At 36.0% G+C, this 72,089-nt stretch overlaps 2 protein-coding genes and 2 non-coding genes across 4 annotated transcripts; 2 read left to right on the forward strand and 2 right to left on the reverse strand.

Annotated features, from left to right (window-relative positions):
* Window positions 1-33,302: 33,302 nt before the first annotated feature.
* LOC101556807 (NKG2-A/NKG2-B type II integral membrane protein-like) lies at window positions 33,303-42,177 on the forward strand. The gene is made up of 6 exons (XM_055117972.1): window positions 33,303-33,489; window positions 33,821-33,919; window positions 34,867-34,926; window positions 35,403-35,572; window positions 38,047-38,147; window positions 38,435-42,177. Exons 1-6 carry the CDS (start codon window positions 33,303-33,305, stop codon window positions 38,547-38,549), a joined length of 732 nt encoding a protein of 243 aa, XP_054973947.1. The 3' UTR covers window positions 38,550-42,177.
* Window positions 42,178-49,898: 7,721 nt separating this feature from the next.
* On the forward strand, window positions 49,899-56,981 carry LOC105943106 (NKG2-C type II integral membrane protein-like). Its single transcript, XM_012933395.2, has 5 exons — window positions 49,899-49,987; window positions 50,463-50,561; window positions 53,161-53,330; window positions 56,476-56,576; window positions 56,864-56,981. The coding sequence occupies exons 1-5, from the start codon at window positions 49,924-49,926 to the stop codon at window positions 56,979-56,981; spliced, it is 552 nt and encodes a 183-aa protein (XP_012788849.2). The 5' UTR covers window positions 49,899-49,923.
* LOC129399229 (U11 spliceosomal RNA) lies at window positions 51,381-51,514 on the reverse strand. Its single transcript, XR_008627004.1, has one exon. It is a non-coding gene; the product is annotated as a U11 spliceosomal RNA (small nuclear RNA).
* Window positions 56,982-68,647: 11,666 nt separating the features above from the next.
* Window positions 68,648-68,781, reverse strand: LOC129399226 (U11 spliceosomal RNA). Its single transcript, XR_008627001.1, has one exon. It is a non-coding gene; the product is annotated as a U11 spliceosomal RNA (small nuclear RNA).
* Between the last annotated feature and the right edge of the window lie 3,308 nt (window positions 68,782-72,089).

The raw sequence follows: 72,089 nt of genomic DNA on the forward strand, positions 1-72,089 counted from the left end.
TAATTCCTCAAGGCACACACACAAAAAAATTCTGCATCAGGCCCTGGGCTTACAAGGAAACTAAGAGATATTGGGGCAATACCTGGACAGATGGTGAACTATGTCACCTGAAAGGTCTTAAATGAACAGACAATGCTGGAACTTGCCTTGCAAGCAGCAGGCCTGGATTGAATCCCCAGCACCACACGGAGTCCCCAGGGCCCTGCCAGGAGTGGTCCCTGAACACAGAGCTGGGATCCCTGAGCAGTGCTGGGTATGTCCCCCAAACAAACAGAAAAACCGAGTTAATTAAAAATAAATAGACAGCCCCTCTGTCCCAGCCTAACTGGAAATGCAAGATAATATTTTTATTTTAGCAACACATGTGGGTTCTCAATAACAAGATATTTTTAGGAAAGAAATGAAAATCTTAAATTTTGCTTGATAAGAAACCCAAAGATCTCCTTTTTCTAAAAACAAAACAAAACCCCCCAAACCACAAAAATGAGCTATACTTAAGCTAGTTCTATACAAAATTTCTTTTCAACCAGGAGTTTCTTTCTCTTATACTTTTTAATGGCTTTTCTATTTCTAACTCTGAGTCTGAACATTTTATTATTCAATATTTTTATTCTTGAAAATATTGAAGTAAGGAGGAGACATGGACCAGCACAGAGACCTGCTGTCACCACTCCTGAGTCAGGGTATGTGAGACAAATGACATCTTAGAAAACCTCATTTCTTTTTCTTTTGTTTTATTAGTAAATCACTGGCTCTGGAGCAATAGCACAGCTGTAGGGTGTTTGCCTTGCACGCGGCTGAACCAGGTTCGATTCCTCTGCCCCGCTCTGGAGAGTCCGGCAGGCTACTGAGAGTATCTCACCCACACAGCAGAGCCTGGCAAGCTAGCTGTGGCATATTCAATATGCAAAAAATAGTAACAAGAAGTCTCAAAAAAAAAACCATGGAGATGTTACTGGTGCCTGCTTGAGCAAATCAATGAGCAATGGCATGACAATGAATCACTGTGAGATACAGTTACAAAATTACAAACTTTTGTGCTTGCATTTCAGTCATACAATAATCCTGAGTACCCATTGAGTACCCATCCCTCCACCAGTACCCATTTTTCACCACCAATGGTCCCAGCATCTCTCCCACTGCCCCCCCCCCCATCTCCTCCACCCTGCCCTACCTCTGTAGCAGGGCATTCCCTTTTATTCTCCCTCTCCTTTTAGGTGTTGTGAGAAAACCTCCATTTCTTTAACAAGAAAGTCCATTTAAATGGAGTGGAGTGGCATTACATTATTTCAACAGAAGAGGACACTCTTAACCTAGGAATCCAACAAAGCCACTGAGTTCATAAGATTGCTTTCACCTACATGCACTTACAATAGTAAGAACAAACAACATGAAAATCAAGGCACTTCATTTATTTAAACCCTCATTCGATGACAAGCATAAAATGTAAGCAAAGTTACCCAACATTCCATTAGATATGGATATCTTAAACAAAAACATACTTCATACTGATTATTATATTAACAAAAATTCATGTTAGTAACTAACTCAAAGTAGAAAGAAGTACAATTCTTCATGTATCCATTTTCCACAAACACAGTAGTGATTCTTGTCACCCAAATAGAATTTATAGCTACATCTTTTAGTTCCCCAAAAATCCAATGTTCTTAAACAATTTTTTTTTCCCACACTCCACTGTCCTCAGGCCTTTCTCTGGGCTCTGCACTCAGGCATCACTCCTGTGGGCTCAGGGGACCATAGGAGGAATCAGGGGACCCAAACTTAGTCATCTGTTTCCAAGAGAAGGGCCCTACCTGCTGTACTATGACTCTGACCCCAATACCACTATTCTTATAAAAATCTACTGAAGTTGCTTTTCATTATGATAGTTTTCTTTTTCCTGAAAACATCATCTTAAATCACTGCCTGACTGAAAAAATTGGCAGTTCTTTAGATTTTAATTACATGCAATCACATTAAATATTACATATCTGAGTCCTCTTCCCATCAACTACCAATAAAATGTGCCACTCGTGAACATACATGCACCAGATGAAATGTCACAATAAACTCAATAAAACTAACTAATGGAAGTGAAAAGAGACATCAGCAGCAATGCAACAATAGAAGATTTTAATATTCTACTCTTGTCATTGGGGCTAGAGTGATAGCACAGCAGGTAGGGCATTTGCCTTGCACATGGCCAACACGGGTTTGATTTCTCCGCCCCCTTGAGAGACCCTGGCAAGCTACCGCATGGCAGAGCCTGACAAGCTACAGTGCAGTGTTACTCATGTCATTGGAAACATAGCATTGGGTAGAAAATCAATAAGCTGATGATAGTCTTATATTGGGAATAGGCTTAATACATAATTATATAATTAATATACAATTATGTTTTATTATATTTTATAATATATCAATTATATAACATGATTATCACTGTATCACTGTCATCCCTTTGACCATCAACTTGCTTGAGTGGACCAAGCAATGTCTCCATTCATTCTAGCCCTGAAATTTTAGCAGTCTCTCTTTACTCATCCTTCCCAACGATGCTGCATTAGAAGCTCCTCAGGGTCAGGGGAATGAGACCGATCATTGTTACTGTACTCGGCATATGAATATGCTACGCGGAGCTTGCAAGGCTCTTCCCTGTGCTGGCAGTAAACTCTCAGTAGCTTGCCAGGCTCTACAAGAGGGAGAACTAGGCTATCAGGTGTCACAATGCGGCTGCACACTTCTAGGAGCTTGGTTTTATAGTCTCTGGATATTGGCTGTTGATGGGATTACATGGCTCTGGGGACAGTTTCTTGGTGTGTCTGCCTAGATACTGGAAAATAGGGAATCTGGGTGGAAGAGTCCCAGTCCCGATCTGAACAGCCTTGGAGATCTTGGTCTCAGGTCCCACACACTGGGTTCCTCTGCCGGTTCCTTCACGCGTGAGGCTTGTCTGAACTTGTGGAGAGTGGCCTTGAGCATGGCCGTGGCTGGGTTCCGGAGGTCTTCAACTGCTGGGGCTCTGCTCAGGGTGGAGAGGGAAACTCAACCTGCCCCCTCCGAGGGACCCCAGTGAAAACAGCCAGGCAAGGGGGCAAGAGACTCTGCGATGTTCTCGATGTTCTCTTCCGGAAGCTTGGTCCTACAGTCTCTGGATGTTGGTCATTGATGGGATTACACGGGTGCCAGGGGCAGTCTCTGGGTGTGACTGCCCAGCTACTGGAAAACAGGGAATCTGGGTGGAAGAGGCCCAGTCCCAATCCGAGGACTGTTATCGCCACACTGTTATCCCGATCCGTGTTATACATGATATATAAATATATCATATAAATTACATATACATCAAATTTGCATATTTTTATATTTATGTACATGTATGTAAATATAAAAACCTGGAGTATATTCCAACCCTAAGAATGGAGGCTAATGGGCAACAAATTATACTGGTCAACTTGTAGCCTCTTTGGCCTTTAAAGAGATTTGATTCCTTTTTATCATTCTGGTGACTATTAGATTGATTATATGGATTATATTATATGTTATTATAAATATAATTATTACACATAATTATGCATTATATTATAATTTATATATAATTATATATTAAGCCTATTCAAAGAGTTTAGCACAGGAGCTAGAAAGATAACACAGCAGGTTGGGTATTTGCCTTGCATGTGACTGACTGAGAGTTGACTTCTGGTACCTTATATGGTCCCCTATGTACCACCAGGAATGATCCTTTGTAGGATGACATTACTTTGTCCTTTCCCCCCTTGCCACAGGGAGCTTAGGTTTATCCTGGTCACACCCATCAAGGTGCTCAAAACAACAGCAACAAAATGTAAAACGGTTGAATACAGATTCTTCTCCAGTGAACATTTCATATTCTCCAGGATGAACCACATGCTGAGACACAAAACAAATGTTAATAGCATTACAAAAATTGAAATCATATCAAGCATAATTTTAGATCCTAATGTTATGTAAGCAGAAATTCAACATAAAAAAGAAAACTGGAAAACCACCAACACTGGCTCTGCACGTGTATCTCTGAGCTTGAGCACAAGTACTGCAAAAGGAAAAATGAAACCAAAAAACTAGAAACATTGTTGACAATACAAGAAATCAAGATTTTAATGCTCTGTATTCAGAACAACTTATAATTGTTAATTATGTCAATAATTATATATTCGCATGTAAGGCCAATTGTATCACAATGTAAACATTCAACCATTGCTTGTATCATTTATGACCAAGGTACAATAGTAATAAGGACTAAACCATCTAACCAGTCATAGAATTACTACCATAAATTTTCCAATTTACAAAAGTTTAACAAAAGATTCAGGTAGAGAGAATTAGATACATGCTACAAAGATAACACTCTATTTTTCTAAAGAAGAATTGCAAAGAAATACATGGGAATATGTGAATATATTTTATGAATGAACATTGTTTCAGACTTAATTCTTTGCCTAAAGAAAAAGGAGAAGAATAAATCTAGGATTTTTCCAAATTTTGCACTTAAAGAAAATGTTGGGAGAATATTGACCCTTCAGTGGTAAATGTTGTGCAGTGACATGCAACTAAAACATAAACATTATTGACAACTATTTTACCATAAGAATAAAATTTAGAAAAAAGCCACATTTTTTACATCTACATGGATAGGACTGCTAAGGACAAAAAGAAATAAAAAGTTTTAATGGGTATTGCTATCTTGCAATAAGAAAATGAGCTGTGTATATTATTTTGAGTTGAAATGACCAATAACAACCAAGTATAGAAAAAATAAAGCACTTTAACTACATGATTGCAGCATAGAACATGGACTTGAGAGATAGTAGAGTGGATAGGGCACCTGCCTTGTATGAAACTCACTCCAGTTCAATCCCTGCCTCCGCATCTGGTCCCTTGAGATTACCAGAGACAAAACTAGGAGTTAAACCCTTAGCACACAGTTGGATGTATCACACACACACACACAAAAATCAAAAGAACATAACTCAGGGGGAAGAAAATTGTCCCTTTGAACTATTTTTATTTTTTCTAGTGATGTATATTTCTATTCATTCTTTGTGTAATAATGAAGTGACATCTAAAAACTCCTATCACTTAGCTTTATTGGTTGCATAGCTTCAAACATCAACTAAAGCTTTTAATGCTAGTTCTCAGGTAGCAACAAATTTTGGGGTAAAGACAAAACTCTGACAATTGAGGGTATTAGAATCACTGGCACATTACTGAACAGTACTTAAATTTAAGAGCATTGCTCTGGAAAATTTTCTTGGAGAGGGCAGACCTAGGCAGTGCTCGGAGATATTGTCTGTCTGGTGCTCTGGAGGATTCATCTCAGAAGGGCTTAGGGTGCCATGCAGTGCTAGGGATCAAACCCAGGTCTTCCATATGCAAAGCATTCTCTTTGGTCCCATGGTGTGGAAGTATTAAACACTGAGACTTTGAGCCTCCTGTTGAAATTAAAATACATTAGCATCATACAAGTTGTTTGTTGTTAGTTTTTTCTTTCTTTTTTTAATGATGTGATTCTACTCATTTTCTTAAAATAGCTTGTACATGATCTATTTTCTGTAAGCATTGACTAAACTGAACAGTGCTATGTGTCATGTTCTCTCCATTTCTCACTTGGAAACCCTGATGATGGCAATCTATAATTTTGTCTCTTATATACTTTCTTACCTTCACATTCATGGACTGACTGGAAAGCAAATTTAAATATTATTGGCCTCTCACAGTATTTTTGAATCAACATTTAATCAGTCATCACTCTTTGTCCTTATAACAACTCTCAATTTCCTTTGTTGATTCCCATATAGTACTCTAACTGCTTAGACATCCTGTCACAGTCAGTGAATTTCTGAAGGACAGTGAGCTTGACATTTTTCATGGTCAGATCATCAAGGTCTAGTAAGATACTTAGTCATTAATTCATATATTTTGATATGAAAGTTCACTTTATGTTAATTAGACAGATAACTAAAACACAATAATAAAAATAGTCCTAACTCATCACCGTTAAATCACATGTTATAATTGAACTGTGCCTTTGATTCAGATCCACAAATTATGCTTTCCTTGAGCTAGTGATATAAATTGATGTCAATATTTCTGCCTTGCAATGAGAAAATAATCTGTTTATATTATTCTGAGTTAATATGACCACTAACAACCAAGTATAGAAACAATGAAACACTCTAACTGCATGACTGCAGCATAGAACAGAATTCAGGGGCTTGAAAGATGGAACAAAGACATCAAACAGTACAATAGAATCCTTTATTGAACAACTTAACTCATGACAGTTGCAATGTAAAAGCCTGGCTGACTAAGAGGAAGTGAAACTCTCTTACACAAGTGGACCAATAACAATTGAAAATTGTTACCAAGGAGTTTCTTCTGTTTTCCTCAAAATTGTCTTTTCCTGTGGACTAAACTGTGGCCTACAACTAGTAAATTTTTTTGTTGATGGCCTGGAAGTCCCCTAATTGGTACTCAGGTGGTTTGGGAATTATTTTGTGTGATTCTTGGCTGCTCAGAGAGCAGTTCAGTGTCTGTGTCAGTTCAGACTACACAAACCTTCAACCCCACGTCTACCACCAGAGTGTCTCCTTTCCTCTGCCAATGTTCCTAAGGTGACTTTTACCCACCCCCCATGACAATTTTGCCCCAAGTAAATTTTCATGGCTTGGGGTTTAACAATCATATTTTTCATCTATTCTGATTAAATTTCAAGTACATTATGAAATCATAACCCAGTTTTAGTTTCTGTTTTTTTGCATTGTGAGTGGATATCCGATTTTTCCCAGAACCATTTATTAAAAATATTGTACTTCTCTCATTGTATGCTGTTGACTCTAATGCTGAGATGAACTGTTACATACATGAGGATTTTATTCTGGGGACTCAGTTATATTTCATTGACATCGGTACACACTTTTATTCTAATGCCACATTGTTTGGTTCATGATAGCTTTCTAGTATAGTATAAATCAATCATACAAATCACTGACCAACATTAATTAGAAGATCATCTAATCAATAAGCTGGACTTTTGACTAAACCCTAGAAATGTGTGTTCACAAAACAAAATGTGGGGGTTGTTGCTGCTGAAAAGATGCGTGTGTGACTGTACAGTGACCCAGAGCTGCTTCCCCCCTCTCCAGCCCTCCCCAACAGAGACAGAGAGATCTGGAGACAGGGACCACAACCTGGTGGTGAAAATGGCCCCTTTAATGCTTATAGAACATACTTATAAAACATCTGAGGGGGCTTGAGATAAGGACATAGGTGTGACTGATCATTTACATAAACATTTCACTGTCACTGTCATCCCCTTGCTCATTGATTTGTTTGAGCGGGCACCAGTAACGTCTCTCATTGAGAGACTTATTGTTACTGTTTTTGGCATATCCAATATGGACGGGTAGCTTGCCAGGCTCTACCATGCGGGCTCCATACTCTTAGTAGCTTGCTGGGCTCTCCAAGAGGGGCGGAGGAATCGAACTCTAGTTGGCCGCGTGAAAGGCACTGTGCTATCGCTCCATCCAGATAAACATTTAGCAGAGAAAATTCTCTTGGGGAGAGAACTCAAGGAGATACTCTGTCTCACAGGGACATCTACATTGCTTTTTATTTTTTCTCTAGTTGTGTAAGTCATCAATACTTGCAGTTGTTTGGATATACACAGTTAAGAGACAAAGATCCCAACACTTAGTTCTCTGGGCTGAGAGAGCAAGCAAGTCTTTTACCGTAAATCCCAGACTAAGTCCTCAGGACAGTTCAGCTTGTCCTTCCTCATGGAGGTCCTGTCTCTTAAGTTGTAACAGCTTGCATAAAGACCACGCATTTACGCTTTCTAAAATGTCTCATTTAGATGCTTTGCCACTTGCCCGGGTTCCATCCCAATCCCGTGGAAGGACCTCCCTTTTGGGATGTCAGGAACTATAGCAACTGAAGCCTGAGTCAAGTAATTATGATCAAGAGCCATGTGGGGACGCTCCTTTCCGGCCCTGCGCGAGATCGACCCCGGAGGCAACTGAACCACTTTGGACACGAGCGGCGCCCCCCAAAATGCCTCCAAACTGTGTGCCCGGAGCTTCTGGCCCAGACGCTGCCAGCGAGTGATGCAATTACCAAAAGAATTTTCCCCGGACTTCATATAGAAATCTAACCTAATATCTTTTGATTGTCAGCAACGTGTAAATGTTCCTTTTTGGCAGGGCTTACCGTGGGGGGAAACTCCAAACAATAGTACTGAGTTTTTTGTTGAAGGGTAAAAGATTGTAACGATAGAATTTTAGGCAGAATTTTCCCTGGACTTTATATAGAAACCCAAAACCGCGCGGCCTCGGCAGCCTAATGTCATCTAATCATCAGCAATATGAAATGGTTCCTTTGTAATGGGTTGGACTTTGGGGGGACCATAATAGGGTTAAAGTTTGTAGCGACGTGTAATTTCTGGCTGTACTTTCCCTGGACTTTATACAGAAATTCAAAGCCGCGAGGCCGCTGCCATGGCCGCGCAACCTATTGTCATTTAATCATCACCAATATGAAATGGTTCCTTCTTAACGGGTCGGACTTTGGTGGGAAATCCTTACAAGAATAGTAAGTCTTTTGCTGAAATATTGAAGGCTACCAAAGTGGTAGCCATCTCTATAGACTGAACTAAGCCATATCCCCACGCCGGCTGAGAAGAAATATCCTTCTTTCTCGGGAAGAAACGCGGCGTGGCGTTAACCATAGTATGATGTCCATTAAGCTGACACGGACCTGGTGGCGTGGGAATCGGATACAAGGGAATAAATTATTAAGTACTTGGAACAGCGGGACACTGGTGGAATCTCGAGCCGGGGCGATACCAGCATATTACCTTTGATTCCAGAAACTGCTTGCAGACATTCTACCAGGCTATCAACTAAGCCAGAGCCCCACACCGGCTGATGACGGGAAATAACCATCTTTTTTGGTTTGTTTTCCCTTTGTCAGGCAGCGTGGTGATTACTAAACAGACGTGATCTCGGTGGCGCGGGACGAGGGGGGAAAAAATAGAAAAGTTATGTAACAAACAGCGGGACTTAATATCTCTACATTCTCAGCAATGGAGAGCCATCAAATGCTTCCTTGACAGTGGGACTGTCTTTTCTTTTTTGGGGGAAACCCTAGCAACAATAGTGAGTTATGTGCTGAAGCATGGACTGTAACCAAGATAAAGCGTAAACGAAGTGAAACTTATCATTTACAAGGGCGGGAACTGGGGGGGCAGGAGGTTTAATGGGGTGGTTGGTGATGGAATATGGGCACGGGTGAAGGGAAGGGTGTTTGAGTATTGTATAACTGACATAATCCTGAGAACTATGTAACCCTCCACATGGTGATTCAATAAAATTTAAATTTAAAAAAATAAATAAATAAAAATGTGAAAAAAAAAGAAAAAAAAGTAATTATGATCAAGTAATTATGCCCAGGAGTAGATACATTTCAGATTCAATCAATCCCAAATATTAGGAGCATAGCATTAATGGTCTCTGTGTTTAACCAAAGAACATTGCTCTATAATAAAATATGAAAAGGCTATAGGGGAAATAGAAAAGCAGGTACAAATACACAGCACTTCAAATACATAGCAGTACAAATACAAAGCTCAGAATTACCAGAAAGTTTTGGCTTATAAGTAATCAAGACTGACTTGGGGAACTGAGACAATGAGAGGTAAAACACAAAGGAAAGGTTAAAGATAAACTTTAATTAAATTAGAGAAGCTTGCAAAAGCACAATAAGCTTCTCTGGGAGGAGGAAAATTAGCAATTCATGAAGCCTAAAACACTTTGGGTTAATATCCAACAAGAAAGAATATTGTATTTGACTTCTTATAGATAAAACAGATATTCCAATGAGCAATTAGAATGCAACATATTAAACATACATTTTTTTTTTCAGAGGTTAAAGTCCACTTGGTTTCCAATAACATCACTGTGCAATGTTGACAGCCAATTCTATCTGTAGGCAAGGTCTTTATTATTAATTTCAATTCAAACTTAGGAAATGATAACTTTACCTGAGCAATTTAACATATATAATTTAAAGATTAGGATAAGATTAGAATGATATATAAATAATGGAAATATGCTTCATAGAGATAGAAATTTAGGATACCTAAATCTGCAATAGGATTAGAGTATAGTAATCTTGATTATAAAAAAAAAAGTTCTTCCCGATGCTCCACTGCCACTATCATGTAAGATTATCTATCAATCTTGTTGTCAGACTGCCAGGTTAAGAATTCTCTTTTTTCTGGAACATGTGGTCACATTCTCAGCCACACTGCATCTACAATACAGTCCAGAGAGATAGTACAGAAGGTACTTACACACAGATGACCTGTTGCACTGTAGCACTGTTATCCTGTTGTTAATGGATTTACTCAAGTGGGCACCAGTAATGTCTCCATTGTGAGACTTGTTGTTACTGTTTTTGGCATAACGAATATGCCATGGGTGGCTTGCCAGGCTCTGCCACGTGGGCAGGATACTCTTGGTAGCTAGCTGGACTCTCTGAGAGGGACGGAAGAATCGAACCCGGTCAGCTGTGTGCAAGGCAAACGCCCTACCCATTGTGCTACTGTTCCAGTCCATTCTCTGCATATAGTAGCTATTTCCACATTTCACTGCTGCTTAATATTACATTATGTGAACTAAGCATAAAGGATGTCTCTGTTCTCTTTTCTATGGATGTTGGGTATTTTTCAGTGTTTGCTAATATAAACATGCACAGAATTTTCTGTGGGTAAGTGGTTTTCTATCTTTTTAACACCTGCAGTTGAAAAACCACTGTTCTAGGAAATTGCCTTAAAGAAAATTGTCTTTTCCAATTTACTGCATACCACCATCTCGATTTCATACTGACCATGGCATTTCACTTCCCCATCTGCTACATTTATGGATCCCTGTTACTCTACAAACTCAACAACAATTGATAGTATCAAATTCTTAATTTGGGCCAGAACATTGCATATACAATGAAATTTCAGTTAGCCTTAATCTGCATTTTCATCTTTTATTAGGAGCAATCATTTTTATATGTTCACTAATATCTCAATTTTGCTCTTCAATTTAATCATTTCTGCCTCTTGCTCTCTTTTCTATTGGAGTGTCTGACTTTTTCTTATTGGTTTATCTGTTCTGAAAACTAATCCCACAGAGCTTGGATGGCTAACAAGTGCCATTCCATACTTATGACTGGCATTCTGATTCTCTTTTGTTGTTGTTGTTTTGGGGCCACACTCAGTGGTGCTCAGGGCTTAGTCCTGGCTCTGTGCTCAGGGATCACTCCTGGCAGGGCTCAGGGGACTGTATGTGGTCCTAGAGAGTGAACCTGGATTAGCCAGAAAGAAGGCCAGTGCCCTGCCCTCTGTCCTATCTCTCCAGCCCCCTATTTTTAATATTTTTATGAAACTTCTTAATTAGCATACATTTCTTTTATAGTGCAATTGTAACTATTAGCATTTCTTAAAGAATAAAAGCAATTATTTGGAGCTCTTTGACCTTAGGCCATTTCATTTCTTTCTGGGTCATGAAGTGCAATGTAAAAGAGCATCAAAAAAGTGGATGGAAAATAACCTTTAACAGGAAAATGATCAAACCTGCACAGGGAATACCTTTGGAGTGGCTGCTCAAAAACTACAGTACACTGTAAAATACACTGTAACATTGTCATCCCGTTGTTCATCGATTTGCTCGAATGGGCACCAGTAATGTCTCCATTGTGAGACTTGTTACTGTTTTTGGCATATAAAATATGCCACGGGTAGCTTGTCAGGCTCTGCCATGATGGCGAGATACTCTTGGTAGCTGGCTGAGCTCTCTGAGAGGGATGGAGGAATCGAACCCAGGTCGGCCATGTGACCTACCTGGGTTCAATCTCTGGCATCTCATATGGTTCCTTGAGTGCAGTCAGGAGTAATTCCTGAGTGCAGAGACAGGAGTAATTCCTGAATGTTGCCAAGTGTCGCCCCCCAAAACAACAGCATGTCCTCCCCAAACCCCAGAACTCTACATACATCCCAGTAGTAGCATACCAGTTTGGATCAGAATGTAAGATAGAAGCCAACAAATCCTAGCTCACAAAATTTATATAGAGAAGCTTACTTTCCAACAACAGTTCAAGGACTTGAAGTCCCCATGGTGAGATACAATAATTTACACAAACTTTCTTCTACAGAAATACTGTTTTTAATCACTCTGTTAACCATTTCTTGGTAACAAGCAAAATAAAGTAAAATACTCTGGGCCTGCTCAGGGGCAGGCTTGAGTGATGATTAGGAAAATGGGGACAATGGTGGAAGGAAGGTGACAGTGGTGGTGAGATTGTTGTTGAAATATTGATTGTCAATATCAAATCTTCGTGAACAACTTTGTAAACCAAGGTTTTTAAATAAAGTGGAAGAAAAAAATCTTCCTGAAAGGGAATCACTATAGAAAATAAAAGATGTGCAAGCTGTCTCAGAAAAGGGACAATTTATGCTATTATTAGATCACAATATGTTTAATGTGCATTAATTTTTACTAGAGGGCGTGTGTTAAAAGAATAAAATTTGAGGGGCCACGTGGCTCTCTCTCTCTGGCCACCTGTGTTCAATGGTCTCTGCCGCTTCCCCCACCCCAGGGAGGCGGATGGTGATGGGTGAATGAAGGAGGAAACGAGGGACAGGCTGGTTGGTGTCAGTTGCAGTTTATTCCATTCCCACCTTCATTCTCTTTGGATCCCTCTTCCCGATCCCCCTCATCTTCCTCTTGGGTCCTGCTCCTTCATACTTCTCTGGATCCCCCAGCCCACTCTTACAGCTGAGTTAAATCCCAAAGCATGAGGGGTTGGGGTAACAATTGCACTTAGGTGTCTTCCTACCATCAGCAGATGTCAGGTCCTTCCCTCAGGGGAAGCTTCTGGGACAGATTCTCTTCCACCAAGATGACTGGCCTAAGGGCAAAATATGGGTGTGGTTCCCCTCTCCTTAGTCCAACAAACTGAAGCACTGTAGCACTGTCGTCCAGTTGTTTGTTCATCGATTTGCTCAAGTGGGCACCAGTAGCGTCTCCATTGTGAGAATTGTTGTTACTGTTTTGGGCATATCAAATATGCCACGGGTAGCTTGCCAGGCTCTGCCATGCGGGCAAGGTGCTCTCGGTAGCTTTCTGGGCTCTTTGAGAGGGATGCAGGAGTACCTGGGTCGGCCGTGTGCAAGGCAAATGCCCTACCCGCTGTGCTATCACTCCAGCCCTGTCCAACAAACATACATTCATAATATTAGTTATTTTGTATGGACACAGTAAACAGAGATACGTTAAGTTTATAGGATTGCTTTCATGGTGCCATCTCGTTATAGAGCTCAGACTACAGTGCTCAGGCCAGATTAACCTTTCCTAACCTAGCAGGGTTCTAATCTCGTCATTGCTTTCTGGATCATGACAGCATTTTTCCATGACCATGTTCTTAATTTAAAGTTAAGTATTGTGGGGTTTTGGTCTGGCCCATTTTGATGCCAGGGTAACTCACAGCTGCCCTGGGTACATCTAATCCCTCATCGGGACCCTGCTTTTGGGGTGTTAGGAACTAAGGGCAATTGAGACTTAAGTCAAGGAAGCAGATGCCGCAGAGCGAATATTATTCGGAGTCAATTAACTCCCAAGTTACAAAAGCATAATATTGACTATCTTCCCATGTCTATACAAAAAGGACATTGCTTTAAAGTAAACTATGCAAAAGAACATAAGAGAAGGAGAAAAACAATATTTCATTCACAAATACAAAATCATAGATTTCTGAGGAATCTTACCTTACAAGTTAACAGAGTCTGATTAGGTGAAAAAGTGATAGACTGGTTTTACAGGTAAACACAGAGGAACGGAAGTGCCTCAGGAGCACTGTGTTAAACCTAAGGTCCCTGTGACTTAGGATTAAATCCTAAAATGTTTAGAGAGTATGATCATATTAAATTTTTTATCTAAGGGGAATAAAATTGGAAGCAAGGACTGAGGCAATGATGCAGAGACACTATTTCAGAAATGATGAACTTAATGTCGTGCAAATTTAGCAATTCCTCAGATTAATGACAAGTAACTTTCTAAATATCTATTGATAATGGCATTGTCACTTTTAGATTTTTTTTATAAAAAAGTAAATGATATAAATGTGAAGCATGCAATGTTAAGATTTAGCATCCTAGTTCTAAAGAGTTGGCTTTAAAATACAGCAAGTATTGGGGCCAGAGTGATAGTGGATAAGGTGCTTGTCTTATGTGAATCTAGCCAGGATTCCATCCCTGGCACTCCATATGGTGCCCCTAGCACTGCCAGGTGTGATTCCTGAGTACAGAGCCAGGAGTAACACCTGAGCATTACTGGAAGTGGCCCCCAAACAAAAAACAAATAGACAAAATACACTATGTTCTTAATATTTATGATTGAGATAGATCAATTTAACAGTATGGATTATCAGGATTTTGTGAATTCCTGTAGAATATAAAGTCTATTTCTCACAGGACTTTGAAATGGATAAGCTAGAAGCTCATTTGTCCTTTCAACAGTTTGACCTTCCCAAACTCTCTAATACTCTGCAATTACTTGATGGGATAAATTTGCTTTGAACTAGCCTCTGAGAATTTGTTGTTCAAACATGAAATGACAGCTCATTGAGCAATCTACTTTTTCCACTACTTCACTCTGAGTTTTTGAAGGGCAATCTGTGAAGACCACAGACACTGTTTATTCTTACTCCTGGTTTTAAGGTTCAAATTTTTCCATTTACTACCTAGCAATAGAAGACCTATTTTAGGATCATAGCCTGGCTTCCTAACTAAAGAACAACAAGCGCCTGGCTGGTTGAAGATACATAGCTCTTTTTCTCCTGTTTTTTCTATTTTAGTCTTATTCACTAGGAAAATAAAAAGTGGTATCTGTTTAGCAATGGCTGTCCAATATATCAATAACAAATCAAAGTAGAGAATTGGTGCTTTTTATTTGGATTATTTCTGGTGAAATGTATCCATAAAAATATGAAATATCTTGGAAGATTTCTTGAAGTTTTGAAATGATCAGATATCAGAAGTTAGTCAAGAATGCACATTCATGTATATTTGAGTTTGTAAATCAGTAAAATTTAAATAATAATATTTAAAATTTACAAACATCATGACAATAAACACTACTTTGGGTTTTATATTCAATACAATGTGACTTTTTTCCTATGATGGTATTTTATATTTTAAACAAAATTTATTGATAGATTTGTAAAATAAATATATTTGTGTGACAAAAGCCTAAGAGAATTCCTATTCACATAGATTAACTAAAAGCTTCTGATAAAAATAATGGTATAACATGCATCTAAAAATATTGAACTTTATTACCATCAAAATCTTTTTTAAAAGTTGAAGAGACATTAAAAAATAGATGTACTATAATGATAAGAGAGACACCTGCATAATGAATTATCTTAGAAGATCTAACCAACATGAATCAGAACCATAACATAGCAATAGTAGCTAAAATAAAAATCAAAACAACTGTATATTGAGCTTTCACAGGACCTAGTTAGGGTGCTAAATGCTAGCACTTTGTATCTTTTATATTCTTGTTTCCATTTCCATTAGTAAACTAGGTCACTAGATGCTCAGTGACTCTTTAAAGGTCAGTCACACATTGTAAGTTTCACAGTCAGAATGAATTTGGTATGCTCTGGTCTGTTGAAGGAAACTAAATTACCTTATGTGATTATTTAAATCACTTAGACAGCTGAAGTGAACTTCATTGATCATAGGATATATCTGGAAATTGACACCCACAATGTTTTTTGTAAACCAACACTTTCATTTGTTGAACTCATAAATCTAAAGTAAGTACATTTGTGATTTCTTTTATATTCAGTTTTATATTTTGAATACATTTACTATGTTATATAACATTTTACAACATGGTATTCTATACATTTTTTCTTAAAATCCTCAATATTATAAATAAAAAGAGCACTTAACAATCTCTTTTGTGTATAGCTTATTTATTTTAAACAATTATTATTTGCTATAGTTGATAACCATCCATAAGATGAACAATGATAAATAATGATAAATAGCAACTTTAGATTTAGAATTATTGAGACAGTATTACCTGATGGTGTATATTTTGTGAACTTAAGATATTTTTCCAGTTCTCTGTCCTCTCACATGTAGAAGTTGTTGCCTACTATCATTACTAAATTGCTAATAAATTACTTTTATGATGCTAAATATGTAAATAATTACAATGTAAAGTGCATAATGCAATAAATTTAAATGTATGACATTTTCCTATTTCAGCCTCAAGCTATTAACAATTATTTTCCTATTAGAATTTGAAGATTATAAACTGTCTTTAGTGATTATTATATTTCAAAATACTGATACTCATCAGTGACTTTTTAATGACAGTTTTAATTTTAACACAGGTATTCATTTTCACGTTATTAAATCATTACAATCTGACTTTAAATAAATAGGCATATTATTGTCAGAATCTTGATTCTTCACATATTTTCAATCTGTATCATACCAGTAATAAAATATTGTCAATTATAGAATATTTTAATAAATAAAGTTTTTAAATTTTTTTTTGCCATGAGACCCTTATTTAAGGACCCAAGAATTTATATAATAGCTGTAGATTCTTCAACTGTGGAATGAACTCTAGTACACACCCTCCACACCACCCAGTTCCTGTTCTACCACCTTGTTGTTACGTACTATTTTTCTCAAATCTACTTACCTTAGAGCGCAGTGCCTGGCATTAACTTAGCTGCAGAGATGAGTAATGAAAAAACAACATATGCAGAGCTAAATTTGACTAGAAAGTCAAAAAAACAACAAATAAAACCTAGAGGTACTAAAGGCTTCACTTCAGGAACAGAACAAGAAATATGCTATGCAGAATTAAATCTTCAAAACGCTACTCAGTCTCCTCAGGCAAATGACAAGAACTACCACTGCAAAGGTAAACTTTTATATACGTGTAAGATGTAATAGTTTGAGAACGGGCAGTTGGGTTGCAGAGTGTTGGGAGAGAGAAGAGAGGAAACTCAGTATTTTTCATTTTGGACAATCAGAGAGTTAATTTGAATATGATATTCTAATATGAATTCTGAAGACTAGTTTTGTTTAGGCATTGTTGAACAAATCATAGAGCTATGCACTTACTAAAAATGCAATGCAGTGTTCTGGGAGAAAGATTGCAATGGACCTAGAGTCCAAAATGGTAACAGAATCGCACTCTAAATAGTTCTCTCCATCTTTCCATTCTCAGTGTTTTCATTTCACTCCCATAGGATTACTGTCACCTCCAGAGAAGCTCATTGCTGGGGTCCTGGGAATCATTTGCTTTGTCTTGGTGTGCATTATAACAATCACAGTGATTATTACTCATTGTAAGTAAATTTTTGAAATTTTAAAAAAGGAAACTTTTACAGATGATCTCACCTCCACTAAAGATTTTATAATATTAAGGAACAGATCTCTTATTTTAATGCAAGTATATATAGACTAATGTGGATTATTTTGAATTTATAATAAAAACATAATTTAGAATACTAGAATACCGTATTGAGAAACGTAAATTTTTTTGAATTTGGTTAAACCAAATACAGAGGGAGATGTAACTTCATTTCTTTAAACTTTTAAAATATTTTTCCACTCAAACTTAATTCTTATATTGTTAGTGAAATTAATTTTCTTAGATGGAGTCACCTGCGTAATTCCTCTTAGTCAAAGATTTTATAATATTAAGGAACAGATCTCTCATTAATGCAAGTATATGTAGACTAGTGTGGATTGATTATTTTGAATTTATAATAAAAACATATTTAGGATACTAAAATACCTTATTGGGAAATGTAAATTTTTTTTTAACTTTGTTAAACCAGAAGTAGAGGGAGATGTAACTTCATTTCTCTAAGCTTTTAAAGTATTTTTCCGCCCAAACTTATTCTTATATTGTTTTCCTTAGTAAAATTAATTTTCTTAGATGGAGTCACCTGCGTAATTTCTCTTCCTCTTATTTAAAAGTATTCTGTTCTGGGATTGCTGAGAATGTGAAGTTCAGTCTGAATTGTCTTTATACTTTTTGGGTTTGCTTTATTTCTCTTCTCTCTACTTCTCTCTTTCCTTTTTTCTGCTATTATCTCTCTGTCCATATTCTTCTTAGAATTAGTACCCTCTCTCAATAATACTACTTTACTTTACACACAATTTTATTGAATATGATTCTAATCTTTAACAATGCAAAAATTGTCCACTAAGACACTAATGTTATTGTGATATAGTTGAATCAATTTATATTTATAGGTTTTCCTTCATTTTCTTCAAGCTACCCAGACTCTAAGGCAGAATAATTCATCCACAATTAATACAACGAGCACTCAGAAAGGTAAATACTGATTTTCAAAGTTTTTATAGTACATTTTAGAGTTTGTATATCTTGGACTAAGTAGAAATGCTAGCCAATTTAAGAGAAAACATAGTTAAAAAATAAGGAAATAAAAGTTCATAAAAAGTAATTGGTATGCAACAACATATAAAGAATAACTTACTTATTATAATTTTCTTTACAATTTTGGTTCAAATATCTTACAGCTAAAAATGATGGTGAATAAGTTATTCAACGATAAAAATTGTTTGTTTATGACTAATGTAGATATATAGAGTGGGAATTTTTAGTGCGGTATTTGTCTTATATCAACATTTGAATTAAGGGATGAGAACTGACCCTTACTGTGGGTGTTTGCATGAGACTTGTGCTTTGATGTATCACATCCTGACAGTGCACAATATGCAACATACATGCATGTTTTTACCTATGTGCGTGTAGCAGGTCCATCTGATGTTGGAATTCAACTTTTCTATTAATAGCTCAAGATAACTCTCTGGTGCCTCACTGTACTCACTGTCCTCCTGAGGGATTTACATACTCCAACAATTGCTACTATACAAATCATGGGAAAATGTCATGGAACGAGAGTGTGGTGGCCTGTGCTTCTCGCCGGTCTAGCCTGCTTTATATAGAGAGTGAAGAAGAACTGGTAAGAGTTTAAGGTGAAAATCACATTCCAAAAGACATTTCAGTTAATACTTATTAACTTTTGCATATTTTTACTGTATTTTTTGTACACTCTACATATTGACTTTTAATATTTCAGTCCTGCAATTTTCTTTATGTCATAATGCACATTTGATTTATCATTCTTATTTTTTTCTAGAAAGACATGTTTTCACAACTGTTTTTAATTTTTTCTTCCACTTAAGCTAATTAAAGATATAATATTTGCTCATATTACAGCTATTGATAGCCATTTAAGTGGATTTAGTTAGCTTCAAGTGAATCAAGTGTTATTGTGTGCTCTTAAATGCAATATGAAATTGGTACATTTTTCAGTTTGCCAGTGACATAAAAACACTCCATGCTTCAAAGGCCGTTCTGTCAGTCACTCTGTTATCATCGAAAAGTCAAATGAGAATCTTGGATAGTGAAAGCAAAGTATGAACAGTACATTCAAAATTATCAAACAATTTCTAAACATTCTAGCAAGATAAATTTTATAAAATGAATAGCACTGTAGCACTGTCGTCCCATTGCTTGAGTGGGCTTCAGTAACATCTCCATTGTGACACTGGTTACTGTTTTTGGCATATTGAGTACACCACAGGTAGCTTGCCAGGCTCTGCCATGCTAGTGGGATACTCTCGGTAGCTTGCTGCGCTCTCTGAGAGGAATGGAGGAATCGAACCCGGGTCAGCCTTGTGCAAGGCAAACGCCCTACCCGCTGTGCTATGGCTCCAGTCACATGAAATGAATAATAATTAAAAGAAAAAAACACCAGGTCAGTAGGATGCAAATTTTTTTTCCACCCTGTTTCAGATTTTCTTCCCTCTCCCACTTTCTTCTCAGGTAACCATAGTTCTGTCATCATAACCTACTTCTTCATTTCCTTGTGCTTTTTCTGTGCATCAAATTTTTCCTAATTAGGACATAGGCAAAATCTTGTATTTGTCTTTTTCCTTCAGACAATTCATGTAGCATAATTGTAGGGAGCTCAGTTCATTTTGTTTGCAAATATCAAAGTTTCATTTTTATAAATACTTACACTGCATAGGATTGGATAAGTCTATCACAGCTACATTATCTGGTCATTTTGAGGACACCAGTTGCTCATTTTCAGTTGTAGAACTGTAGCACTGTCATCCTATTGTTCATCGATTTGCATGAGTGGGCACCAGTAATGTCTCCGTTGTGAGAATTGTTGTTACTGTTTTTGGCATATGGAATACGCCATGGGTAGCTTGCCAGGCTCTGCCATGCAGATGGATTACTCTCAGTAGTTTGCCAGGCTCTTCAAAAAGGGAAAAGGACGGAAGAATTGAACCCAGGTCGGCCCCATGCAAGGCAAATGTCCTACCTGCTGTGCTATCGCTCCAGTCCATTTTTAGTTCTTTTAGATAATGTGTATCAATAAACTTGGGAAAATGTAACCTTTGAGTTAATGTTTTCATGTTCTTTACACTGATATGCAAATTTACATATTTGTAATAATTAATGAAATTGCATTAAATCTACATGTTGCTTTCAGTAAAATGGTAGTGTTAATATAGACATTTTCACTGTCTGCATACAAAAATATCTTTTCATAGGGGGCCGGAGCGATAGCACAGCGGGTAGGGCATTTGCCTTGCATGCAGCCGACCTGGGTTCGATCCCTGGCATCCCATATGGTCCCCAAGAACTGCCAGGAGCAATTCCTGAGTGCAAAGCCAGGAGTAACCCCTGAGCATCGCTGGGTGTGACCCAAAAAGGAAAAAAAAATCTTTTCATAGTTTTTGTCTGTGCAGGAAGGCTTGAGCATTTCAAGTGTGCCAACTCTGTGCTCAAGATCCTGGCACATCCTGGGGACCCATATGTCCTGCTGAGATTGAAGTGGGGCCTGGTACATGCAATTCAAGCCTCTTAACCACTGTACAATCTCCAGCTCAAAGTCCTTAACATCTCTTAATGTCTTTTCCTTGTCATTAAACAGAGTCCTGTATTAATATTTTACCAGATTTTATGCATTTTCTCTCCGGGTTATTCTATTCAATTATAAATAAGATTTCTTTTTGAATTTTCATTTTTGCAATTGTCTATGCTCATGAATGCTTCTATAGATTTTAATTAAGTCTTTAAGACTTTTGATAGATACTATCACAAAATATGCACAAAGTAATGGATTGTAGGCTTATTAGAAGGGGAGATTCTGGTGACACCCAGTGGTGTTCAGGGGTTATTCCTTGCTCTGTGCTCAGGGATCACCCCTAGCTGTGCTTGGGGACCTTTGTGATGCCGGATATCTAAGAGCATCCGCTGCTTTACAAGCAAATGCCTTAAACCCTCTCACCTGACTTGAATTCTTATTACTTTTTACTTGTTTTATTATGTGCTTTCTACTTGATCTGACTAGTACTTCTAATATTCAACTGAACAAAAATGGTACTAATAGATGTTTTACCTTGTTCCCAATTTTACTGTAAAAGCTTATATTCAATAAAAAATGGGGGCCAGAGAGATAGTACTTGGATTGCAGTTAAGTCATGCACGTGTACTGCCCAGGTTCAACCCCGTGGTTAACCCAGTATTGAAGGGTTCAGCCTCTAGGGCTCTGGGAACTGGGTAATTTTTGATCCCACAGAACCTGAGCAATATCACAGCCGCAGGCTCTCGCTGACCTGCCTAATCTACTTGGCTGAGCACAGTTGAAAGGGGCCTTCGGGATTCCTGTCCAAATCTTGGGGTTCCCCACCAAAAATAAGTAACAAAATAAAACATTTTTATTGTGACAATGTTGATTTATACAGCATATTAGACTTATAAGTAACATTATATCTGACATTATATACAAAATTGTAATAGACTGTTTTCCAAATGTTTAGACACATTTGGAATGTATTACTGTCACACCACACCCTTCACCCCCAGGTCAATGTAGGTCCAGCACAATCCATTAGACATTTTCACCCAATCCCTCCCATGTGGCCATCTAAATTTTCATTGTTCTTCTTTAGGAAGCCTTTCTGTTTATATATGATTTTATTATAAATATACATAGATCTGTTATTTTTCACTTTTAGGAATGGTTTCTTCAGTGTTGGTATTTTAATTAAACTTACATATTGTATATAAATTAGGAAAATTATAATTTTCTTAAAAAATAAACATACAACCATATAAAATTCATTGTTACAACTCTAACATAGATTATTCAAAGTATTTATAGATATGCAAAGTTGCACAGGCTTATTCATTTAATCGTGTTTGTGTTTAGTGTGTTTTTCCAGAAAAATCTTTTCACTTTTAAACACTGATTATGACATTAACTATGTATGTGTTTTGATTACTTCTAGATATATCACTTCTATCAATATTTTCTTTTGGTTTTTGTATAAATATATATGTTTCATGACCTTGGGGTTGAATCCAGAACTTTATATTTACAGAACATGAGGATCCTACATCTTGAACTATATTCCTGATGTCACCATTTTCTAAAAATTAACACATTGGTGATGATCTTTTCAAATGCCTTCACAACGTTATTGAGAGTAATGTATAACCTTTGTTTATTAGTCAGAGAGAGAGCCAGAGAGCCAGAGCCAGAGAGCCAGAGAGAGAGAGAGCCAGAGAGAGAGAGAGGGGGGGGGGAATGGCTGCCCTGAGCCACCTCTTCTGTAGTTTGGTGTTGGGAAGCAGCAAGTCTAGCTCCTCTGTTGGGTGATCTATAGTAGTGTTTTCCATACCTGTTTTTTCATAACTCTGGAGAACACTCTTTGTCTTTCTCTTTCAGAGTCCTTTAACTTTTACATTAGAATTTTAGTAAAAAATGTTATTAGCAGGAACGAACAAAGAGAAATGAGTATAGCAGCTTGAACAGATTGCTGTTACAGTGAAGAGGCATTGTTCTTTGCTTATCTTGGCTTAGAGAGCAGTTGGCTTAGAGATAGAACAGGGGTAAGGTATGGCCTTATGACCTTGAGGAAACTAACCCTAGTTTGACCCCTGGTGCCATATATGTCTCCTGGTAACTCCAGGAGTGATCCCTTAGCACAACTAGATGTAGCCCCCCCCCCAACAAATAATTTTGGATATCCAGTTATCATTTTCTGACTGCCAACCCGTTATGAAATCTTTTGTTAGTTTCCTTATAAAAGCAAACTCAAAGTAAAAATGTAACGTAACAATTTACATTTACATCTCTTTCTTGGAGAGCCAGGCAAGCTACCGAAACTATCTTGCCCACAAGGCAGAGCCTGGCAAGCTACCCATGGCGTGTTTGATATGCCAAAAACAGTAACAATAAGTCTCACAATGGAGATGTTACTGGTGCCCGCTTGAGCAAGTCGATGAGCAGAGATGACAGTGACAATTGATTTGTTTCCAGGTCTGGGGAAATGATAAACATAAATAAATTATGTACACTTCATTTTCCTTGTTAAATCAGAAACCAACCAAAGCCACTAATTTTTTATATCCAGGAATTTAAATCAGAAGCAAAATGGTAATACAATTTTAGGCAATATGAAAATCGTTAATCTCTATTTTTGCCAAATTGAAATGTAGCAATAACTTTTAACTTTTAAATTAAGAATCTTTGAAAAAATAGCTACTTGCATCTTTAAAATAATAAAATTTCTCATAATGAACACTATATATTTTTAAATAGGAATTTCTGGGCTCCATATTACCTCCGACTTGGGTTGGAATATTTCGTAACAGCACACATCATCCATGGATGTCAATAAATGGTTCAACTTCCAAACTAATGTAAGTTTTTTGTTTGCTTTACACATTTGAAATGTATAGAGAAAATATAAGATTTTATAATAATCTTAACTTGTTTAATTATAGCATGAAGAAAATATTGTTTGCTAGCAATTTTTCATATTAATTTTAAAATATGGAATGGTTAGATTTTGAACCCAAAGTTGTTGGAAATTATCTTTTCTTCACTTTCAATACATTTGTTTCTTCCTTTACACAAGAAATGTTATTGATTAGTGGGTTGCCTGCTAAAAAGTGCTAACATATTTATGCATGTTTTTCCATTACAGAATTAAAGAAAATTCAGCTGGAGAAGATAACTGTGTCGTATTATTATTTAGCCTCCATTCAGAGATTTGCACTTATACAAATTTATATTATTGCAAGCATAAACTTCAGAATTAGTAAAGCTATATATAAATTCTATTGAATCAATTGATAATCTTAAAGAAAATAGCTCATTTTGCATCTGATAATGACCTTACCAAATAAAATTGAAATGTACAAAAGTAAAGTTTGAGTAATTAGTGTAAAGTTTCTATATGTACCTTTCCTATTTCAGGGAAATTATTTCTGTATTTCATCCCAAATATGAGACTTATTGAATTTTTGTCATAGTTAAAGTAATTCCCATTTTTCTCCAATAGAAAAGTATTCTCATTTTTTTACTACATTCTATAATTCTACAAGTGGTGGTAATTTTTATTGTTTTTGTTTAGATTGGAATAACAAATTTTTTCCATTTTATGTTTGTAAATTAATGGTAAAAGAATCTTAATTCTAAAATAAACTAAAGTGAGTAGATGTACTTTTTTAAAAAAAATTGGTGTGTATCTATATTTATTTGAGATGTTTTCTTAACCAATTCACAGACTAGAGTAAGATTTTATTTTTAACTATATACTTAGATTTTATCAAGGTGACATAAGAAAGCTACATAAGGTGGAGCGATAGCACAGCAGGTAGAGCGTTTGCCATGCACATGGCTGACCTGGGTTCAATTCCTTCGTCCCGCTTGGAGAGCCCAGCAAGCTACCAAGAGTATCCCACCCACACGGCAGAACCTGCCAGCTACTCGTGGCGTATTATATGCCAAAAACAGTAACAACAAGTTTCACAATGGAGTCGTTAGTGGTGCCCGGTCAAGCAAATTGATAAAAACGAGATGACAGTGCTATACAGTGCTATGCATAAGAAGCATTTTCTTATTGTATCACCAGAAGATAATTGCATGATAGGACTCACACACACGTCTATATCATTGACATATTGACATATAGGTATCTATATATGTCTATACCTATACCTATACCTATATCTTATATATGTCTATATCATTGAAGGCAGGAATTGAAGTACTCCAGCAGTGCTCAGGGGTCATACATAACAATGAACTGGGAAACATATAAAGTGCTGTAGATCAAGTAGGATCCAACTGAAAGGAAGATAGCACCCACCATGTATATTTTATGTGTTTTTTTTAGTGTCAAATTGGACAGTGCTAAGGACTTCTGTGCCTATTAGTTGTACTGCATATTTGTAATTTTCATTTTCTAGGATTTTTCAGTTTCTATAGAGATTAAAATGTATTTATAATTTTGCATTATTATCTGTTTATGTGTGTTAAAAGCATGACAATTGAAACTGAAGTATTTCCAATGTTCTCAACAGTCATTGTTACCATTATTCAATATTATCATGAAAGCATCTTGGCTCTGGTGCTCCCTAACTGTCATTCTGATGTTTCTAATAATTATCAGTTTATTCCTTCTACTCCCTTTGCTACTTCTTTTGCCCCCAAACCTGGACTGTTAAGCCACGTCCAGGGGTTCAAAAGCTATTTCTGGCGCAGTGTTTGTGGATCACTCTTGGCAATGCCTCAGGGGGTCACATGTGGTTCTAAGGATAGAACCTGGGTCTGCCTGTCCCTCATCCGTGCAAGCACCTTACGCTCTGTGCTTGCTCTCTGGCCCTTTACTTTCCTTGCATTGCCTCTAATTCAGCATTTCGGCCTTTCGGGTTTTGTTTTGTATAGTCTCTCTCTCTCTCTCTCTCTCTCTCTCTCTCTCACTCTCATTTCTTGAGCTCTTTTTCCTTTTTTGCTTTCTATTCTCTCCTTCCTCCCTTCCTATTTATATCTGTGCATAATACACTTAATGTCATAATTTTCTTTCCATTTATATGTAATGTGAAAGTTCACTCTACCCATTTACTAAATTGCTGTGCTAATTAGGGATGTATTAGTGAATTTTAAGCCATGAAAGAATATTCATGTATTTGGTATTCCCTGCACTTTTAGGTAAACTCCTGTTAAAAAAACTTTCTGTAAATCTAAAAATGTTCTACATTTTTCTTGAATATGACTTCTGTGATTGAGTAAACTGTTTATTTTATTTATTTTTGGTTTTGGGTAAAACCTGATGGTGTTCAGGAATTTCTCTTCACTCTGTGCTCAGAGACCACTCCTGGTCACGCTCAGGGGGTCAGACTAGATTAGCCAAGTCTAAGGCAATCCCCCCACCCTCAGGGTTACTGCTCTGGCCCCTTTTAATTCCCCCCCTTTTTATTGATTCACTGTGAGGTACAGTAACAGAGATTTCATGTTTGAATTTAGACAAAATCTAAATTCATATAATCATCAAACACCCATCCCTTCACCAGTGCACGTTTTTTACCACCAAAGTCCCCAGTATCCCCGCCCCCACCACGCCCATTCCACACCTACCCCTGCCTACATGGCAGACAATTTGCACAATACTCTTTCTCTAAGTTGGTCACCTTTGATATTTGAGCCCAGTTCCACCACCCCTCATACCTGCCAAAAATGCAATGCTAGTCAATGTGTTTTGTATTTGCTTGTTATGGATACAATACAATGTCACGTGGCTGCAAGAGTGGCTTGGAGCTCTAGGAATTCTAAACTTTTCATAATTAGGGTCTGGAGAGATCGCTGCAGCAAGTTTCTGGGGTCCAAGATTCATTTGTGTGTCTCTGGATCATGGCAGTGTGGGAGCTTAAGCAGATGGTCGCTGTGTGTGGGCAGCGTCTCAGAGTCCCATGGGAGGAGGGAAGGAGAAGGACCGACTCTTCCGCTGTCTCGTGAGGTCTGGCATTTCCAACCACCACGACCCATACCTGGAGCTTTTTGCCGAGTTCTAGAAGATGACAGCCACTGGGATTCCTAGGGGGCAGGCCAGGTATGGCACCTGCACCCAGCTGGAGTGGCCCCAACTGGAGTGGCCCCGAGAAAATGGCCTATTGCAAAAGTGGTGGCCCCCTTTAATTTTAAATTTTATTTAATTAACTTAAAATGAACTTTAATGTCTACATTACAGGTGATCTTGTCTAGCGTCTGCTGGAGGAACATCACAGTTCAATAATGTCATAATATTATAAGAATTATGAATTTGTACTGCAGCTATGATGTATGTGAACATAAAAGTTTATCTTATTTGTGTATTTATCATGCATAGAATCATTTCTTATATGTTATGATTTGGTCCATTGTTTATGTGTTTACAGTACAGATTTGTGTGTGAATAAAAATCTATCCTGGTAGATCACCTTGTTTTATAAGCAGGGAAAATTGTTGAATTCTCTATTTCTGATTTTCATTTCTCACTTTTGCAAATCTGTTATTTTATTATTTTCACAAGGCTCTCATAAACCATTGAAAATCAATTGCACCTGTGTCCATTATTATGGAACCATCATTTTTGCAACATTGATTCAATTAATTCATTTTTAAATATATTCTTTCATGTTTTAAACTTTATCACTCTATATATTATTATATATGTCTCTGTAATAAAAATTCATTTATATAAATATTTTCATTGAATGTAAATTACTTTCCAATTATATTTATTTTGCAAATAAATATTTTATGTCATAAGAACTATGTATTTTTATTTAGGTTTGAAAAATGTTGATAGATTAATTTTTCATATGTTACTTTTTTATATTGAATGCTACTACTTCTTTAACTTAGTTTTAGTTTCTCCACAACATCTATTTTTAGTGCCACAGGCATTATGTGCTAATTTAATGTTAGATTTCCAAAATATTCATTTTTCTGGTCACTAGGTATTGCCATCATCATAAAAAAGTAATATGTGTATTTACTGATATCATAATAAGTAATCATTAATTATTTGTTCCTTTTTTATTTCCAAATCTGACTCAATTGATTTCTTTTTTAACATATTCTTTTATGTTTTAAACTTTATTATTCTAAATGTTTATTAAATCTATTTCTGAAATAAAAATATTTTTGTATAAACATTTTCATTGAATGTAAATAATATTCCAATTATACTTATTGTGCAAATAAATATTTTTATGTTGTAAGAACTATGCATACTTTTAGATTTCAAAAATATTGATAGAATTAATTTTGAATATAAATTAGTTACTCTTTTATACTGAACACTACTATTTCTTTGAACTTGTTTTAGTTTCTCCACAGTGTATATTTTAGTGCCACATATGTTATATGCTAATTTAATGTTTGATTTCCAATAGTCATTTTTCAGATCACTAAGTATTGCCATCATCCTAAATAGTAATATGTGTATTTATTCATATCATCATAAGTGAGTAATCATCAATTATTTTTGAATAGTTATTATTTTATTTTATTTTGTAAATAACTCCAGAATCAACTATGTATTCTCATGTACCAAATTGTATTATTTTGTATTATTTAAAAATTTTTTTTTCCCACCAGGACTCCCAAATTATATTATTTTTTATGTGATATTATTTAATTTAAAAAGAAAACAAAGTGATAAAATGGGTATAAAACTTCAAATACTTCAAATTAAGAAGGGCAGAATTAGTGAGCATGGCCCTATCTGGTGAATTAATGAATGATTTTAGTCTTACAATTTCATAATATGATTAATTGAAAGTGAAAGAAAACATTTAACTTTTTAATGCTGCAACATTTGTCACTTTACCCAGTGTACATTTCCCACCACGAATGTCCCCAGTTTCCCTTCTACCACGACACGCCCAGTTTATTTTGATGGCAGGAGCTTTTTTTTTTTTAATAATTTATTTATTTTTAATTAGAGAATCACCGTGAGGGTACAGTTACAGATTTATACACTTTTGTGCTTATACTTCCCTCATACAAAGTTCGGGAACCCATTCCTTCACAGTGCCCATTCTCCACCACCCGTAAACCCAGCGTCCCTCCCACCCTCCCCAATCCCATCTCCCCCCCAACCCACCCTGCCACTGTGGCAGGGCATTCCCTTCTGTTCTCTCTCTCTAATTAGCTGTTGTGGTTTGCAATAAAGGTGATGGCAGGAGCTTTTTTTATTTCTCTCCTTTTCACTTAATAAAAATGGAATCATTAAAAAAATGCATATATTTAGCCATTTTCCATTTATAGAATCTTTAAATTAATACAGATTATTAAAATACAACAATGAATTTTGTGAAATTTTCCTAGATTTCATAAAAATAAAGCTAGATTTTTTCTAAATTCATTCTCCACTGAGCAGTAGCACAGCAGATAGGGCATTTGCCTTATGCACAGCTGACCAGGGTTCAATTCCTCTGCCCCTCTCGGAGAGCCTGACAAGCTACCGAGAGTATCCCGCCCATAAGGCAGAGCCTGGTGAGCTAATCGTAGCGTCTTCAATATGCCAAAAACAGTAACAAGTCTCACAATGGAGACGTTACTGATGCCCGCTCAAGCAAATAGATGAACAATGGGGATGACAGTGACAGTGAGCAGTTTAGAAGTGAACTTCCATAGTAATGATAGATTTCTCCTTTGTGGATACAAAAATGGGAAATCATTAAAAGAATTCCTTTAGGTATAAACTAGACCCCAGGATTTAATGATGCACTTCTTTTGATGTCATTGTGTCTTTTGACTTGTGATTTAGAAGTCTACTTTTGGGGGCCAAGTGATAATTAAGTGGGTCGGGCCCTTGCACATGGCTGAATCAGATTCAGTCTCTGTCACTACTTGTCGGGCCCCAATCCCAGCCAGGAGTGACCATGAGCATAGAGCCTGGAGTAAGCCGTAAGCATAGCCAGGGGTCACCACAAAACAAGCTCTCCCCCGCTGCCCCACTCCCAATCTGCTTTTGCCATAGAGCTGAGAGATAGGACAGCAGTAGTCAGGGCACTGGCCATGTGCCTGGCCCCTCCAACTTCCCTCCCTGGCATCTCAGATAGTCCCCTGAGCAACTGCAGAAAAATGATCCCGAAGCATGAGAATAAGTACTGAGCATTGCAGTGTGGCCCTAAACACTAACAAACACAATTAAAACTACTTTTCTGTTTGTCCCCTTTTTTATTAAGTGGTAGTTTAAAAATAGTGTCTTGAATGAGCTCAAATAATAGTAAGGTGGGTAGGGAGGTTGCCCTGCACTGTTGACCCTGGTTTGATCTCTTGGCACCACATATGGCCACTTGAGCACTGCAAATAGTCATCAATGAGCGCTGACTCAGAAATGAACCTGAGTACTGCCAAGTGTGCCCTCCCTGCTTTAAAAAAAAATGATCTTGGAGCCAAACTGCCTTGTATGAGTCAGGCCCAGATTTGATCGCCTGTACCTCATTTGGTCCATGTGCCAACCAGTAACGATCCCGGAGCACAGAACCAGAGTACTGCTGGGTGAGACCCTAAATCCAAACAAACAAGTAGATAGATAACAGCGTCTATATTTCTGCCTAAACAAGTTAGATCTTGACTTGTAACATTTTTTAAAAAATTTTATTGAATCACCATGTGGAGGGTTACATAGTTCTCAGGATTATGTCAATTGTACAATACTCAAACACCCTTCCCTTCACCAGTGTCCCTATTCCATCACCAACCACCCCAGTATACCTCCCGCCCCCTCCCTTGTAATTGATAAGTTTCATTTTGTTTACACTTTATCTTGGTTACATTCTATGTTTCAACACATAACTCGCTATTGTTGCTGGGGTTTCCCGCCAATAGGAAAAAGACAGTCCTATTGTCAAGGAATCATTTGATAGTTCTCCATTGCTGAGAATGTAAAGATATTAAGTCCCGTTGTTTGTTACATAACTTTTCTATTTTTTCCCCCCTCGTCCCGCGCCACTGATTTCACGCCTGTTTAGTATTCACCACGGAGCCTGACAAAGGAAAAAAAACCGGAAAAGATGGTTATATCCTGTCATCAGCAGGCGTGGGGCTCTGGCTTAGTTGATAGTCTGGTAGAAAGTCTGCAGTTTCTGGAACCAAAAGTAGTGCGCTGGTATCGGCCCCGACTCGATATTCCACCAGCGTCCCGCTGTTCCATGTACATAATACTTTATTCCCTTGTATCCCATTCCCATGCCACCAGGTCCGTGTCAACTTAATGGACATCATACTATGGTTAACGCCACGCCGCGTTTCTTCCCGAGAAAGAAGGATATTTCTTCTCAGCTGGCGTGGGGATATGGCTTAGTTCAATCTAGAGAGATGGCTACCATTTTGGTTGCCTTCAATATTTCAACAAAAAACTTACTATTCTTGTTAGGGTTTCCCACCAAAGTCCGACCCGTTAAAAAGGAACCATTTCATATTGCTGATGATTAGATGACATTAGGTCGCGCGGTTTTGGGTTTCTGTATAAAGTCCAGGGAAAATTCTGCCTGAAATTCTATCGCTACAATCTTTTATCCTTTTATGGTGCTAATAAGATGAGAAAACCTAGAGAAATACCGGGCCCCCGCACGGGCGGAAGTGGGAAAGTGTCCGAGGTGGACGGAGACCGGTACTTCCCTGCCCTCGATCTCCCGCCAGCCACGCCGCGCAGTTGGGTGCGTGTCTCCATTTTGTGCTCAGAGAAGTGGGGTGGAAGCTGTGCTGTGCCCAGGAGAGGTTGGGAGAGAGGGAGAGAGATTAAAAAAAAGAGAAACGCCGGGCCCCCGTGCGGGTGGCTTGGCGGAAACGCTCAAATCACATACTGCAGGTTGTTCAGTGGACTGCTGGTGTCCAAAGCAGCTCTCTTGTCCTCCTCAGTCATACTGGAGCGGCGGGCGCAGCAAAGTGGGACTTGACTTGTAACATTTTTAATAAACATTCATGTAAAGGGAGAAAGCTAGGTATAATTGGATAATAAGTCACTGAATATCACATTGAGTAATTATTTCATATTTAACCAAATTTGTGGTGATTTAGTTGAGTATAGTTTAATGCTTTATATTTCCCACAAACATATTTTAATGTGAAATTTCAAGCTTTTATAAGAATAAAATTTAATTTAGAAATTTCAAAAACTTGACAGTAGTTAGAACTGACAATTTTTTTTGTTGTCACAATAAATTTGAAAAGGTAATTAACAAAAGACTTAGAAATTACCTTATGTGAATTATTTAAATCACTTAGACAGCTGAAGTGAACTTCACTGATCATAGGATATTTCTGGAAATTGGCACCCACATGTTTTTTTGTAAACCAACACATTCATTTGTTGAACTCATTTATCTAAAGTAAGTACATTTGTGATTTCTTTTATATTTTAGATTTCAGTTTTATATTTTGAATAAATTTACTATGTTATGTAACATTTTACAACATGGTATTCTTTACATTTTTCCATAAAATCCTCAATATTATAAGTAAAAAGAGCACTTAGCAATCTCTTTTGTGTATAGCTTATTTATTTTAAACAATTATTATTTGCTATAGTTGATAACCACCCATAAGATGAACAATGATAAATAATGATAAATAGCAACTTTAGATTTAGAATTCTTGAGACATTATACCTGATGTTGTATATTTTGTGAACTTAAGATTTTTTTCCAGTTCTCTGTCCTCTCACATGCAGAAGTTGTTGCCTACTATTGTTACTAAATTGTTAATAAATTACTTTTATGATGCTAAATATGTAAATAATTACAATGTAATGTGCATAATGCAATAACTTGAAATGTATGCCATTTTCCTATTTCAGCCTCAAGCTATTCAACAATTACTTTCCTATTAGAATTTGAAGATTATAAACTGTCTTTAGTGATTATTATATTTCAAAATACTGATAATCATCAGTGACTTTTTGATGACAGTTTTAATTTTAACACAGGTATTCATTTTCATGTTATTAAATCATTACAATCTGACTTTAAATAAATAGGCATATTACTGTCAGAATCTTGATTCCTCACAGATTTTCAATCTGTATCATTCCAGTAATAAAATATTGTCAATTATAGAATATTTTATAAATAAAGTTTTTCTTATTTTTTTTTGCCATGAGACCCTTATTTAAGGACCCAAGAATTTATATAATAGCTGTAGATTCTTCAACTGTGGAATGAACTCTAGTACACACCCTCCACCCCACCCAGTTCCTGTTCTACCACGTTGCTGTTATGTACTATTTTTCTCAAATCTACTTACCTTAGAGCGCAGTGCCTGGCATTAACTTAGCTGCAGAGATGAGTAATGAAAAAACAACATATGCAGAGCTAAATTTGACTAAAACGTCAAAAAAACAACAAATAAAACCTAGAGGTGCTAAAGGCTTCACTTCAGGAACAGAACAAGAAATATACTATGCAGAATTAAATCTTCAAAATGCTACTCAGTCTCCTCAGGCAAATGACAAGAACTACCACTGCAAAGGTAAACTTTTATATACATGTAAGATGTAACAGTTCGAGAACGGGCAGTTGGGTTGCAGAGTGTTGGGAGAGAGAAGAGAGGAAACTCAGTATTTTTCATTTTGGACAATCAGAGAGTTAATTTGAATATGATATTCTAATATGAATTCTGAAGACTAGTTTTGTTTAGGCATTGTTGAACAAATCATAGAGCTATGCACTTGCTAAAAATGCAATGCAGTGTTCTGGGAGAAAGATTGCAATGGACCTAGAGTCCAAAATGGTAACAGAATCGCACTCTAAATAGTTCTCTCCGTCTTTCCATTCTCAGTGTTTTCATTTCAATCCCATAGGATTACTGTCACCTCCAGAGAAGCTCATTGCTGGGGTCCTGGGAATAATTTGCGTTGTCTTGGTGTGCATTATAATAATCACAGTGATTATTACTCATTGTAAGTAAATTTTTTAAATTTTTTAAAAAAGGAAACTTTTACAGATGATCTCATCTCCACTAAAGATTTTATAATATTAAGGAACAGATCTCTCATTTTAATGCAAGTATATATAGACTAGTGTAGATTGATTATTTTGAATTTATAATAAAAACATAATTTAGAATACCAGAATACCTTATTGAGAAATGTAAATTGTTTTTAATTTGGTTAAACCAAATACAGAGGGAGATGTAACTTCATTTTTTAAACTTTTAAAATATTTTTCCACTCAAACTTAATTCTTATATTGTTATTTTTAGTGAAATTAATTTTCTTAGATGAATTCACCTGCGTAATTTCTCTTTGTCAAAGATTTTATAATATTAAGGAACAGATCTCTCATTAATGCAAGTATATATAGACTAGCGTGGATTGATTATTTTGAATTTGTAATAAAAACATATTTAGGATACTAAAATACCTTATTGGGAAATGTAAATTTTTTTAACTTTGTTAAACCAAATACAGAGGGAGATGTAACTTCATTTCTCTAAGCTTTTAAAATATTTTTCCACTCAAACTTATTCTTATATTGTTTTCCTTAGTAAAATTAATTTTCTTAGATGGAGTCACCAGCGTAATTTCTCTTCCTCTTATTTAAAAGTATTCTGTTCTGGGATTGCTGAGAATGTGAAGTTCAGTCTGAATTGTCTTTATACGTTTTGGGTTTGCTTTATTTCTCTTCTCTCTACTTCTCTCTTTCCTTTTTTCTGCTATTGTCTCTCTGTCCATATTCTTCTTAGAATTAGTACCCTCTCTCAATAATACTACTTTACTTTACACACAATTTTATTGAATATGATTCTAATCTTTAACAATGCAAAAATTGTCCACTAAGACACTAATGTTATTGTGATATAGTTGAATCCATTTATATTTATAGGTTGTGCTTAATTTTCTTCTAGCTACTCAGACTCTAAGGCAGAATAATTCTTCCGCAATTAATACAACGAGCACTCAGAAAGGTGAATACTGATTTTAAAAGTTTTTATAGTACATTTTAGAGTTTGTATATCTTGGACTAAGTAGAAATGCTAGCCAATTTAAGAGAAAACATAGTTAAAAAATAAGGAAATGAGAGTTCATAAAAAGTAATTGGTATGCAACAACATATAAAGAATAACTTACTTATTATAATTTTCTTTACAAAGTTTGGTTCAAATATCTTACAGCTAAAAATGAATAAGTTATTCAACGATAAAATTGTTTGTTTGTGGCTAATGTAGATATATAGAGTGGGAATTTTTAGTGTGGTATTTGTCTTATATCAACATTTAAATTAAGGGATGAGAACTGACCCTTACTGGGTGTGTTTGCATGAGACTTGTGCTGTGATGTACCACATCCTGACAGTGCACAATATGCAATATACATGCATGTTTTTACCTATGCGCGTGTAGCAGTTCTATCTGATGTTTGTAATTAACTTTCCTATTAATAGCTGAAAATAACTCTCTGGTGCCTCCTTGTGCTCACTGTCCTCCTGAGGGATTTACATATTTCAACAACTGCTACTATACAAATCATGGAAAAATGTCATGGAAGGAGAGTGTGATGACCTGTGCTTCTCGCCGGTCTAGCCTGCTTTATATAGAGAGTGAAGAAGAACTGGTAAGTGTTTAACGTGACAACCACATTACAAAAGACATTTCAGTTAATACTTTTTCACTTTCGCATATTTTTACTGTATATTTTGTACACTGTACATATTGACTTTTAATATTTCAGTCCTACAATTTTCTTTCATGTCATAATGCACATTTGATTTATCATTCTTACTTTTTTCTAGAAAAACATGTTTTCACAACTGTTTTTAAATTTTTTCTTCCATTTAAGCTAATTAAAGATATAATATTTGCTGATATTACACCTAGTGATAGCCATTTAAGTGGATTTAGTTAGCTTCAAGTGAATCAAGTGTTATTCTGTGCTCACAAATGCAATAAGAAATTGGCACATTTTTCAGTCTGCCAGTGACATAAAAACACTCCATGCTTCAAAGGCCGTTCTGTCAGTCACTCTGTTATCATCAAAAAGTCAAATGAGAATCTTGGATAGTGAAAGCAAAGTATGAACAGTACATTCAAAATTATCAAACAATTTCTAAACATTCTAGCAAGATAAATTTAATAAAAGGAAAAGCACTGTAGCACTGTCGTCCGATTGCTTGAAGTGGGCTTCAGTAACATCTCCATTGTGAGACTGGTTACTGTTTCTGGCATATTGAGTACGCCACAGGTAGCTTGCCAGGCTCTGCCATGCCAGTGGGATACTCTCGGTAGCTTGCTGGGCTCTCCAAGAGGGATGGAGGAATCAACCCGGGTCAGCCTTGTGCAAGGCAAACACCCTACCCGCTGTGCTATGGCTCCAGTCTCATGAAATGAATAAAAATAAAAATAAAAAACCCACCAGGTCTGTAGGATGCAAATTTTTTTTTATATATGATTTATTATAAATATATATAGATATGTTTTTTTTCACTTTTAGGAATGGTTGCTTCAGTGTTGGTATTTTCATTAAACTTACATATTGTATATACATTTGGAAAATTATAATTTTCTTAAAAAATAAACATACAACCATATAAAATTCATTGTTACAACTCTAATATAGATTATTCAAAGTGTTTATAGGTATGCAAAGGTGCACAGGCTTATTCATTTAATCGTGTTAGTATTTAGTGTGTTTTTCCAGAAAAATCTCTTTACATTTAAACACTGTTGATGACATTAACTATGTATGTCTTTTGATTACTTCTAGATATATCCCTTCTATCAATATTTTCTTTTGTTTTGTATATAAATATATATGTTTTACGTTGCTGGGGTTGAATCCACAACTTCATATTTACAGAACATGAGGATCCTACCACTTGAACTATATTCCTGGATGTCACCATTTTCCAAAAATTAACAAAATGGTGATGATCTTTTCAAATGCCTTCACAACGTTATTGAGAGTAATTTATAACCTTTGTTTATTAGTCAGAGAGAGAGAGCCAGAAAGCCAGAGCCAGAGAGCCAGAGCCAGAGCCAGAGAGAGAGAGAGAGAGAGAGAGAGAGAGCGAATGGCTTCCCTGAGCCACCTCTTCTGTAGTTTGGTGTTGGGAAGCAGCAAGTCTAGCTCTTCTGTTGGGTCATCTATAGTAGTGTTTTCCATACCTGTTGTTTTATAACTCTGGAGAAAACTTTTTGTCTTTCAGAGTCCTTTAACTTTTACGTTAGAATTTTAGTAAAAAATGTTATTAGCAGGAACGAACTTAGAGAAATAAGTATGGCAGCTTGAACAGATTGCTGTTTCAGTGAAGAGGCATTGATCTTTGCTTATCTTGGCTTAGAGAGCAGTTGGCTTAGAGATAGTACAGGGGTAAGGTATGGCCTTATGACCTTGAGGAAACTAACCCTAGTTGACCATATATGTCCATATATGTACCATATATGTCCTCTGGTACCTCCAGGAGTGATCCCTGAGCACAACTAGATGTAGCCCTGAATTAAATAATTTTAGATATCCAGTTATCATTTTCTGACTGCCAACTCGTTATGAAATCTTTTGTTAGTTTCCTTATAAAATCAAACTCAAAGTAAAAATGTAACGTAACAATTTACATTTACATCTCTTTCTCGGAGAGCCAGGCAGGCTACCGAAAGTATCTTGCCCCCAAGGCAGAGCCTGGCAAGCTACCATGGCATATTTGATATGCCAAAAACAGTAACAACAAGTCTCATGATGGAGACATTTATGGTGCCCGCTTGAGCAAATGGATGAGCAACGAGATGACAGTGACAATTAATTGGTTTCAAGGTCTGTGGAAATGATCAACATAAATAAATTATGTGCACTTCATTTTCCTTGTTAAATAAGAAACAGACCCAAGCCACTAATTTTTTATATCCAGAAATTTAAATCAGAAGCAAAATTGTAACACAATTTTAGGCAATTTGAAAATCATTAATCTCTATTTTAGTCAAATAGAAATTTAGCAGTGCCTTTCACTTTTAAATTAAGAATCTTTGAAAAAATAGCTACTTGCATCTTTTAAATAATAAAATTCCTCGTAATGAACACTATATATTTTCAAATAGAAATTTCTGGTCTCCATATTACCTCCAAGTTGGGTTGGAATATTTCGTAACACCACACATCATCCATGGATGTCAATAAATGGTTCAATTTCCAAACTAAAGTAAGTTTTTGTTTTCTTTAAATATTTGAAATGTATAGAGAAAATATAACATTTTATAATAATCTTAACTTGTTAAATTATAGCATGAAGAAATTACTGTTTGCTAGCATTTTTTCATATGAATATTAAAATATGGAGTGGTTAGATTTCGAATCCAAATTTTTTGGAAATTATCTTTTCTCCATTTTCAATACTTTAGTTACTTCCTTTACAAAAGAAATGTTATTGATTAGTGGGTTGCCTGCTAAAAAAGTGCTAACATATTTATGCATATTTTTCCATTATAGGATTAAAGAAAAATCAGCTGGAGAATCTAACTGTGTTATTGTCTCACCTAGCCTCAATGCAGACATTTGCACATATCCACATTCTTATTATTGCAAGCATAAACTTCAGAATTAGTACAGCTACATATGAATTCTGTTGAATAAATTAATAATCTTAAAGATACTAGCTCATTTTGCATGTAATAATGACCTTACCAAATAAAATTGAAGTGTACAAAAGTAAAGTTTTAGTAATTAGTGTAAAGTTTCTATATGTACCTTTCCTATTTCAGGGAAATTATTTCTATATTTTATCCCAAATATAAGGCTTATTGAATTTTTGTCATACTTAAAGAAATTTACATTTTTCTTCAATAGAAGAATATTCCCATTTTTCTACTAGATGCTATAATTCTATCAGTGTGATAATTTTTATTGTTTTTGTTTAGATTGGAATAACAAATATTTTCCATTTTGTGTTTGTAAACTAATGGTAAAATTAGTTTACCATTAATTCTAAAATAAACTGCAGTGAGTGGATGTACTATTTTTGTATTTAAAATCAGTGTGTCTCTGGGGACTGGAGCAATAGCACAGCGTTTGCCTTGCACACGACCGACCTGGGTTCTATTCCCAGCATCCCATAATCATATCTCCCTGAGCCCCCTGAGCACGGCCAGGAGTAAATGCTGAGTGCATGAGCCCGGACAACCCCTGTGCATCGCCAGGTGTGACCCAAAGAGAAAACAAAAACAAAAAAACATAAAATCTGTGTGTATCTATATTTATTTGAGATTTTTTTAAGACAATATCACAGACTAGAGTAAGTTTTTATTTATAACTCTATACTTAGATTTTATCAAGGTGACATAAGGAAGCTACATAAGGTAGAGCAATAGCACAGCAGGTAGAGGGTTTGCCATGCACGTGTCTGACCCAGGTTTGGTTCCTCCACCCCTCTCAGATAGCCCGGGAAGATACTGAGAGTATCCCACCCACACGGCAGAGCCCAGCAAGCTACAATTGGCGTATTCGATATGCCAAAAACAGTAACAACAAGTCTCACGATGGAGTCATTATGGTGCCCACTCAAGCAAATTGATGAAAATGGGATGACAGTGCTGTACAGTGCTGTACATAAGAAAGCATTTGCTTATTGTATCACCATATAATAATTGTATGATAGGACTCACACTCACACACACACACACGTCTATATTATTGACATATTTACATATAGATAACTATATGTCTATACCTATATCATATATATGTCTATATCATTGAAGGGTGCTCATATATATATCGGGCAGGAAATAAAGTACTCCAGCCGTGCTCAGGGGTCATTCCTAGCAATGATTTGGGGAACATACAAAGTGCTGAAGATCAAGCAGGATCCAACTGAAAGGAAGATAGCACTGACCATGTATATTTTATGCGTTTGTTTGGTGTCAAATTGAACAGTGCTAAGGACTCTGTGCCTATTTGTTGTAATGCATTTTTGTAATTTTCATTTTCTAAGATTTTCAGTTGCTGTAGACATTAAAATATATTTATAATTTTGTATTATTACCTGTTTATGTGCATAAAAAGCATCACAGCTGAAAATGAAGCTTTTTGTTTTTCCAACGTTCTCAAAAGTCATTTTTACCATTATTCGGTATTATCATGAAAACATCTTGGCTCTGGTGCTCCCTAATTGCCATTCTGATGTTTCTAGTAATTATCAGTTTCTTCTTTCTACTTCCTTTGCTACTTCTTTTTCCCCAAACCTGGACTGTTAAGCCACATCCAAGGTGTTCAAGAGATATTTCTGGCACTGTGCTTGTGGATCATTCTTGGCAATTTCAGGGGGTCACATGTGGTTCTAAGGATAGAACCACCTGGGTCTGCCTGTCCCTCATCCTTATGCTCTGTGCTTGCTCTCTGACCCTTTACTTTCCTTGCATTGCCCCTAATTCAGCCTTCCAGTTTTCTTTTGTATAGTTTATTTCTCTCTCTCTCTTTATCTCTCTCTCTCTTTCTCCCTCTCTCTCTCCTTCTCTCTCTCATTTCTTGAGTTCTTTTTGCTTTTTATTCTCTCCTTCCTCCCTTCCTATTTATATCTGTACACAATAGACTTAATTTCATAATTTTCTTTCCATTTATACGTAATGTGATAATTCATTCTGTCCATTTAACCTTAATTGCTGAGTTAATTAGGGATGTATTAGTGAATTTTAAGCCATAAAAGAATATTCATGTATTTGGTATTCCTTGCACTTTTAGGTAAACTCCTGTTAGAAAAATTTCTGCAAACTAGGAATGTCCTACATTTCTCTTGAATATGACTTCTGTGATTGAGTAACCACTCTTAATTTTTATTTTATTTATTTTTGCTTTAGCGTAAAACCTGGTGGTGTTCAGGATTTTCTCCTCACTTTGTGCTCGGGGAGCACTCCTGGCAGTGCTCAGGGGGTCATACCAGATTAGCCAAGTCTAAGGCAAGCTCCTCACCCTCAGGGTTACTGCTCTGGCCCCTTTTAATTTCCCCCCTTTTTATTGATTCACCATGAGGTACAGTACAGAGCTTTCATGTTTGAATTTAGACAAAATCTAAATTCATATAATCATCAAACACCCATCCCTTCACCAGTGCACGTTTTTTACCACCAAAGTCCCCAGTATCCCCATCCCCACCCCCATTCCACACCTACCCTTGACTACATGGCAGACAATTTGCACAATACTCTTTCTCTAAGTTGGTCACCTTTGATATTTGAGCCCAGTCCCACCACCCCTCATACCTGCCAAAAATGCAATGCTAGACAATGTGTTTTGTATTGCTTGTTATGGATACAATACAATGTCACGTGGCTGCAAGAGCGGCTTGGAGCTCTAGGAATTCTAAACTTTTCATAATTAGGGTCTGGAGAGATCGCTGCAGCAAGTTTCTGGGGTCCAAGATTCATTTGTGTGTCTCTGGATCATGACCGTGTGGGAGCTTAAGCAGATGGTGGCTGTGTGTGGGTGTCATCTCAGAGTCCCATGGGAGGGGGGTAGGAGAAGGACCGACTCAACCTGTCTCGTGAGGTCTGGCATTTCCAACCACCATGACCCGTACCTGGAGCTTTTTGCCGAGTTCTAGAAGATGACAGCCGCTGGGATTCCTAGGGGGCAGGCCAGGGATGGCACCTGCACCCAGCTGGAGTGGCCCCAACTGGAGTGGCCCCGAGAAAATGGCCTTGCAAAAGTGGTGGCCCCCTTTAATTTTAAATTTTATTTAATTAACTTAAAATGAACTTTAATGTCTACATTACAGGTGATCTTGTCTAGTGTCTGCTGGAGGAACATCACAGTTCAGTAATGTTATAATATCATAAGAATTATGAATTTGTACTGCAGCTATGATGTATGTGAACATAAAAGTTTATCTTATTTGTGTATTTATCATGCATAGAATCATTACTTATATGTTATGATTATGTGCATTGTTTATGTGTATACAGTACAGATTGTGTGTGAATAAAAATCTATCCTGGTGGATCATCTTGTTTTATAAGCAGTGAAAATTGTTTAATTCTCTATTTTTGATTTTTATTTCTTACTTTTGCAAATCTGTTATTTTATTATGTTCACAAGGCTCTCATAAACCATTGAAAATCAATTGCAGCTGTATACATCATTATAAAACCATCATTTTTGCAACATTGATTCAATTAATTCATTTTTAAATATATTCTTTCATGTTTTAAAGTTTATCGCTCTATATATTATTATTTATGTCTCTGTAATAAAAATTCATTCATATAAATATTTTAATTGAATGTAAATTATTTTCTAATTATATTTATTTTGCAAATAAATATTTTATGTCATAAGAACTATGCATTTTTTATTTAGGTTTGAAAAATGTTGATAGATTAATTTTACATATGTTACTTTTTATATTGAATGCTACTAATTCTTTGAACTTAGTCTTAGTTTCTCCACAACATCTATTTTTAGTGCCACGGGCATTATGTTTTAATTTAATGTTAGATTTCCAAAATATTCATTTTTCTGGTCACTAGGCATTGCCATCATCATAAAAATGTAATATGTGTATTTAGTGATATCATAATAAGTAAATAATCATCAATTATTTTAAAATAGTTATTATTTCACTTTTTAAGTAGCTGCACATATTTTAAAAAACATGTTTTAAAAACCATGAAATTACAGGTAACAAATGTATTGTTTATGTAACAGTACTAAATTTAAAAAAAAAACAAAGTGATAAAATGAGTGTTAAATTTTAAATATTTCGATTTAAAATGGCATTATTAGTGAGCATGACCCAATTTGGTGAATTGGTGAATGACTTTTAGTTTTACAGTTTTACAAAATGATTAATCAGAAGTTAAAAACTTTCATATAATTGTTTAATGCTGTGACACCTGTCACTTCACCCAGTGTATATTTCACATCAACACTGCCCCCAATTTCCCTTGTTTCATCCCAGACCCAGATTACCTTTATGGCAGGCACTTTTCTTCTCTTTTACTCTCCTTTTAACTCAATAAAAATGGAATCATTAGAAAAATGCATATACTGAGCCATTTTCCATTGACAGAAGCTTTACAATTAGTATAGATTCTTAAAATACAGCAATAAGTTTTGTGAAATTCCCTAGCTTTTATAAAGATAAAGCTAGATTTTGTCTAAATTCAGTCTCCAAATGAGTGGTTTAGAAGTGAATTTCCACAGGAATGATACAAAATGGGAAATCACTAAAATCCTTTAGGAATAGGTATAAACTAGATCCCAAGAATTATTGATTTATATCTTCTGATGTCATTGTGTCTTTTGATTTGTGATTTAAGGGTCTACTTTTCGGGGCCAAATGACAGTTGATTGGGTCCGTCCCTTGCATATGGCTAACTCAGATTCTGTCTCTGCCACTACTTATGGTCCCCAAGTCCCAGCCAGGAGTGACCCTGAGCATAGAGCCTGGATAAATTAGCCAGGTGTGACCACAAAACAACCACTACCCCCCCAACCCCTACTCTCAATCTGTTATTCCTATAGAGCTGAAAGATAGTCAGGGCACCTGCCATGTATCTGGCCCTTCCAATTTCCCTCCCTGACATCCCATACGGTCCCCCAAGCACCCGCAGGAATGATGCCAAAGAACAGGAATAAACACTGAGCACTGCAGAATGTGCCCAAACCAAAACAAACACAAAATCAAAAGCTACTTTTCTGTTTGTCCAACTTTTTATTAAGTGCTATTTTAAAAATAGTATCTTGGATGGGCCCAAGTACTAGTGCAGGGAGTATCGAGTTTGCCCTGTACAGTTGAACCTGGTTTGATCCTGGCACCACATATGGCCCTTTGAGTACTTCAAATAGTCATCGATGAGCACCGAATCAGAAGTAAACCCTGAGTACTGCTGAGTTTGCCCTCCCTGCTTTAAAATAATTATCCTGGAGTCCAACTGCCTTGTATGAGTCAGGCCCAGGTTTGATCCCTGTACCCTATTTGGTCTGTGTGCTAACCGGTAATGATCCCGGAGCACAGAACAAGAGTACTGCTGGGGACACCCAAAATCCAAACAAAACATAGATATATAATAGCATCTTTATTTCTGCCTAAATAAGTTAGACTATGACTTGTAATATTTCTAATAAACATTCATATAAAGAAAGACAGCTAGTTATCATTAGATAAGAAGTCGCTGAATATCGCACTGAGTATTATCTCACATTTAATCAAATTTATGATTTCGTTGAGTACATTTTAAAGCTTTATATTTCCCATAGACATATTTGAATGTGAAATTGCAAGGTTTTTATAAAAATAAAATTTAATTTTAGAAATATCCAAAACTTGACAGTAGTTAGGAGAACTGACAATTCTTTTGTTGTCACAATAAATTTGAAAATGTAATTAATTAAACATGTAGAAATTCTTCAGAAAATAAGTAGTGTATCAGAGATGAAATATTATTAATGGACCATAATTTTTGAAATATTTTTCTTAGAGTAAATGTGCCATCATGAAAGGATGAGGGAAAGTTGTATTATACCAAAATTTAGAGATTGTATCTAAGTTTTTAGTATTTGTGCAGAGATGGAAGTAGTTCAACTGCAAAGGATGGTCAAGTCTATTGTACCCCAACACCTACTGTTACAGGAACAATCTTTCAGAAGCATTTGCCAATGGACAAACCAAATGACAGACTAGAAACTCAGAGTCTCTGCATTGTTGAGGCGTGTCTGCTACCAGTTTGAAAATACAAGTCTAAGGGTTTCCTGTTGAAATTTTAAGTGACACTTCAATAATGTGTTACTTTTTTTCACTCATTTTTTCATTGTGAGCTCTCATAGACCAGTCTGTCCAGACCACAGCCAGCTTGTCTTTTCACAATGGCAGCCTTTATTTCTGTAGAAGACACTCCACATTCTCTACAACAGAACACTTTTGATCTCTTTTTTATTTATTCATGGGTCTCTGTAGAAGAGCTTAAATGGTGGTGCTGAAGTTGGTTCATGGGGTACTGCTAGAGCTTCCAGGAGTATAGGAAAGTGGGGGAAGGTGCCCATCTCCTCCCTAGGAAAACCTGTAGACCAGTCACAAAACCCCAAACCAACATTTTCAATATGTTATTGACTTGGTGTGGTCTGTCCTGAGATGGTTGAGTCAGGCTAGGGTCATAGTAGCGATTTTGGATTATGGGAGCAAGCAGCTGCCAGGGGCTTGGCTTGGGCAGGCACCAGGATGACCTACGCCCTCTAATTTCCACTGGTCTGTTCAGCCTGGAAAGGTTTGAGATTCACTTCGGCTTTTGATCTCTTTCAAGATTTGTTAATGGATCTCTGAAAAAAAGGTTTTCAATAGCTGGGCTGGAGGTGGTTTGTGGGTGTGGCTCCCAGGTACCTAACTTTTGGCTGTTTAATTTCTCAGGAAACTTGGTACCAAGTTGTTGGGGTTCGGCCAGAGACAGTGGCAATTTTGGGGTACGAGGAAGCCTGAGGACACCAAAAGACTGTTGATACACTTGCTGCATGGACACAGGTTGACCTGCTGTCAGTACCATACCCCCAAATTTTCAATCAATAAAATTTCAGAAAATTCTAAGAACTTGATCAGTAATTTTAGATTGAAAGTGGATAAGTTTTACAATAAAGTTGACAATGTCATTGATAAAAAGAAAATATAACAATTCTTGAGAATAGTTAGAGATAATTATCTAATTTTATGGGATTATGATATTTGAATTATTTTCATTAAAAATGACATAATGAGGTTGTGAGAAGAAGAGGCTCATAATACCAAAATTTATCAACTGAGTTCAGATTGGTCATCTACACTGTTCTTTTTAAGTTATTTTTTATTGCAACTCCATAGTTTACTGTTGTTCATAATACTGTTGTTTCAGGAGTAAAATATTGCCATACTATTCCTACCACTAGTGTGTCCTTCCCTCCACCAATACCCACCACCCAGCCTGATACCTTGCAGGCACAATCAAATTTGCTTTCTATTGTTTGTTACAAGAAAAAGACAAATGGAACTATCAAATTTTAGATCCAGTATGAGTCAATTTGTGAAAATTGTTACTTCTCACAATGATATTACTAAGGTCATTGAGGGTCTGTGGTACTGGTTGGTGCTAGTCGTTGCTTGTGTTATTGCTGAGACTTGTTGAGCTTGTTGGACTTCTATGCAACAGATTTGCTCTATTCAACAGTACTATGAGCTACTGAGGTACATGGTTGGTATTCCAGGAGCTAAACGTTTGGAACAATTTGGTGACATAGCAGTTTGATGAGGTTCAGTTGTGAAACCTGACCGTTTCTAAGTCTGAGAGTGTTGGCTCCGGCTCCGGGCTGCTGGAACTTCTGGAAGAGAAGGGGGGATCCTGCTCATCCCCATTGTGAGAAGGCCCCAATGTTCTCAGCCCAGACAAGCCTACTAGGGAGGAATCAATGGTGTTGTGATGTTCTCTGGTGATGCTGATTTGTTTCCCTGTTGGCAAGTCATCTATGTTATTCTTAATGAGATCCAAGGTTTGGTATTTGTTATTGAAATAGAAGCAATTGAAAAGTAAACAATGGTCAAGTTTTTTGTACCGCCCACTCCTCCCATAGCTCTTGTTTCCAAGGTATTTGCCAATAGACAGACTAAATTAGAAACTAGAAGCTCAGAGTCCTCTGTACGGTGGAAGTGTTTCTTTAATTCTCTTGAAATTCAAATCTAAGGATTTCCTGTTGAAATTTCAAATGACACTTCAATAAGGAATCTATTTTTTTTTCACTCTTGCTTTGCATTCTGAGTCTTCACAGATCAGTCTGTCCAGACCACAGATATTTCATACTTTGAAAGTTCTTTTCACACCTGGTCTCTCTGTAGAGGACATTTCACATCCTGTCCAGCAGAAGGTATTTGTTGTTGCTCTTCTCTTTAGCAATTCATGGAATACTATAAAAACTAGGAATGAAACAACTGAGATACAATTCATAAATGACCAAATCAAATAGAACATTAGTTTCTCTGCCTGAAAGCTCAAGGTGGGAAAGAGATTAAAATATAAAATATACAAAAGATTTCTTTATGATTCAATGTAGTGATTTTGAAGAATTAGTCAATTATATATTCACATACATGCCTGACTTTGTTGTTTTGGTATTTGTAAACAATTTGGCTTCTGTACGTACTCCATTTTTAGTTATGCATTTAAAGATATCTTGCTAAAATGAATTTACCTGATCATATATATCAAACACAGTATTTCATGCATTGATTTTTATTAAACAAAATTATTTTAGCTTTTAAAAAGCATTAGGATTATGAAGCTCCCATTTTGTTCCACCTTACAGAAATTATTAAAAATCAAAAGATCTTAAAAAATATTGAACAAAACATATAAACATACACGTATCACATCAACAAAAGCCTCTCCTATCATTTTAATCTCACACATTTCTGTTATTATGAATAATAAATCATAAATATTAATTTAGTGAATATAACAAAAAAATCAGTGACATATTATTAAAATCTCACTTTATGGCCTTACCAGTCTGCTAAATGTTTCATAGGAATAGTAATCTACATATTTTTTATTCTTATTTCATTTATTTACTTATTTATTTATTTATTTATTTATTATATAAAATAAGGGGTGTCTTTAAATGGGGTGATGAAATGAACAGAAAGTTTTCCAAAGAAGAAATCCAAATGGCTGAGAGGCACATGAGAAAATGTTCAACATCACTAATCATCAGGGAGATGCAGATCAAAACAACAATGAGATATCATCTCACACGACAGAGACTGGCCCACATCCCAAAAAACAAAAGCAACCGGTGTTGGCGTGGATGTGGGGAGAAAGGGACTCTCCTTCAATGCTGGTGGGAATGCCGACTGGTTCAGCCCTTTGGAAAACAATATGGACGATTCTCAAAAAGTTAGAAATTGAGCTCCCATTTGACCCAGCAATACCACTCCTGGGAATATTTCCCGGAGAGGCAAAAAGGTATAGTAGAGATGACATCTGCATTTCCATGTTCATTGCCGCTCTGTTTACAATAGCCACAATATGGAAAAAACCAGAGTGCCCGAAAACAGATGATTGGCTAAAGAAACTCTGATATATTTACACAATGGAATACTATGTAGCTGTCAGAAAACATGAAGTCATGAAATTTGCATATAATTGGATCAACGTGGAAAGTAACATGCTGAGTGAAATGAGTCAGAAAGAAAGAGACAGATATAGAAAGATCGCACTCATATGTGGACTATAAAGTAGCTGAGAGGTACAAGCTTACAATGTTGCGATTCTTGGCAGACATTTCTCTGGACTTAGTTACTAAAATACTAAAATACAGAAATCCAAAACTATGCTGCTGCTAGTGTGGCCTCCTGACCTCATATCTCTTTATTCTCAGCAATGGAAAACAAATTACCAAATGCTTTCTTTTCAGCAGATCGAATTTAGGAGGTAGAAACTCCAAATCAATAATAGTGAACTTTTTTGTTGAAATATTGAATGTAATCAAAGTAAAGTGAAAGTAAAGTGAAATTTACCAGTTACACATGCTGGTTGGGGGGCTGGAGAGGTGGGGGGAAAGGAGGAAGTATATCGTGATTCTTGGTGGTGGAATATGTGCTCTGGTGAAGGGATGGGTGTTTGAGCATTGTATAACTGAGACTTAAACCTGAAAGCTTTGTAACTTTCCACGTGGTGATTCAATAAAAGAATTTAAAAAATAAAATAAATGTATATAGGAATGAAAAAAAAAAATAAACTCCTCTAAATTCAAATCTAAGATTTCCTGTTGAAATTTCAGGTGATACTTCAGTAGGGAACCTAGCTTTTTCCACTCTTGCTTTTCATTCTGGGCTTTCACAGGTCAGTCTGTCCAGACCACAGGCAGGCTGTATTAAAGGATTATGTGCAATGTTTAAACTTATTAAAGATCAAAGGTTGAAAGTAATATAAGTATGTGGTGGAGTCTTCTCCAGGCCTCTGTTCAGTGCGCTCACTCAACCAGCAAGGGGCCACTGCTCAGGGTCTTGAGGACAGGGCCAAGTTTCCCTCCAAGTAAGGGGAGGGGTCTGAGGGAAAAGAGCAAACCTTGCCACCACATCCTCCAAGGAAAGAGAATAAAGCACAGAAGCACAGTGTGGGTCCTGTAAAGCGGAATCCACTGTACTGAGTGACATCAAGCCTTAATATAGGTTGAGGAGGTGGTGGGAGTATGCAACTGGTCACCTACACAGGATGATCGGAGCAAACATGTTTTCTGTAGATAGGGCGACACCTTCACAGCATATTTGCCAGAAACATCCTGCCCCAGGTAACTTTGAACTGTGATATGCATTGTAACAGGCTGCACTCAAAGCAGACCAGAGGTATTTCTCTCCCAACACATCTGCCTGCTGAGCCCAGGAGTTAGTATAGCCCTTCAAAGCCCACCAAAAGGGGCTTTTCTCCCAACAGTATGAATTAATCTTGCATATCAGTTAAACTATTTTATCTGATATCTCAATTGATAATTTAATTGACTGGTTTAACAGACAACATCATCTCTATGAAAATTTGAATAAACAGTTTTGTTCCGTAGATAATCTTTCATTTGCTGAGGAGGCAAATATTGGCCATTGACTCAATTGCCAGCTTCTTAGGCAGAATATTATTAAAAATCTTAAAAATAAATATTTAAGGTTTTATCAAAAATATTTAAAGCAATTGTCTTTGCCTGTTTGCTATCAATGTTATTTCTAATGTTTTTTTTTATCCCGAGCAAGTAATATTGCATCAGATTAAAATAATTAAACTTAAAATGTGTTCTTTCATGATGCACATGTTTAAATCTTTAAGAAAGTAATAACTTAGTTTTTTGCTTGTTAACCTGCAAAATAACTATTCCTCAAGTTTCCCCGCCCACAGTGACTCTGCTAGAATCTTGGTCACACCCTTTATTAACTGCTACATGTAGTCAGGACAGAGCACAGCCTGCCACTAAGCAGCTCCGAGATGAGACGCCAAAGAGAAAACGACCCACAACTGAATTTGCAATCAAGAAGACAGTTAAGGAAAGGTAAGCGCGCTAATAACTTCATTTCAGTAACAAACTAATAGCAAATAAGTCTGGAAATCAATCTTGAAAATGAACCTGTAAAGGCCTAACAAGTATTCTCAGAGCAAAGGGAAAGCGCTGAATAGACATTTGACTGTCTCCAGTGAACAGTTGGGTGTGGGGGTGCAGGAAGAACAGAGAATGAGGCTTATATACTTTTCATTGGTGGAATGAAAACTTGAAGAAGTTGGACTATGGTATTCTAATATGAAATCTGAGGACGAATTTTACTCATGCATTGAAATTTGAAGACTAATTTAAAAAAAATCTCTTGGAACATTATATTTCTTGAAAATGCAATGGTATTTCCTATAGTAGCTTACAATTTTCCCTAGTGGTCTGGTCAATACAATGCCTGTGCTCGTCGATTCTTTTGGAAATAATGATATGATTACCAACATTTCTCCTTTCTGTGTTTCCATCACTCTTCCTGCAGGTTTCCCCTTCCCTCCAGAACAGCTGATTGCTGAGGTCCTGGGAATTACCTGCTTGGTCTTGATGTCTAGCCTTGTGAAAACCATAATCCTTATTTCCTGTAAGAATATGTTTAAGGAGTCTGGGGTATGACTCAATGGGTGGGAGGCAGAACTAGCCCCTGAGAATAATTATGTGTGCTGTCAAATTAAAAATTAAAAAACAGAATTGAAAATTTTCAAGAAAAGTATTCAATTTAATAATGATCAATGCCTATAATTATATACATTTATAATATTATGAAAATGACTTATTATTACATGTGAATTTAAACATATGGACTATTCTAAATATAGTAAAAATATAAAAATAAAAAAGCACATTTAGGGGCTGGAGCGATAAGACATCGGGTAAGGCATTTGACTTGCAGGTAGCACTACCTGTGTTCAATTGTCGGCATCCCATATGGTCCCCCCAGCACTGCCAGGAGTAATTCCTGAGTTCAGAGCCAGGAGTAATCCTGGGGCATTGCTGTGTATGAACCAAAAACCAAAAAAAAGCACATTTATTAAATTAATGTATAATTGTCATCACATAAATATTTTATTGCAATTTACACTTGTATTAAAATTATAGTAGTTGAGCTACTGCAGAAATGTGATATACGTTAACTTATTTCATAAATAAAAGAAATGTAATAAAAGAGTTAAATGTCTCATTGAGAAATCCATATTCATTTTGAGATATTTAAACAAAATATTTATGAAATATTATGAATGGTCATATTTTCCCCCCCACAGTTATGAAATAGTCTGTCAAGTCTTCAACATTATTATTTCACAGTTTGCAAATTTTATTGTAGGTAATTTAAACTTAAAATAACATAATTGATATCAAATTAAAGAACTATACTTACATCTATTTTTCAAAATAATCTGGCAGGTGAACCAGGACCAACAATCACCAGCTGCCCTGCTGCTGAGAAATTATGTTTCCAAAATCTCTTGATGTTGATTCTGTATGTAGAGCAAGGGCGCTGCCCTACGTGTGCTGGTCACGGCAGGAGCCCTCTTTAAAAATACATTTTTATAGAATTACTTTCCAATTTTCTAGATACTGAAATTGAAATACCAGAGTCGAATAATGCATCATTAGTGACACGGACTCAGAAAGGTATATAATGATCTTCAAAATTTTAATCACTGTGTCACTGTCATTTCCTTGCTGATCAATTTGCTCAAGCAGGCACCAGTAAAGTGCCTGCCTGTGAGACTTATTGCTACTGTTTTTTGGCACATTGAATGTGCCACAGGTGGCTTGCCAGGCTCTGCCATGCGGGTGAGACACTCTCAGTAGCTTGCCAGGCTCTCTGAGAGGGGCGGAGGAACTGAACACTGGTCGGCCTTGTGCAAGGCAAAGGCCTTATCCGCTGTGCTATCGCTCTAGCCTTGAAATTCTAATAATACGATTTATGTTTTTTTGTTTTTTCCAAGATTACATAATATTAAAGAGCATAAGGAACAGATCTCTCATTTTAATGCAACTATATGTAGACTAGTGTGAATCGATTATTTTGAATTTATAATAAGAATAAAGAGTACTGTAGAGAATATTTTATATATTTATACTTTATAATCAAAACATGCTTTAGTATAATAAAAAACTTATTAGAAAATGTAAATAATTTTTTGAACTTCATTAATCAAAATACAGAGAGAGCTGTGACTTCATTTCTTTAAGTTTTAAAAATATTTTTGCACTCAAACTTAATTCTTCTGTTGTTTTCCTTAGAAAAATTAATTTTATCAGAACACTCCATGCTGGAGTCACCTGCATAATTTGTCTTCCTCTTACTTTAAAGTACTCTGCTCTGGATCACCCAGAATGTGAAATTCAGAGTCTGAATTTTCTTTACTTTTTTTGGCTTCTCAGATTTGCTTTATTTTTCTTCTCTCTGTGTCTCTCTTCCCTTCTTTCTGCTCTTCTCTCTCTGTCCATATTCTTCTTATTAGTACTCTTATTAGTACCCTCCCTCAATAATACTATTTTACTTTGCATGCAGTTTTATTTCGTGCTATTTTAAACTTTAACAATACAAAAAATTTCACCTAAGAAACTAATGTTATTGTGATGTACTGGAATAAATTTAAATTTACAAGTTTTTCTAAATTTTCATCTAGCTACCCAGAACCTAAAGCAGAATAATTCCTCCAGAATTTTTACAACGAGGATCCAGAAAGAAGGTATATACTGATTTTCAGTTTTGATACTACATTTCATAATTTGTATGTCATGGGATAAGTAGAAATGCTAATCAATTTAAGAGGAAACATCATTAAAAAATAAAATAAATGTTCATAAAAGTAATTGGTATGCAATAACATATAAAAAGTAACTTCTTTGTTATAAATTTTTTACCAATTTTGGCTGAAATATTTTATACCTAAAAATGATGGTGAATAAGTTATTCAACCTTACAAATTATTTATTTGTGACTAATGTAAATATACGAAGTGGGAATTTTTAGTGCTGTATTTGTCTTATATCAACATTTAAATTAAGGGATGAGAACTGACCCTTACTGGGAGTGTTTGCATGAGACTTGTGCATTGATGTATCACATCCTGACAGTGCACAGTATGTAATATACATGCATGTTTTTAACTATGCGCGTGTAGCAGATCCATCTGATGTTTGTAATTCAACTTTTCTATTAATAGCTGAAAATAACTCTCTGGTGCCTCATTGTGCTCACTGTCCTCCTGAGGGATTTACATACTCCAACAATTGCTATTATATAAATCACGGGAAAATGTCATGGCATGAGAGTGTGGTGGCCTGTGCTTCTCGCCGGTCTCGCCTGCTTTATATAGAGAGTGAAGAAGAACTGGTAAGAGTTTAACGTGACAACCACATTACAAAAGACATTTCAACTAATACTTATTCATTTTTACATATTTTTACTGTATATTTTATATACTCTACATCTGGACTTTTAATATTTCAGTCCTGCAATTTTCTTTCATGTCATAATGTACATTTGATTTTTCATTCTTACTTTTTTCTAGAAAGACATGTTTTCACTATTGTTTTTTAATTTTTTCTTCCATTTAAACTAATTAAAGATTACAATGTTTGCTTATATTACAGCTAGTGATAGCCATTTAAGTGGATTTAGTTAGCTTCAAATGAATCAAGTGTTATTGTGTGCTCTTAAATGCAATAAGAAATTGGCATATTTTTCAGTTTGCCAGTGACATAAAAACATTCCATGTTTCAAAGGCCGTTCTGTCAGTCCTTAACATCTCTTAATGTCTTTTCCTTGTCATTAAATAGAGTCCTGTATTAAGATTTTACCAGATTTTATGCATTTTAATCTCCTTGTTATTCTATTCAATTATAAATAAGATTTCTTTTTGAATTTTCATTTATGTAATTGTCTATGCTCATGAATGATTCTAAGAATTTAATGAAGTCTTTAAGAGTTTTGATAAATACTATCACAAAATATGCACAAAGTAATGGATTGTAGGCTTATTAGAGGCGGAGATTCTGGTGATACCCAGTGGTGTTCAGGGGTTATTCCTTGCTCTGTGCTCAGGGATCACCCCTAGCTGAGCTTGGGGACCTTTGTGATGCTGGATATCTAAGAGCATCCACTGCTTTACAAGCAAATGCCTTAAACCCTCTCACCTGACTTGAATTCCTATTACTTTTTTCTTGTTTTATTATGTGCTTTCTACTTGATCTGACTAGTACTTCTAATATTCAACTGAACAAAAGTGGTACTAATAGATGTTTTACCTTGTTCCCAATTTTACTGTAAAAGCTTATATTCAATAAAAAATGGGGGCCAGAGAGATAGTACTTGGATTGCAGTTAAGTCATGCACGTGTACTGCCCAGGTTCAACCCCGTGGTTAACCCAGTATTGAAGGGTTCAGGTTCAGCCTCTAGGGCTCTGGGCACTGGATAATTTTTGATCCCACAGAACCTGAGCAATATCACAGCAGCAGGCTCTCGCTGACCTGCCTAATCTACTTGGCTGAGCACAGTTGAAAGGGGCCTTCGGGATTCCTGTCCAAATCTTGGGGTTCCCCACCAAAAATAAGTAACAAAATAAAACATTTTTATTGTGACAATGTTGATTTATACAACATATTAGACTTATAAATAACATTATATCTGACATTATATACAAAATTATAATAGACTGTTTTCCAAATGTTTAGACACATTTGGAATACATTACTGTCACACCACACCCTTCACCCCCAGGCCAATGTAGGTCCAGCACAATCCATTAGACATTTTCACCAAATCCCTCCCATGTGGCCATCTAAATTTTCATTGTTCTTCTTTAGGAAGCCTTTCTGTTTATATATGATTTTATTATAAATATACATGGATCTGTTTTTTTTTTTCACTTTTAGGAATGGTTGCTTCAGTGTTGGTATTTGAATTAAATTTACATATTGTATGTACATTAGGAAAATTATAATTTTCTTAAAAAATAAACATACAACCATATAAAATTCATTGTTACAACTCTAATATAGATTATTCAAAGTGTTTATAGATATGCAAATGTGCACAGGCTTATTCATTTAATCGTGTTTGTATTTAGCGTGTTTTTCCAGAAAAATCTCTTTACTTTTAAACACTGTTGATGACATTAACTATGTATGTCTTTTGATTACTTCTAGATATATCCCTTCTATCAATATTTTCTTTGTTTTTTTATATAAATATATATGTTTTATGACATTGGGGTTGAATCCACAACTTTATATTTATAGAACATGAGGATCCTACATCTTTAACTATATTCCTGATGTTACCATTCTCCAAAAATTAACATATTGGTGATGATCTTTTCAAATTTTCGAATGCCTTCACAACATTATCAAGAGTAATGTATAAACTTTATTAGTCAGAGAGAGAGACAGAGAGCCAGAGACAGAGAGCTAGAGAGCCAGAGAGAGAGAGAGAGAGAGAAAGAGAGAGAGAGAGAGAGAGGGAATGGCTGCCCTGAGCCACCTCTTCTGTAGTTTGGTGTTGGGAAGCAGCAAGTCTAGCTCTTCTGTTGGGTCATCTATAGTAGTGTTTTCCATATCTGTTGTTTCATAACTCTGGAGAAAACTTTTTGTCTTTCTCTTTCAAAGTCCTTTAACTTTTACATTAGAATTTTAGTAAAAAATGTTATTAGCAGGAACGAACTTAGAGAAATAAGTATGGCAGCTTGAACAGATTGCTGTTTCAGTGAAGAGGCATTGTTCTTTGCTTATCTTGGCTTAGAGAGCAGTTGGCTTAGAGATAGAACAGGGGTAAGGTATGGCCTTATGACCTTGAGGAAACTAACCCTAGTTTGACCTCTGATACCATATATGTCCCCTGGTACCACCAGGAGTGATCCCTGAACACAACTAGATGTAGCCCCAAAATAAATAATTTTGGATATCCAGTTATCATTTTCTGACTGCCAACCAGTTATGAAATCTTTTGTTAGTTTCCTTATAAAAGCAAACTCAAAGTAAAAATGTAACGTTACAATTTACAGTTACATCTCTTTCTCGGAGAGCCAGGTAAGATACCGAAACTATCTTGCCCACAAGGCAGAGCCTGGCAAGCTACCCATGGCGTATTTGATATGCCAAAAACAGTAACAACAAGTCTCGCAATGCAGATGTTACTGGTGCCCGCTTGAGCAAATGGATGAGCAAAGAGATGACGTGACAATTAATTGGTTTCAAGGTCTGGGGAAATGATCAACATAAATAAATTATGTGCACTTCTTTTTCCTTGTTAAATAAGAAACAGACCCAAGCCACTAATTTTTCATATCCAGAAATTTAAGTCAGAAGCAAAATAGTAATACAATTTTAGGCAATTTGAAAATCATTAATTTCTATTTTTGTTAAGTTGAAATGTAGCAATGCCTTTTCACTTTTAAATTAAGAATCTTTGAAAAAATATCTACTTGCATCTTTTAAATAATAAAATTTCTCATAATGAACACTATATATTTTCAAATAGAAATTTCTGGTCTCCATATTATCTCCAAGTTGGGTTGGAATATTTCGTAACAGCAAACATCATCCATGGATGTCAATAAATGGTTCAACTTCCAAACTAAAGTAAGTTTTTTGTTTGCTTTAAATATTTGAAATGTATAAAGAAAATATAAGATTTATAATAATCTTAACTTGTTAATTTATAGCATGAAGAAAATATTGTTAGATAGCATTTTTTCATATGAAAATTAAAATATGCAGTGGTTAGATTTTGAATCCAAATTTTTTGTAAATTTTCTTTTCTCCATTTTCAATACATTAGTTACTTCCTTTACATAGGAAATGTTATTGATTAGTGGGTTGCCTGCTAAAAAAGTGCTAACATATTTATGCATATTTTTCCATTATAGGATTAAAGACAATTCAGCTGGAGAATCTAACTGTGTTATTGTATTCTCAGATGGCCTCCATGCAGAGATTTGCACATATCCAAGTTCTTATTATTGCAAGCATAAACTTCAGAATTAGTACAGCTACATATGAATTCTGTTGAATAAATTAATAATCTTAAAGAGACTAGCTCATTTTGCATGTAATAATGACCTTACCAAATAAAATTGAAGTGTACAAAAGTAAAGTTTTAGTAATTAGTGTAAAGTTTCTATATGTACCTTTCCTATTTCATGGAAATTGTTTCTATATTTTATCCCAAATATGAGGCTTATTGAATTTTTGTCATACTTAAAGATATTTACATTTTTCTTCAATAGAAGTATATTCTCATTATTCTACTAGATGATATAATTCTATAATTGGTGGTAATTTTCATTGTTTTAGTTTAGATTGGAGTAACAAATATTTTCCATTTTGTGTTTGTAAACTAATGGTAAAATTAGTTTACCATTAATTCTAAAATAAACTGCAGTGAGTGGATGTACTATTTTTGTATTTAAAATTGGTGTGTATCTGGGGGCTGGAGCAATAGCACAGCGGGTAGGCTGTTTGCCTTGCACACGACCAACCTGGGTTCTATTCCCAGCATTTCATAACCATATCCCCCTGAACCCCTGAGCACGGCCAGGAGTAATTGCTGAGTGCATGAGCCAGGACAACCCCTGTTCTTCATCAGGTGTGACCCAAAAACAAAAACAAAAAAACAAAATTGCTGTGTATCTATATTTATTTGAGATATTTTCTTAACACAATATCACAGATTAGAGTAAGTTTTTATTTATAACTATGTACTTAGGTTTTTATCAAGGTGACATAAGGAAGCTACATAAGGTAGAGCGATAGCACAGCAGGTAGAGGGTTTGCCATACACGTGTCTGACCCAGGTTTGATTCCTCTGCCCCTCTCGGAGAGCCCGGGAAGCTACTGAGAGTATCCCACCCACACGGCAGAGCCCGGCAAGCTACTCGTGGCCTATTCGATATGCCAAAAACAGTAACAACAAGTCTCACGATGGAGTCATTATGGTGCCCACTCAAGCAAATTGATGAAAATGGGATGAAAGTGCTATACAGTGCTGTACATAAGGAAGCATTTGCTTATTGTATCACCAGAAGATAATTGTATGATAGGACTCACACTCACACAGACACATCTATATTATTGACGTATTGACATATAGATATCTATGTCTATACCTATATCATATATATGCCTATATCATTGAAGGGTACTCATAATATATATTCGCAGGAATTAAAGTACTCCAGCCGTGCTCAGGGGTCATTCCTAGCAATGATCTGGGGAACATATGAAGTGCTGAAGATCAAGCAGGATCCAACTGAAAGGAAGATAGCACTCACCATGTATATTTTATGGGTTTGTTTGGTGTCAAATTGGACAGTGCTAAGGACTCTGTGCCTATTTCTTGTACTGCATTTTTGTAATTTTCATTTTCTAAGATTTTCAGTTTTTTTGCTGTAGACATTAAAATATATTCATAATTTTGCATTATTACCTGTTTATGTGCATAAAAAGCATCACAATTGAAAATGAAGCTTTTTGTCTTTCCAATGTTCTCAAAAGTCATTTTTAGCATTATTCGGTATTATCATGAAAACATCTTGGCTCTGGTGCTCCCTAACTGCCATTCTGATGTTTCTAGTAATTATCAGTTTCTTCCTTCTACTTCCTTTGCTACTTCTTTTTCCCCAAACCTGGACTGTTAAGCCACATCCAAGGTGTTCAAGAGCCATTTCTGGCACTGTGCTTGTGGATCATTCTTGGCAATTGCAGGGGGTCACATTTGGTTCTAAGGATAGAACCTGGGTCTGCCTGTCCCTCATCCTTACACTCTGTGCTTGCTCTCTGACCCTTTACTTTCCTTGCATTGCCCCTAATTTAGCCTTCCAGTTTTCTTTTGTATAGTTTATTTCTCTCTCTCTCTTTATCTCTGTATCTCTCTCTCTTTATCTCTGTATCTCTCTATCTTTATCTCTCTCTCTTTCTCCCTCTCTCTCTTTCTCCTTCTCTCTCTCATTTCTTGAGCTCTTTTTGCTTTTTTACTTTCTATTCTCTCCTTTTTCCCTTCCTATTTATGTCTGTACATAATAGACTTAATTTCATAATTTTCTTTCCATTTATACGTAATGTGAAAGTTCTTTCTGTCCATTTAACCTTAATTGCTGAGTTAATTAGGGATGTATTAGTGAATTTTAAGCCACAAAATAGTATTCATGTATTTGGTATTCCCTGCACTTTTAGGTAAACTCCTGTTAGAAAAATTTCTGTAAACTAGGAATGTCCTACATTTCTCTTGAATATGACTTCTGTGATTGAGTAACCACTCTTAATTTTTATTTTATTTATTTTTGCTTTAGGGTAAAACCTGGTGGTGTTCAGGATTTTCTCCTCACTTTGTGCTTGGGAGCACTCCTGGCAGTGCTCAGGGAGTCATACCAGATTAGCCAAGTCTAAGGCAAGCTCCCCACCCTCAGGGTTACTGCTCTGGCCCCTTTTAATTCCCCCACCCCTTTTTATTGATCCACCATGAGGTACAGTAACAGAGCTTTCATGTTTGAATTTAGACAAAATCTAAATTCATATAATTATCAAACACCCATCCCTTCACCAGTGCATGTTTTTTGCCACCAAAGTCCCCAGTATCCCCACCCACACCACGCCCATTCCACACCTACCCCTGCCTGCATGGCAGACAATTTGCACAATACTCTTTCTCTAAGTTGGTCACCTTTGATATTTGAGCCCAGTCCCACCACCCCTCATACCTGCCAAAAATGCAATGCTAGTCAATGTGTTTTGTATTGCTTGTTATGGATACAATACAATGTCACGTGGCTGCAAGAGCGGCTTGGAGCTCTAGGAATTCTAAACTTTTCATAATTAGGGTCTGGAGATATCGCTGCAGCAAGTTGCTAGGGTCCAAGATTCATTTGTGTGTCTCTGGATCCTGACCGTGTGGGAGCTTAAGCAGATGGTGGCTGTGTGTGGGCAGCGTCTCAGAGTCCCATGGGAGGTGGGAAGGAGAAGTACGACTCTTCCGCTGTCTCGTGAGGTCTGGCATTTCCAACCACCACGACCTGTACCTGGAGCTTTTTGCCGAGTTCTAGAAGATGGCAGCCACTGGGATTCCTAGGCGGCAGGCGAGGGATGGCACCTGCACCCAGCTGGAGTCGCCCTAACTGGAGTGGCCCCGTGTAAATGGCCTATTGCAAAAGTGGTGGCCCCCTTTAATTTTAAATTTTATTTAATTAACTTAACATGAACTTTAATGTCTACATTACAGGTGATCTTGTCTAGCGTCTGCTGGAGGAACATCACAGTTCAATAATGTCATAGTATTATAAGAATTATGAATTTATACTGCATCTAAAATGTATGTGAACATAAAAGTTTATCTTATTTGTGTATTTATCGTATGTGTAGAATCATTTCTTACGTGTTATGATTTGGCGCATTATTTATGTGTATACAGTACAGATTTGTGTGTGAATAAAAATCTATCCTGGTGGATCACCTTGTTTTATAAGCAGTGAAAATTGTTGAATTCTCTATTTCAGATTTTTATTTCTTACTTTTGCAACTCTGCTATATTATTTTCACAGGCTCTCATAAACCATTGAAAATCAATTACAGCTGCACACATCATCATGAAACCATCATTTTTGCAACATTGATTCAATTGATTTGTTTTTTAAATATATTCTTTCATGTTTTAAACTTTATCACTCTATGTATTTATTATATATGTCTCTGTGATAAAAATACATCTATATAGATATTGCCATTGAATGTAAATTATTTTCCAATCATATTTATTTTGCAAATAAATATTTTATTTATTTCATTTTTATTTATTTTTGAAAAATGTCGATAGATTAATTTTACATATAAGTCACTATTTTGATTGAATACTACTACTTCTTTGAACTTGGTTTTAGTTTCTCCACAACATCTATTTTTAGTGCCACATACATTATGTGCTAATTTAATGTTAGATTTCCAAAATATTCATTTTTATGGTCACTAGGTATTGCCATTATCATAAAAAAGTTATGTGCATTTACTGATATCATAAGTAAATAATCATCAATTATTTAAAAATAGTTATTATTTTACTTTTTAAGTAGCTGCATATATTTAAAAAACATGTTTTAAAAACCATGTATTTACAGGTAACAAAATGTATTGTTTAAGTAACAGTACTTAAGTAAAAAAAACAAAGTGATAAATGAGTGTTAAATTTTAAATATTTCAATTTAAAAGGGCATTATTATTGAGCATGACCCTATTTGGTGAATTGGTGGATGACTTTTATAGTTTGATAATATGATTAATCAGAAGTGAAAAACTATCATTTAATTTTTAAATGCTGTAACACCTGTCACTTCACCCAGTGTATATTTCACATCACCAATGTCCCCAATTTCCCTTCTTTCATGCCAGGCCAGTTTACCTTTACAGCAGACACTTTTCTTCTCTTTTACTCTCCTTTTAACTTAATAAAAATGGAGTCATTGGAAAAATGCATATGCTGAGCCATTTTCCATTGACAGAAGCTTTACAATAAGTACAGATTCTTAAAATAAAGCAAGAAATTTTGTGAAATTTCCTAGTTTTTATAAAGATAAAGCTAGATTTTGTCTAAATTCAGTCTCCAAATGAGTGGTTTAGAAGTGAATTTCCACAGGAATGATACAAAACGGGAAATCACTAAAAGAATTCCTCTAGGAATAGGTATAAACTAGACCCCAAGATTTATTGATCTATTTCTTTTGATGTCATTGTGTCTTTTGATTTGTGATTTAAGGGTCTACTTTTCGGGGCCAAATGACAGTTGATTGAGTCGGGCCCTTGCATATGGCTGACTCAGATTTGGTCTCTGCTACTACTTGTGGTTCCCCAATCCCAGCCAGGAGTGACCCTTATCATAGAGCCCGGAGAAATTAGCCAGGTATAATAACAAAACAACCCCTACCCCTCACCCCCACTCTCAATCTGCTATTCCTATAGAGCTGAAAGATAGGGCACCTGCCATGTATCTGGCCCCTCCAATTTCCCTCCCTAACATCCCATACAGACCCCCAAGCACCCGCAGGAATGATGCCAAAGAACAGGAATAAACACTGAGCACTGCAGAATGTGCCCAAACCAAAACAAACACAAAATCAAAAGCTACTTTTCTGTTTGTCCAACATTTTATTAAGTGATATTTTAAAAATAGTATCTTGGATGGGTGCAAGTAATAGAACAGTGAGTAGGGAGATTGTTCTTCACAGTTGACCCTGGTTTGATCCTGGCACCACATATGGCCCTTTGAGCACTTTGAATAGTCATCCATGAGCACCGAGTCAGAAGTAAACCCTGAGTACTGCTGAGTGTGCCCTCCCTGCTTTAAAATAATTATCTTGGAGCCGAACTGCCTTGTATGAGCCAGGCCCAGGTTTGATCCCTGTACCCCATTTGGTCTGTGTGCTAACCGGTAATGATCCCGGAGCACAGAACCAGAGCACTGCTGGGCAACACCCAAAATCCAAACAAAACATAGATAGATAACAGCATCTTTATTTCTGCCTAAATAAGTTAGACTTTGACTTGTAATATTTCTAATAAACATTCATATAAAGAAAGACAGCTAGTTATCATTAGATAAGAAGTCACTGAATATCGCACTGAGTATTATTTCACATTTAATCAAATTTATGATTTAGTTGAGTACATTTTAAAGCTTTATATTTCCCAAAGACATATTTGAATGTGAAATTGCAAGGTTTTTATAAAAATAAAATTTAATTTTAGAAATATCCAAAACTTGACAGTAGTTAGGAGAACTGACAATTCTTTTGTTGTCACAATAAATTTGAAAATCTAATTAATTAAACATGTAGAAATTCTTCAGAAAATCAGTAGTGTATCAAAAATGAAATATTATTAATGGACCATAATTTTTGAAATATTTTTCTTAGAGTAAATGTGCCATCATGAAAGGATGAGGGAAAGTTGTATTATACCAAAATTTAGAGATTGTATCTAAGTTTTTAGTATTTGTGCAGAGATGAAACAAGTTCAACTGCAAAGGATGGTCAAGTCTATTGTACCCCAACACCTACTGTTACAGGAATAATCTCTCAGAAGCATTTGCCAATGGACAAACTAAATGACAGACTAGAAACTCAGAGTCTCTGTATTATTGAGGCGTGTCTGCTACCAGTTTGAAAATACAAGTCTAAGGGTTTCCTGTTGAAATTTTAAGTGACACTTCAATAATGTGTTACTTTTTTTCACTCATTTTTTCATTGTGAGCTCTCATAGACCAGTCTGTCCAGACCACAGCCAATTTGTCTTTTCACAATGGCAGCCTTTATTTCTGTAGAAGACACTCCACATTTTCTACAACAGAACACTTTTGATTTCTTTTGATTTATTCATGGGTCTCTGTAGAAGAGCTTAAATCGTGGTGCTGAAGTTGGTTCATGGGGTACTGCTAGAGCTTCCAGGAGTATAGGAAAATGGGGGAGGTGCCCATCTCCTCCCTAGGAAAACCTGTAGACCAGTCACAAAACCCCAAACCAACATTTTCAATATGTTATTGACTTGGTGTGGTCTGTCCGGAGATGGTTGAGTCAGGCTAGGGTCATAGTAGCGATTTTGGATTATGGGAGCAAGCAGCTGCCAGGGGCTTGGCCTGGACAGGCACCAGGATGACCTTCCCCTCTAATTTCCACTGGTCTGCTCAGCCTGGAAAGGTTTGAGATTCACTTCGGCTTTTGATCTCTTTCAAGATTTGTTAATCGATCTCTGAAAAAAAGGTTTTCAATAGCTGGGCTGGAGGTGGTTTGTGGGTGTGGCTCCCAGGTACCTAACTTTTGGCTGTTTAATTTCTCAGAAAACTTGGTACCAAGTTGTTGGGGTTCGGCCAGAGACACAGTGGCAATGGGATATCAGGAAGCCTGAGGACACCAAAAGACTGCTGATACACTTGCTCCATAGACACAGGTTGACCTGCTGTCAGTACCATGCTCCCAAATTTTCAATAAATAAAATTTCAGAAAATTCTAAGAACTTGATCAGTAATTTTAGATTGAAAGTGGATAAGTTTTAAAATAAAGTTGACAATGTCATTGATAAAAAGAAAATATAACAATTCTTGAGAATAGTTAGAGATAATTATCTAATTTAATGGGATTATGATATTTGAATTATTTTCATTAAAAATGACATCATGAGGTTGTGAGAAGAAGAGGCTCATAATACCAAAATTTAGCAACTGAGTTCAGATTGGTCATCTACATTGTTCTTTTTTAAGTTATTTTTTATTGCAACTCCATAATTTACTGTTGTTCATAATACTGTTGTTTCAGGAGTAAAGTATTGCCATACTATTCCTACCACTAGTGTGTCCTTCCCTCCACCAATACCCACCACCCAGCCTGATATCTTGCAAGCACAATTAAATTTGCTTTCTATTTTTTGTTACAAGAAAAAGACAAATGGAACTATCAAATTTTAGATCCAATATGAGTCAATTTGTAAAAATTGTTACTTCTCACACTGATATTACTAAGGTCATTGAGGGTCTGTCGTACTGGTTGGTGCTAGTGGTTGCTTGTGTTATTGCTGAGACTTTTTTAGCTTGTTGGGCTTCTATGCAACAGATTTGCCCTATTCAACAGTACTATGAACTACTGAGGTGCTTGGTTGGGCATTCCAGGAGCGAAAAGTCTGGAACAATTTGGCGGCATAGCAGTTTGATGAGATTCAGTTGTGAAACCGAACCGTTTCTAAGTCTGAGAGTATTGGCTACGGCTCCGGGCTACTGAAACTTCTGGAAGAGAAGGGGGGATCCTGCTCATCCCCATTGTGAGAAGGCCCCAATGTTCTCAGCCCAGACAAGACTATTTGGGTAGAATCATTGGTGGTATGATGTTCTCTGGTGATGCTGGGTTGTTTCCCTATTGGCAAGTTGTCTACATTATACTTAATGAGATTTAAGGCTTTAGTTAGTACTTGTTATTGAATGAAAGCAAATTAACAGTCAAGGATGGTCAAGTCTTTTGTAACGGCTTCTTCTTCCATAGCTCTTGTTTCCAAGGTATTTGCCAATAGACAAACTCAGTGACAGACTGGAAGCTCAGAGAACTCTGTAGGGTGGACGTGTGTCTTTAACTCTCTTTAATTCAAATCTAAGGTTTCCTGTTGAAATTTCAAGTGACACTTCAATAAGAAATCTGTTTTTTTTTTTTCACTCTTGCTTTGCATTCTGAGTCTCCAGAGGTCAGTCTGTCCAGACCACAGATGTTTCACACCTTGAAAGTTCTTTTCACACCTGGTCTCTCTGTAGAGGGCACTTCACATCCTGGCCAGCAGAAGGTATTTGTTGCTGCTCTTCTGTCTAGCAATTCATGGAATACTATGAAAACTAGAAATGAAACAACTGAGATGCAATTAATAAATGACCAAATTAAATGGAACATCGGTATCTCTGCCTGAAAGCTCAAGGTGGGAAAGAGATATAAATATAAAATATACAAAAGATTTCTTTATGATTCAATGTAGTGATTTTGAAGAATCAGTCAATTATATATTGACATACTTGCTGACTTTGTTGTTTTGGTATTTGTAAGCAGTTTGGCTTCTGTATGTACTCCATTTTTAGTTATGCCTTTAAAGATATCTTGCTAAAATGAATTTACCTGATCATACATATCAACACAATATTTCATACATTGACTTTTATTAAACCAAATTATTTTAGCTTTTAAAAAGCATTAGGATTATGAAGCTCCCATTATGTTTCACCTAACACAAATTATCAAAAATCAAAAGATCTTAAAAAATATTGAACAAAATATGGCAAACATACATGTATCAGATCAACAAAATGTTCTTCTATCACTTTAATCTCACATATTTCTGTTATTATGAATAAGGAATCATAAATATTAATTTTGTGCATATAACAATTCTGCTAAATGTTTCACAGGAATAGCAATCTACATATCTTTCATTCTTATTTTATTTATATATTTATTTATTCATTCATGTAAAATAAGGTGTGTCTTTAACTCTCCTTTAAATTCAAATCTAAGGATTTCCTATTGAAATTTCAGGTGATACTTCAGTAGGGAACCTAGCTTTTTTCACTCTTGCTTTTCATTCTGGGCCTTCACATGTCAGTCTGTCCAGACCACAGGCAGGCTGTACTAAAGGATAATGTGCAATCTTTAAACTTATTAAAGGTCAAAGGTTGAAAATAATAGAAGTATGTGTTGGGGTCTTCTCCAGGCCTCTGTTCAGCATGCTCACTCACCCAGCAAGGAGCCACTGTTCAGGGTCCTGAGGACAGGGCCAAGTTTCCCTCCAAGTAAGGGGAGGGGTCTGAGGGAAAAGAGCAAACCTTGCCACAGCATCCTCCAAGGAAAGAGAATAAAGCACAGAAGCACAGTGTGGGTCCTGCAAAGTGGAATCCACTATACTGAGAGACATCAAGCCTTAATATAGGTTGAGGAGGTGGTGGGAGTATGCAACTGGTCACCTACACAGGATGATCAGAGCAAACATGTTTTCTGTAGATAGGGCCACACCTTCAAAGCACATTTGCCAGAAACATCCTGCCCCCATGTAACATTGGACTGTGACATGGATTGTAACAGGCTACACTCACAGCAGACCAGAGGTATTTTTCTCCCAACACATCTGCCTGCTGAGCCCAGGAGTTAGTATTGCACTTCAAAACACACCAAAAAGGGCTTTACTCCCAACAATATGAATTAATCTTGTATATCAGTTAAAATATTTTATCTGATATCTCAATTGATAATTTAATTGACTGGTTTAACAGACAACATCATCTCTATGAAAATTTGAATAAACAGTTTTGTCCCGTAGATAATCTTTCATTTGCTGAGGAGTCAAATAATCAATTGCCAGCTTCTTAGGCAGAATATTATTTAAAATCTTAAAAATAAATATTTAAGGTTTTATCAAAAATATTTAAAGCAATTTTCTTTGCTTGTTTGCTATCAATATTATTTCTAATATTTTTCTTTGCATCAAATTAGAATAATTAAACTTAAAATGTGTTCCTTCATGATGCACATGTTTAAATCTTTAAGAAAGCAATAACTTAGTTTTTTGCTTGTTAACCTGCAAAATAACTATTCCTCAAGTTTCCCCGCCCACAGTGACTCTGCTAGAATCTTGGTCACACCCTTTATTAACTGCTACATGTAGTCAGGACAGAGCGCAGGCCTGCCGCTAAGCAGCTCAGAGATGAGACACCAAAGAGAAAACGACCCACAACTGAATTTGCAATCAAGAAGACAGTTAAGGAAAGGTAAGCGCGCTTATAACTTCATTTCAGTAACAAACTAATAGCAAATAAAGCTGGAAATCAATCTTGAAAATGAACCTGTAAAGGCCTAACAAGTATTCTCAGAGCAAAGGAAAAGCGCTGAATAGACATTTGACTGTCTCCAGTGAACTGTTGGGAGTGGGGGTGCAGGAAGAACAGAGAATGAGGCTTATATACTTTTCATTGGTGGAATGAAAACTTGAAGAAGTTGGACTATGGTATTCTAATATGAAATCTGAGGACGAATTTTACTCATGCATTGAAATTTGAAGACTAATTAAAAAAAAATCTCTTGGAACATTATATTTCTTGAAAATGCAATGGTATTTCCTAAAGTAGCTTAGAGTTTTCCTTAGTGGTTTGGTCAATACAATGCCTGTGCTCGTCCATTCTTTTGGAAATAATGATATGATTACCAACATTTCTCCTTTCTGTGTTTCCATCACTCTTCCTGAAGGTTTCCCCTTCCCTCCAGAACAGCTGATTGCTGAGGTCCTGGGAATTACCTGCTTGGTCTTGCTGTCCACCTTCGTGAAAACCATAATCCTTACTTCCTGTAAGAATATGTTTAAGGGGCCTGGGGTATGACTCAATGGGTGGGAGGCAGAACTAGCCCCTGAGAATAATTATGTGTGCTGTCAAATTAAAAATTAAAAAACAGAATTGAAAATTTTCAAGAAAATTGTTCAGTTTAATAATGATCAATGCCTATAAATACATACATTTATAATATCATGAAAATGACTTATTTTTACATGTGAATTTAAACATATGGACTATTCTAAATATAGTAAAAATATAAAAATAAAAATGCACATTTAGGGGCTGGAGCGATAAGACATCGGGTAAGGCATTTGACTTGCAAGTAGTCTACCTGTGTTCAATTGTCGGCATCTCATATGGTCCCCCCAGCACTGCCAGGAGTAATTCCTGAGTGCAGAGCCAGGAGTAATCCCGGGGCATTGCTGGGTATGAACCAAAAATAAAAAAAAAGCACATTTATTAAATTAATGTATAATTGTCATCACATAAATATTTTATTGCAATTTACACTTGTATTAAAATTATAGTAGTAGAGCAACTGCAGATATGATTATATATTAACTTATTTCGTAAATAAAACAAATGTAATAAAAGAGTTAAATGTCTCACTGAGAAATACATATTTATTTTGAGATATTTGAACAAAATATATATGATATATTATGAATGGTCATATTTTCCCCCCACACTTATGAAATAGTCTAAGTCTTCAACATTATTATTTCAAGGTTTGCAAATTTTATTGTAGGTAATTTAAAATTAAAATAACATAATTGATATCAAATTAAAGAACTATACTTACATCTATTATTCAAAATAATCTGGCAGGTGAACCAGGATCAACAATCACCAGCTTCCCTGCTGCTGAAAAATTATGTTTCCAAAATCTCTTGATGTTGATTCTGTATGTAGAGCAAGGGCGCTGCCCTACGTGTGCTGGTCACGGCAGGAGCCCTCTTTAAAAGTAAATTTTTATAGAATTACTTTCCAATTTTCTAGATACTGAAATTGAAATACCAGAGCCGAATAATGCATCATTAGTGACATGGACTCAGAAAGGTATATAATGATCTTTGAAATTCTAATCACTTTGTCACTGTCAACTCGTTGCTCATCAATTTGCTCAAGCAGACACCAGTAACGTCTCCATTGTGAGACTTATTGTTACTGTTTTTTGGCATATTGAATATGCCACAGGTGGCTTGCCAGGCTCTGCCATGCAGGCGAGATACTCTCAGTAGCTTGCCAGGCTCTCTGAGAGGGGCGGAGGAATAGAACACTGGTCAGCCTTGTAGAAGGCAAACGCCTTATCCGCTGTGCTATGATTCCAGCCCTTGAAATTCTAATAATAATACAATTTATGTTTTTTTCTTTTTTCCAAGATTTCATAATATAAAAGAGCATAAGGAACAGATCTCTCATTTTAATGCAAGTATATATTGACTAGTGTGAATTGATTATTTTGAATTTATAATAAGAATAAAGAGTACTATAGAGAATATTTTATATATTTATACTTTATAATCAAAACATGCTTTAGTACACTAAAAGAACTTATTAGAAAATGTAAATAATTTTTTGAACTTCATTAAAAATTGCAGAGAGAGCTGTGACTTCATTTCTTTAAGTTTTAAAAATATTTTTGCACTCAAACTGAATACTTATGTTGTTTTCCTTAGAAAAATTAATTTTATCAGAACACTCCATGCTGGAGTCACCTGCATAATTTCTCTTCCTCTTACTTTAAAGTGCTCTGTTCTGGATCACCCAGAAAGTGAAATTCAGTGTCTGAATTTTCTTCACTCTTTTTGGCTTCTCAGATTTGATTTATTTTTCTTCTCTCTGTGTCTCTCTTCCCTTCGATCTGCTCTTCTCTCTCTGTCCATATTCTTCTTATTAGTACTCTTATTAGCACCCTCCCTCAATAATATTATTTTACTTTGCACGCAGTTTTATTGCGTACTATTTTAAACTTTAACAATACAAAAAATTTCAACTAAGAAACTAATGTTATTGTGATGTAGTGGAATAAATTTAAATTTACAAGTTTTTCTAAATTTTCATCTAGCTATCCAGAACCTAAAGCAGAATAATTCTTCCAGAATTTTTACAACGAGGATCCAGAAAGAAGGTATATACTGATTTTCAGTTTTGATAGTACATTTCATAATTTGTATGTCATGGGATAAGTAGAAATGCTAATCAATTTAAGAGGAAACATCATTAAAAAATAAAATAAAAGTTCATAAAAGTAATTGGTATGCAATAACATATAAAAAGTAACTTCTTTGTTATAAATTTTTTACCAATTTTGGCTGAAATATTTTATACCTAAAAATGATGGTGAATAAGTTATTCAACCTTACAAATTATTTATTTGTGGCTAATGTAAATATACAGAGTGGGAATTTTTAGTGCTGTATTTGTCTTATATCAACATTTAAATTAAGGCATGAGAACTGACCCTTACTGGGAGTGTTTGCATGAGACTTGTGCATTGATGTATCACATCCTGACAGTGCACAGTGTGTAATATAGAAGCATGTTTTTAACTATGCCCGTGTAGCAGATCCATCTGATGTTTGTAATTCAACTTTTCTATTAATAGCTGAAAATAACTCTCTGGTGCCTCATTGTGCTCACTGTCCTCCTGAGGGATTTACATACTCCAACAATTGCTATTATATAAATCACGGGACGATGTCATGGCAGGAGAGTGTGGTGGCCTGTGCTTCTCGCCTGTCTAGACTGCTTTATATAGAGAGTGAAGAAGAACTGGTAAGTGTTTAACGTGACAACCACATTACAAAAGACATTTCAATTAATACTTATTCATTTTTACATATTTTTACTGCATATTTTATACATTCTACATCTGGACTTTTAATATTTCAGTCCTGCAATTTTCTTTCATGTCATAATGTACATTTGATTTTTCATTCTTACTTTTTTCTAGAAAGACATGTTTTCACTATTGTTTTTTAATTTTTTCTTCCATTTAAACTAATTAAAGATTACAATATTTGCTTATATTACAGCTAGTGATAACCATTTAAGTGGATTGAGTTAGCTTCAAATGAATCAAGTGTTATTGTGTGCTCCTAAATGCAATAAGAAATTGGCACATTTTTCAGTTTGCCAGTGACAAAAAACATTCCATGTTTCAAAGGCCGTTCTGTCAGTCACTCTGTTATTATTAGAAAGTCAAATAAGAATCTTGGATAGTGAAAGCAAAGTATGAATAGTATATTCACAATTATCAAACAATTTCTAAACATTCAAGCAAGATAAATTTTATAAAATGAATAGCACTGTAGCATTGTCATCCTATTGCTTGAGTGGGCTTCAGTAACATCTCCATTGTGAGACTGGTTACTGTTTTTGGCATATTGAATACGCCACAGGTAGCTTGCCAGGCTCTGCCATACCAGTGGGATACTCTCGGTAGCTTGCTGGGCTCTACGAGAGGGATGGGGGAATCGAACCCGGGTCAGCTTTGTGCAAGACAAATGTCCTACCCGCTGTGCTATCACTCCAGTCTCATAAAATGAATAAAAATTTTTAAAAAAACACACCAGGTCATTAGGATGCAAATTTTTTTCCACCCTGTTTCAGATTTTCTTCCCTTCCCACTTTCCTCTCAAGCTACCATAGTTCTCTCAGTATTACCTACTTCTTCGTCTTTTCCTTGTGCTTTTTCTGTGCATCAAAATTTCCTAATTAGGACATAGGCAAAATCTTGTATTTGTCTTTTTCCTTCAGACAATTCATGCAGCATAATTGTAGGGAGCTCATTTCACTTTGTTTGCAAATATCAAAGATCCATTTTTATAAATACTACACTGATAGGATTGGATAAGTCTATCACAGCTACGTTACCTGGTCATTTTGAGGTCACCAGTTGCTCATTTTCAGTTGCAGCACTGTAGCACTGTCATCCCATTGTTCATCGATTTGCATGAGTGGCACCAGTAACGTCTCCATTGTGAGATTGCTGCTACTGTTCTTCGCATATCGAATACGCCTGGGTAGCTTGCCAGGCTCTGTTAAGCAGGTGGGATACTCTCAGTAGCTTGCCAGGCTCTTCAAGAAGGATGGAGGAATCGAGCCCAGGTCGGCCGCATGCAAAGCAAATGCCCTACCTGCTGCGCTATTGCTCCAGTTCATTTTTAGTTTTTTAAAATAATATGTATCAATAAACTTGGGAAAATGTAACCTTTGAGTTAATGTTTTCATGTTCTTTGCACTGATATGCAAATTTACATTTT

This window comes from Sorex araneus, chromosome 10, assembly GCF_027595985.1.
Source record: "Sorex araneus isolate mSorAra2 chromosome 10, mSorAra2.pri, whole genome shotgun sequence".
Taxonomy (NCBI): Eukaryota; Metazoa; Chordata; class Mammalia; order Eulipotyphla; family Soricidae; genus Sorex; species Sorex araneus.

Excerpts from the sequence above, each read along its gene's own strand:
- LOC101556807 (XM_055117972.1), top strand. The coding sequence starts at position 33,303 with ATGAGTAATGAAAAAACAACATATGCAGAGCTAAATTTGACTAAAACG. Across the intron at positions 33,920-34,866 it reads CACAGTGATTATTACTCATT|CTACTCAGACTCTAAGGCAG; the intron begins GTAAGTAAATTT and ends ATTTTCTTCTAG. Across the intron at positions 34,927-35,402 it reads TACAACGAGCACTCAGAAAG|CTGAAAATAACTCTCTGGTG; the intron begins GTGAATACTGAT and ends TCCTATTAATAG.
- LOC105943106 (XM_012933395.2), top strand. The coding sequence starts at position 49,924 with ATGAGACGCCAAAGAGAAAACGACCCACAACTGAATTTGCAATCAAGA. Across the intron at positions 50,562-53,160 it reads AACCATAATCCTTATTTCCT|CTGAAAATAACTCTCTGGTG; the intron begins GTAAGAATATGT and ends TTCTATTAATAG. Across the intron at positions 56,577-56,863 it reads GGTTCAACTTCCAAACTAAA|GATTAAAGACAATTCAGCTG; the intron begins GTAAGTTTTTTG and ends TTTCCATTATAG.